Raw genomic sequence first — 72,089 nt, 5'->3', positions numbered from 1 at the left:
CTGAGTGGAAATACTAAGAGACTGCAAAAGATAAAAAGGAAAATTGATCCTAACATCATGTCAAAAATGATTTGCCAACATGAAATGATACCCATATAGCTTAGTGAATCTCCCATCTAAAGTCAGTTATTCCATTATCACAAATAGCACAAAATGCCATGGTCGAGTAACAGAGGCCAGGTTATAATATGAGTTACCTATTTTGACCAAACAATTTCTCTCATGTTTTGTCTCCACAAAGTCATCGATAGCCTTGTATGAAAGCTTCTTTTCTTGATAAAAATTAATCCCATCCATGTCCAACCCCGTAGCCTATGTAATAACTTCTTTGGTGACATCCATATGCTAGTTCGCAACCATCACAGAGCCATCCTTCCATGATTTGATGAACTGGTGTGTAATTGTCGGATTATTACCTTTAATCCTTTCCATGTACCCTGTGAAATTGCTATGTCGTAGAATGGTCCACACCTCTGACTTGTCTTCCACTCCGAGCAACTAGGCGGCTCCACCCTTTTCCTCTTTCCCCCCATTATCTCTACACCAAATTCATTGGTTTTTGTTCTTTGAAAACCCCAAAACATTCTGCAACTAAAAACCACACCACTACCGAAAAGAGGAATGGTAAAAACTGCCCAGAATCCATGCGAAAAGCCCATCTTTCTAAAAATCATAACCCACCTCACTCCAAAGGAGTCAAACTCATAATTTCAATTCACTAACACCATCATAATTAAATTGTTTTTTCTAAGATCTCCATTTATCATACTCGATATGATGGTGGCCATCTGGAGATAAGGTCTCATAAGACTCCCAAATGATTTTATGATTACTTAAACAAGCCACATTCAAAGCCCAATCAACTAAATAGTTGGCTTCTCTAAAGTTATGAGATATAATGCAAGTTTGGAAAGAATTTATAATGTTAATAGCCTTGGAAATAATATTACTGATAGTCCATGATGGTTGAGTAATTTTATTTAAACAATTAATGATATGTTTCCCTTTCCTTCCTTTGTTGATTATGCCACTTTTCCAAACTCCACATTAGTAGTTAGTGCAAAGACTAATTATCAGTTTATTATTTAAATTCCAATTATTTGAAATTGGGTATAAGAGACCAAAAGATAATAATCCTACTTTGTTTTGGTGAAATTTGTCAAATATGTTAATCGCTATGCACATTAATAAATCCTTGTCTGTAATCTGTTTATTATTTCTATTAACATTATGTTCTCTTTTCGATTGATGAGACTAATTTGATAATATTATTGGATTAAATTATAGTGAAGCTTAAGTTGCCAATGATTACAACCCAGTGATTGATATCCCTTAAGATCCTCTGTGATCCTATGCTTAGCTAAAATTAAGATTACAGATAATAGGATAAGTTTGAATGAAAGATCTAGCCATGCAGCCAATGTGTTAAGGTTAAGGCTTAATCATTTCTTGAAAAATTTTAACAGCTATATCAAATTTTAGTTTCCTTCTACAGTAATTAAGAAACATAGTATAAAAAAACTTGTCAAGCCTTCGCCAATTGCAAAATCATGAGTCAATGAACTTCTAAACCAACCATAGATGAAAGACACATAGAATTATAGTCTTATGGAAAGGAATGAACATAGAATAAAGCAAGAGTTAATGTCCAAAAATGAATCAAAGAGAAAGATCACCAAGAGGGCCCAAGCTTGAGAACACTAATGAAACAATGAAAGCAATAGCAGGGTTCAATAAAACATAAGGAATATATATTCATAGTATGCTATATACATAGTAGAAGTATTTACAATAACCCAACAGGCACAAAATCTACCCATAGCATTAAAGTCGTCAAAAAATAGCCCTAGACATAATGTAGAGACCCAAAAGACTAAAAATATGCTGAAATAGGGTTCCACTTTCCAACCGAGAGGCCCTAACAGAATATAATATAAGAAGCTACCATAAAAATCCATCCAAAATCCCTGCAAAGAGAGGGAGACAAAACCACCACGACCGCGAGGACAATAGGAGAACCAAAAAGCCACCATACAACTCCAAGTTGCACACCAGCATCCTCATTCTAGAAGACCATGATGATTTCAAAAGCTTCCCTAATGTCTTTGGCCCTAGACCTTCGAGGAAACTCATAAGTGTGTCTAGCTCTGCTAGACTTGTCTAAATTAGGAAGGAAGAATTCCACAGCTTCCAAGTATGCAAAATTCACTCCTGAATGTATGTATGCATCAAAGGCATTCAAGTACTTCAAGAGCCACTCCTTAGCAAGATCTTCTATAATACCCCTCCAACATAGCAGAAATCGAATGTTGGCTTCCATCCTGGGTCATTCACGAAAGAAGGGGATATTATCTAGGATAATCAGTGTGGGGCGCCTAGAAATAATTGCTAGCTCAAAAATCCCCGGTGGATGAGCCATATAAGCTTCTGACAAGGGGATTTTGAGCTTCTCATCAATACTAAAGACCACTTGTTCTAGACCTACCAACCAGATAGGGTCAAATATATTATAATAGAGCTAAATATGTCCCATTTCCCAAATTTGGTCCTAACTAGACAACCAATCCAGGAACCTATAATGTCACTATTGGTGTGCCAAGTAAAGTCATAATTAAAGACACCCTCCCCTAAAACCCTACAAATGGAAACCCTGCTCATATCATCTATAGGATTGAGCAAGTGAGTCCATCTCTCAGGCTTCACATCACCTCGAAAAGCTATAGTTTGGAATTTAACAACATGACACTGGCAAATATTATCCATGACACCTACTTAGGATAAAAACTAGACCATTAAGATAAATACAAAGATATAAGGACCCAACATAGATATATAGAAGCTTCAGCAAAATTGGGAAAGATCTAAAAGGGAGCTAGTGATGATGCAATCATGATACAACCGAGTAATGATTAATACGTGGGGGATAATGAAAAGGAGTGCCAAAGATCATGAATAATCAGAGTGATGATACCATATAAGCTAAAAAAAATGTTTATTGAATTTGCAGTTAATGGGGTAATTATATAACCAAGTGTTGAAGGGAGATGATAGAGAAGACTAAAAAACATGAATACCTTGGCCAACTAACTTTGGTTAATCAAATGAATATTTTCTCCATCTGTTCCTTTGTTAACTAATTGGTTTGCTTCTATATTACCTTCACTACAAATGTATGTGAAGCTTACTTGTTAAAATTTATCCAAAAGCATGATAGTTTTTTCTAGTTTTGAATTTAAAATCTAATTAGGGGTTGTCCCTTTTCTCAGTGCATTAAGGATGATCTGTGAGTCTCCTTTGATTATAATCTTTTTTATTTTTAAGTTTATACTCTATTTTAATCCTTCATGTACTATTTCTAATTATTTGAGACTATTCCCAAAGGCTTAGCTCATTTCATGAGTCAATTTTCGGTTTCCTCCCTAATTATACACCCTATTCTTGCTACTCCCAAATTACCTCTAGAGGCTCCATCAAAATTAAGTTTCTTCCTTATTTTTGGTGGGGTTTCCATTTACATTCTTTCCTTGCTTTACTATTCTTATTTTTATAGATGAGGGGTGAATTAATTAGATGTTTCCAGTTTTTTATTATTTCTGCATCCCATTTTGAGAAGGACCCTTCTTCTTTTGAAGTTTTTTTCTGAGGTTGCAATTTATAACTTCTGTAATACTTGCTTCAATCTTGTTAAGAAGAGATGTTATATTAAGTTCTTCATTATTAAAGATTTGTTTCTTTCTTTCCTTCCATATCTCCCATACTATAATTGTTGGAGTAATTTTCAAGAGTTTTCCATATACTTTATTATTATTATTTTTGGCCATCCTATTAGGTGTTTTTTCCATGTCCCCAAAAGTGGGGCAGACTAGTTCAATTTGTATTTAAGCCATTCCCATAATTTCTTAGCATAAATTGCATTTGTATAAGAGATGCTTTGTCATTTTTGAGTTTTCTTTGTAGAGGATGCATCTCGAAGGGCCTTCAAATCCCATTTTCCTAATTCTATCTATTGTTAGGATTCAATTTTGAGATGTTGCCCGAAGAAAGATTCCAGCTTTGGGTAGTCTTGTCAGGTCCCAACATAGATTTATAGGAACTTGTATTGCTTCCCATCTTTGTGAGTTTATTTTTTGATTATATCCCTCTTTTACTTTGTAATTTCCATCTTTAGCACCTGCTCAAATAAGCTTATCCTCCCTGTTGTGATAGTTGATTGGACGCTCTCTAAGAATAGCTTCTAATGTCTCTTGGTTAGTAGGGTTGAGACTTCCATTTTCTAGGGATTTCCATTTCCATAGGGCATCTTCATTAGAGGAATCATGTTGGATATAGTCCTCTACCTTGGTTCCCCATATTGACATTAATAGAGTTTTTGCATTGTTAGTAATATTAGATTGATCAAGTGAGGGGTTCCCATTCCAAGAGTCTTCCTAGAATAGGGCTTTATCTCCTCTTCCTATATCCCAAGTTGCATATTTTGTGATCATGGGGTAAAATTTTAGCATAGAATTCTACGTTGTAAATTTTTTAGGGGGTTCCCTTGTCCTTGATAATGATGTGTTGTCTAATGCATTCAAATATTTATTATACATAATTCTAGCCCATTTGTTGTCTCTTTCTTGGTACATTCTCTAGATTTGTTTAGCATCTAATGCTTCATTTTGATCTAGAATTTTTAGTCCTAGCCCTCCCACTTCCTTAGGTCTACAATTTTTTTCCCATCTTATTAAAGTTTCCTTCTTCTTGTCTTCTATGCCTTTCCAAAAGAAATTTCTCAGTTTCATTTCTATTTTTTGATTGATATTCTTTGGTGATTGTGAAAAAAATAGTTGATAGATGGGTATTACTGATAGAACTGCTTTGATTTTTGTAGCTTTCCCAGCTTTGGTTAACCATTTTCCTTTCCATGCTTTTGTATGATTATCTATTCTTTCCAATGTTTGCTCCCATCCTTGGTTCTTTTGACCCCTTTATCCAGGTATATTCCTAAATATTTATAAGGGAAAGTACATTTCTTGTATCCTATTTCATTGCAAATATAATATTCTCTTTCTAATGGTGTATTTAGGAAAAAGATATATGATTTTTTTGCATTTATTTTTTGCCCAGATGCTTTTGTATAGTTGTTCAGAATTGTCTTAATGTTGTCTATTTTTTTTAAGTACTAACTCCGACTAATATTGTATCATCAATGAATTGTTGGTTTGTGGTATTAGACACATTCTTTGTGACCTTAATTCCTTTAATTTTATTTTCAGTTTGTACTATCTTGATTGATCTCCTGAAGGTTTCAGCCATGATAATGAAAATGAAGGGGAAGATAGGGTCACCTTGTCTAATCAACCTAAATATACTAAAGAAAAATTCAGGGATTCCATTTATAAGGAGCGAGATTTAGGGGTAGATATACTAGAAAAATGATGTTAATCCATTGATGTGAAAATCCAAATGCTTCTAAGGTTTTGCATAGGAATCTTCAGTTCACTTATCATATGCTTTTTGAATATTTAGTTTGAATAGCATACATGCTTCTTTATTCTTTGATGCTAAGTGGATTGTTTCCTGTATGATTGAGATGACATCTAGAATCCATCTCCCAGGAACAAACCTTATTTGTTCTTCTGATATTAACTTTGGGAGATTTTTTTTTTGATCAGTTTGCTAATGCTTTAGATTTTTTTTAATAAATGGTATTGCAAAGAGCAATAGGCCTGAAGTCACCTGGTTCTTCAGCCTTACTTTTCTTTGGAATTAGAGTTAGGAATGTATGATCAATTTTCGCAAGTAGTTTCCTTCCATTTCTTGATGCTTCTATTGCTTTCCACGGATTTACTCTTGTAATTTCCCAACACTATTGGAAGAAGAAGGCCTAAAATCCATCTAGTCCTAGTGATTTATCTAGATTGATATTAAAGAGACATGTTTTTATCTCTTGTAGGGAGAAAGGTTTATTGAGATATTTATTATCTTCTGTTGTGATGACCTTAGGAGTTGCTTTCAACATTTCCTCTTATGCTACTCAGTTTGATGATTCATAGTTATTCAGGATATCTTTAAATTAATCTACAAATATTCCAGTGATTTTAGTTGGATTGTCTATTGATTTTCCTTGTATATCTTTTATTTTTTATATATTATTAGTAGCTTTGTGTTGTAATGCACTAGTATGAAAGTATTTTGTGTTGCGATCTCCTTCTGCCAACCATTTCTCCCTAGATTTTTGTTTCCAAAACACCTCTTATTTGGCTAAAATTTATTCTTGTGTTAATAGGTATTCTTTTTCTTGCAAGTATGTTTTGTTATTCATTCCCTTTCTGATGACTTATTTATTTAGTTTTTCCAACTTTTCTTCTATATCCAATTTATCTTTAAATATGTTATTGAATTGCACTTTATTCCATTTTAGAATATTTTCCTTTACCATTTTTAATTTGGATACAAAGCAAAACATTTTTATCCCTGAGCTTGTCCTTCTTGCCACCAATTTTTTTTATTGTCCATGAATTTTTTTTAATAAAGGAACCACATTTTTTTTGCATTTAAATGGACTTCTAGTAGGTTTAGATGGTTCCTTGATATCTATTTTTACAGGGAAGTGGTCCGAGCTTGCTAGTGGTAAAATTTATGCCTAGATTTCTCTATTCAAGTTGCTTAAGTCTTTTTTTAAAAAGAATCTGTCCAACCTTTCTGCTATATAGTTGAAATCTTTTCATCTATTATTCCTTGTATATATTCCATTTTTAGTTGGTATTTCTATACATGACTTATTTTTTGCCTATTATCTAAAATCCTCTATTGCTCTTGGAATTGTCCACATCCCCCCATATTTTTCCTCCTTTTCTAATATTGCATTGAAGTCTCCTCCAATTATGAAGTTCTTATCTTGATTATTAATTAAGAATGAGTTGATCTCATTTGATACTGCTAACTTGTCTGTTGTTTGGGTAGGCCCATAAACATTAATAACTATGATCTAGAGAATTTTTTTAGTACTTGCAACCCTACATACCATCCAATTAGGATTAGTGGCTATTATTTCTAGATCAATTTTTTGATAATTTCATAGTATTCCTAGTCCACCTAGAGCTCCATTTGATTCTTTAAATTCAGATTTCCAAATGCCCAACTTCTGTCCTAACGTAGTTCCTTCTTCTTTCTTTAATTTTGTTTCTTGAATTAATAAGATTTATGTTCCAAACAATGTGAGTTACACTTCAACAAGTGTTTCTTACTAGGGGCATTTAGACCCCAAGCAGTCCATGTTATTATTCTCATTGTTCCTTGGGAAGGTTCTTCCCCTTCCTGCTTTGTAATATTTTACTAATCTTGACTTGTTCCTTTGCTTGTCTTGCCACCTCTCTAAGCTCTTTTAGTGATTTCTGTCCTCTTTTGAGTTTTTGTCTTCCACTGTTTGGTGTTTTTAGACCTTCTTGATTGATGGATATTCCTAGATTTTCCAAGTTTGATTGGTTTATGATCTTTGCAAATATTTCTAACTCTTCTGCTTTCTGTTCACCTTTTGATAAGATCTCTTTAATCATTTGATTGTTTAATGGATTTTATTCTTCTTCTACAATCTTTCCTTCTCCCTCATTTCTACTATTTTTTACTCCTTCTCTTAGGATTGTTTCCCCTATGATTTCAAACTCTTCCCAGGCCATATTGTCTCCTACCTGATTTTCCTAATTTTTTCTAGATTTGGTTGATTGACTGCTACTCTGTTCTACTTCTTTGATTAAAGTTTCTATTTTCACTGGTATTAATGGTTGTGTAGATGTCTTGTCCTCTATCCTGAATTCCTCATCCTTTTCCAAATCGAACATATCCATCCCACTGATGGGTGTCTGCTAGAACTTATAACTTTTTCTCTTTGACTTTTTCCTTATAGTAACATTACTCCATTGAGTTAATTCAGTTGTCAGTATGCAAGGGCTCTGATTTTCTTTTTCAATTGTTGCTTCTTCCTTTTCTATAGGTCTATGTTCTTGATTAATATTTTTTTCTGTTCTCATTATTTTGTTTTTTTTTTTTGTTGTCCCTCTATTGTTGTCCACTATCCTCTGATCCTTATTTATTTCTACTTTTGTTTCCTCTGTCTCTATATAGCTTTCTCTTTCTATATTATTTTCTGGTTCTTTCCTCATAACTGACTTGCCTTCATGTTCTATGTGATTACTGTCTGCTATAATAAATTGATCTTTGAGATCATTTGGCAAGAGCAATACCTCATAAGAGAGCATATTCATATTTTTCACATTGAGATCTATTTCTTCTAGGGTTTCCTTATCTTGTGTGCACTCTTTACAATTTTTGTATTTCTCCATTATAAGTTGGTAATCCATATTTTCCTTTTTTTCTCTCTGGATCTTCTGTGTTTCCTGTGTTTTCCTTCTACACTTCTTGCTCTACCTCTTTTTCCTTCAATAATTGCCTATTTGTATTCTCTTTGTCCTCCAATTTTTTTTCCTACCTTCTCCCACTTTTCCTTATATTTTTTAATGATTCTTTTAGATTGTTCTTTATGTTTTCCTTTTTGAAGTTCTCTCCAATTATTTCATTGATTTCTCCTTCATAATTTTTGAAAGTTAATTTGTATATTGATTTGTTCATTATGATTTTCTTCATTGTAGGTTCACTCTGTTCTTTTTTCATTGAAACTAAGAATCTTATCTTACTTGATTTATAAGGGTTTACTTCGAAACCTATAAGATCTCCTAGGGCTTGCCTTAATCTTTTTATAATAGTAATTTTACTTAGTTATAGGGGAATATTTGCACATTCCAACCATTTTATTGTTTGTATCCTTTGATTACTATTTTCATTGAAATTAGGTGTCACGCTATGAATTTAATTGGATGCCCTTTGTAATAGCAATTTGATATTTCTACCAGTTTGTTCCTAATTTTATGATCTTTACATTGCAAATACCAAGAGTGATTATCAAAAGGGGTTATGTTACGTACCTCTACACTAAAAATCTTTGTAAGGTTCTTTTCCAAGTTATCTTTGTATCTTGCCGAGCCATTCCAGACAGCATAAATTCTGAGATCAAAGCATTCCTTCCATTTTACTTCACTATATTTGTTGCTAATAATTATTGTTTCATTATTTTCAAAATTGTTTGTATCTCTAAGTGGGTTAACTAGTTCAATCCGCTTGTTAACTACAAGATGCTTCTTCTTATGTAGGGGGATATATACCAATTACTTGGGTCGTAACTACCATCTTAGTTGCTCTATCTATAGGGTTTTTTGGCAAGGGTAATACAAGTTTTTACCTTTTCATTAGGGCTTTAGACTGGAGTGGGTAATTTTTAGATATTCCTATAGGTATATTGTTTGCTTCTAAAACCTTTGAGGGTTGAGACATCAGACCTAGGCTCGAAAAATTAATGATTGAGGTAGAATTATTATGTTTACCTCCACCATTGATGTATTTGGTTTGTTTGAAGAAGGCTTCTTGTTTCTTCAATCGTTGATCAGAAGACTCTTCAATGGCACTTGGATTAGATATTGTCTAATTGTTTCTATGCCTTTTGTTTTTCTAAATTTTGACTTGTTGTCATCCATCTTTGTCTTTATTCTTCTAATTTTTTATGATGTCTGGACTCTGATTTGCTTGGAGCTGGATTAGGGTTTCAAAACTGTTGATTTTTTCTATTATTTTATTGGTTCATTGTTCTTCCTAATTTGTTGATAAAGCTTCAAATCAATTTTGAGTTAGAAGAGAGCACTTCCCTATTGTCTACTATTTCTTTTGGGTGATTCCACTGCCTGGAACTATTCGTGGGTGCATAAGGATGAAATTCCTTTTTATTATCGTGTCTTGCTAGGTGCCCTACTTTTTTCATCATATTTGCTAGAAAGAGGTTGAAATTTTTAAATGTTTTTTTTATGATCAATGAAGTAACTACATTTGACACCATTAACAAGTCACTTATTATCTTTAGTTTACCTAAGCTAAATTTTGGACATATAATTAACTATAATTTTTTTTTACCTGTTAGGGTTTTGATCTCCTTTTATAAGGATTGATCTCTTTGTAATTTACATTCATTCATGTTAGAATTCTTTTAGAATAATTGAGAGGGGGGGTGAATCAGTTATTCAAGGTCCAAATGCCTTATTAATACCTTTTTAATGAATCCATACCCTTTTCATCTATTTAAACTTAAATCAGTCATATAAGAAAATTACTGTAAATCAACATGCAAAGATAAAACATTCAAGATCAACACATAACACAATGATTTACGTGGAAACCCAATTTGGGAAAAACCACCAGTAACATGCTACTTGATTCTCACTCTTCTGAAGTGATACCCTGTTAAAAGCCTGTCCTGTTAAAGGCTTACAACACACTGTTAAATGTGACCTTGTTAGAGGATTTCACCAAACTGTTAGGAATGAGCTTGATTAAAGGTCTTTTGGAACATTCACTAGGAATGTCACCTTGTTAAAGGATTTATCTAATGGCTGTTAAACCAACCTAAGTCCATAGGATTTATCTTACTGTTACAATTGCTAGAAAGTAACGATATTGGTCTTTTGATCTGACATAACTTACAACATACTTTGCAGACTTCAGATCACTCTTTCAGTTCAATCCTTATGCTTGGCTTTAATCACTTCAGCTCTGACTGCTTGTTTCCCTCTCAAGCTTCTTCTCCTTGAGTCTTATTACTCATTCTGCTAATGCAATCATTCTTTTGGTCGTCTATTTAAACAGAGTTCCTGTGCTTTCTTCTCCTTAGCACATTCTACAACACTTCATGCTTTTATGCTTGACCACGGCTCTCTCTCTCACTATCCCCTTTTTTTTATTAACTTATGTCTTCTTATATAGAAGTTTGATTTGCCTTTTGCCACTCAATTTTTTCTTTCCAATCTTAGGGTTTCAAAATGGATTAGGTAAGATACAATGTATCTACCCCATATCTTGTTCTCTTCTAGAAACTTTGCCAGTTGTATCTTAAAAATGTTCTACATGGTGTTCTGTGCCACCAACTCATCATTCTTATCTTTCTTTTAATTCACAAATTTCTAGATAACAACTTTGTCGGCTTAGATCTGACGAATCTTTGATTTCCAAAATAATGCAGCAACTCGACATTATTGAGTTACTGGTGCTCGGCACCTCTATGTTACTCGACACCTATACCTGCTCGACACTTGGTTCTGCTTGGCAGTTGATTCTGCTCGGCACTTGATTCTACTCGGCACTTAGTTCTGCTTGGCACTTGATTCTGCTCGGCACTTGATTTTGCTCGGCACTTGATTCTGCTCGGCACCTGAACTTGCTCGACACTTTAACTAGGAATTTTCTCAGCTCTTACTAGCTTGCTCGGCTCCTTCTCTCTAATGAACTTAGTTTGAGCTTTACAAAAGACTTAGCTAAAACTTTAGATCTTTGATATGTTTCAGTGTGCTCATTCTTTGTATCTTTTAATATGTCATCCAATACACTATTTCATTAATGGCATAACTGATCCTTGTACTTCATTACAACATCATAACTTCAACCTTTCTCTAGGTGTTCTAGTTACATCTTATTGATTGCCTCCACCTTGACAATCAACTAATTGATAGTATTTGGATCACTAAAGCAATTGTCATACCTGCAAGTAGCAAGTTTGACATCAATGACAAAACAATGATTGAGGACATTCTTTACCAGTTCCATATATTATTCCAACAACTTTTTTTATGATCATTTCAATCATTTCCAACAATCTCCCTCTTTGGCATTGATGGCAAACCAAACTGATCAAGTAATCAATTCAGTTACCACCAAGATTGTATTGGCTTGCTGCATTTTCACTACTGATCACATATATCTCCCTCTTTCATATATATCTCCCTCTTTCTTTGCATTGATCAGTTTTCTGCACATTTCTCCCTCTTTGACATAAATGCCAAAGATGTAGCATCTTTATCATGCAAAATATAAGCTTTGGCTTCTTGTTGTTTTTCTCCCTCTGTCACCATGCTTGTGACTGATTTGGAGTTTCTATTCCTGCTGTCATCCTTTGCATCAACCTATTAATATTTCAATGATTTATTCTTGTTGATGCAAGGCAACTTCCTTGTTGCCTTAAACTGCTTGACTTGGGGGTATAACCCCTAACTTGCCTCTAAGATATTCATAGGCATCCTTGGGCAATGGTTTGGTGAAGATATCTGCAGTTTGTTCCTTTGTGTGAATGTATTCCAACTTCACTTGTTTGTCTTCTACCAATTCTCTGACATAATGATACTTGATTGCAATATGCTTGGTTTTTGCATGCATTACTGGATTTTTGGATATATTTATAGCACTTGTATTATCACAATACAATATCACTGGTTTCATTACTTCTTCTTTCATTCCATTCAATAGATGTGTGAGCCATACAATGTTTGTACAATTGGTTGCAGCTGCCACATATTCTGATTCTGCAGTGGACTGGGATATACATGTTTGTTTCTTGCTAGTCCATGTAACCAGCCTTTTGCCTAGAAATAATGCACCTCCACTTGTGCTTTTTCTGTCATCAATGTTTCCTCCCCAGTCTACATCTGTATATGCATTAAGTTCAAATTTTCCATTCTTTTTGTAGTATAGACCAAAGTCATCAGTCCCTTTGAGATACCTCATTATTCTTTTTACTGCTATGAGATGATTTTCTTTAGGATTAGCAGAGAACCTAGCCATTATTCCAACTGCTAATGCTATGTCTGGTCTACTATGTATAACATATTGTAGTTTTCCAATCATGGATCTGTACATTATTTGATTGACTTCAGCTGACTCATCATTTTTGGATAGCTTATTTCCTATGGCCATTGGTGTGCTGACTAGTTTGGATTCCTCCAATCCAAATGTTTTAAGAATTTCTTTGATGTATTTTGATTGTGTAATAAATATTCCATGTTTGAGTTGATGTACTTGCAATCCAACAAAAAATTTGATTTCTCCAAACATAGACATCTCAAATTCATGTTTCATTTTGTCAGCAAAACCTTTGCAAAGTACTTCCTTACTACCAAATACTATGTCATCCACAAAAATTTTAGATACAATAACGTCTTTACCTTCTTCAGCTTTGATGTACATGTTGTTGTTATCATCAGTTCTTTCAAATCCAATTTGCACTAGATACTTGTGAAGTCTCTCATACCATGCTCTAGGTGCTTGTTTCAAACCATAGAGTGCTTTGTGTAACTTATACACCATATCCCTTTTGTTTTCATCAACAAATCCTTCTGGTTGTTCAATGTAGACTTCTTCTTTTAGTATACCATTTAAGAAGGCGGATTTTACATCCATCTGATAGACTTTAAAATCTGTGTAGGCAGCATATGCAAGTAAAGTTCTTACTCCTTCCATTCTAGCAACAGGAGCGAATGTTTCTCCATAGTCTATTCCTTCTTCTTGAGCATAACCCTTGCATACTAATCTGGCTTTGTTTTTGGTAATCTCACCATTTTCATCTAGTTTGTTTCTGAATACCCATTTGGTTCCAATTACGTTTTTTTCATTTGGTCTGGGAACCAAACTCCAGGTTTATTTTTTCTTATTTGATCAATTTCTTCTTCCATTGCTTTATACCAGTCATCATCTTGTAATGTGCCATGTATTGTCTTGGGTTCAGATTGGCTAATCAGACATGATTCATGTCTTAGTCTGTTCCTTGTCATTGGTCTTGCATCTTTGTCACCAATTATTTGTTCAATAGGGTGATGTCTTTTCACATATTTGGATAATCTTGGCTTTGTCCTTGTTTCCATGTTTGATCTTTCGAATTCAGGATCACTATGCACTTCATTGTCAGGTTGTTCTTCATCATGTATGCTATCTTCAGATTGTGCATTTTCTTCATTCTGTAACTCGGCTTCTGAATGCAACTCAACATTCACTGGTTGTGAATCGGCTGAAACTGACACTTGTTGTTGATTTTCAATTTGATTGACATCATCCTCATCAACAGTCATTCCTTCATAAGAATATACAAAGGTTCTGTATTCTTCCATTTTCTTTGGTATTTCAGCTTGGACTTCTGTGTGCTCATCAAAATTTACATTTGCACTTTTCACAATTTTGTCAGTGTTAATATTCAAACACTTATATGCCTTACTTCTAGTGGAGTAACCAAGAAATATACCTTCATCACTTTTTGCATCAAATTTTCCATTTCTAACATCTTTAAGGATAAAACATTTGCAATCAAACACTTTAAAATGTTTTACATTTGGTGAGTAACCATACCATAACTCAAAAAGTGTTGTATTTGTACCTTTCTTGACTTGTACTCGGTTTAGTGTATGAACAGCTACGCTTACAGCTTCTCTCTAGTATTTTAGAGCAACATTTTTTTCCATCATTAATGTTCTGGCATAGTCAATTATAGATTTGTTTCTTCTTTCAGCAATTCCATTCTGTGGGGGAGTTCTAGGAGCTGATGTTTGTCTTTTGATTCCATTGTCATTACAGAATATCTCGAATTCATTTGATGTAAATTCACCACCTCTATCTGATCTTAGGCATTTCAAGCTTTTTCCAGTTTCCTTTTCAGCTCTAGCCACATACCACTTAAACATTTGAAAAGCATCAATTTTTTGTTTTAAGAACATAACAGTCATCATCCTGGAATAGTCATCAACAAATAACATTATGTATTTATCTCCTCTATAGCTTTGTATTTCCATTGGACCACATAAGTCAGTGTGAACTAACTCAAGTATCTCTTTAGATGTATAATTTTTGCTTTTGAAACTTGATTTTGTCATCTTTCCTAGCTGACATTGTCTGCACATGATATCATCAGGCTTCTTTAATTTTGGTAAACATCTGACTTTCTTCATTCTACTGATGTTGACTAGATTGTCAAAGTTGACATGACATAATCTTCTATGCCATAACCATTCATCATCAAATTTTGCAAGTAGACAAGAAACATCATCCATATCAAGGTAAAACAAATTACTCTTTGTTTGTTCTCCTTTTCCTATCAGTTTACCATCATTGTCATAGATTTTTGTAGTTTTGTTTTCAAATTCCACTTTGCAACCTGCATTGCCTAATTGTGAGACACTCAGTAAATTGTAGTTTAATCCTTCAACATAGTATGCATTGTCACATGAAATTTGTTCTGTGAGCTTAATGGAACCTTTTCCTTTGATTTGACATGGAGCATCATTACCAAATCTAACACTATTTCCATCATACTGAGTAAAGTTAACAAAATTACTTTTGTCTCCTGTCATGTGATGTGAGCATCCATTGTCTATGATCCATCTGTCATTCTTGTTTATACATGTCATCAGTGTTGTGGCTTCTTCTTCATCGGATTGGTCCTTCATGGCTACATAAACAACTTCATCATCATTGTCATAAGAATTTTCTTCAACAATATAACACTTCTTACCTTTTTCTTTGTAATCTCTCTTGTCATCATCTCTTCTGTTCTTGTATTTGTTTCCTTCCTTGGAATCCTTTTTTTGTGGACATCTTGCAACAATATGACCTACTTCATTGCAATTGAAACAAATGATAGGCATCTTACCTTTGAATTTTTCTTTGCCCTTGTGAAATCTTCTAGCGAGCAATGCTTCCAATTGTTCCACATCTTCCTCATTAGTGCTACTATCACTAGATACATACTTCATTTTTATTCCTTTCCTTGATTTCACCTGTTCGGCATCTTTCAGTGATAACTTGGCCTTAAAAGCAGATTCAACATTTTCAGGTTTGTAGTTGTCAAAGTTAGATAACTCAAATGTAGTGAGTCTACCTATTATACCTTCAAAGCTTAGATTATTTCCTGGTATACATCTTAGCTCTTGTATTGTTGATACTCTAATAGCATAGATAGGGAGCAAGGTTCTTAAGAACTTACTATTAATAGTATCTTCATCCAGTTGACCATTCAAGCATCTTATTGCACTGTTTACCACTTCCTTTATTCTTGCACCATACTGAGCAGCATTCTCATTTTCTTCCATTTTCATGTCATCAAATTTTCCTCTAAGACTTTCTCTTTTTGCTCTTTATACATTCTGATCTCCTCCATAGATGTTTGATAGGGCTTTCCACATTTTGAATGTAGTGTCACATCCTTTGATATCATCAAATTCAACATAGCTGAGTGTAGAGGCAATTTCCAGCATTGTTTAGTTGTGTTCTTGCTTGTTTTTCATGTCTTCAGCAGTAGGAACACTTGTTGGATTTACATGTTCAGTGACAATTGAATTTTGGGCATAATCTCCTATGGATCCAAGATGTAGCTTCATCAAACTTTTCCATGCAAAAAAGTTGTCTTTGTTGAACTTGGGAACTTCTCTCTTTGGCATTTTTATCTTTTCTGCTAGTAATCCCTTTAAACTGAATCAACAGTCGGCTCTGATACCAATTGTTAGAATTCTTTTAAAGTAACTGAGAGGGGTGGTGAATCAGTTATTCAAGGTCCAAATGCCTTATTAATACCTTTTTAATGAATCCATACCCTTTTCATCTGTTCAAACTTAAATTAGTCATATAAGCAAATTACTGTAAATCAACATGTAAAGATAAAACATTCAAGATCAACACATAACACAATGATTTACGTGGAAACTCAATTTGGGAAAAACCACCAGTAACATGCTACTTGATTCTCACTCTTCTGAAGTGATGCCCTGTTAAAAGCCTGCCCTGTTAAAGACTTACAACACACTGTTAAATGTGACCTTGTTAGAAGATTTCACCAAACTGTTAGGAATGAGCTTGATTAAAGGTCTTTTGGAACATTCACTAGGAATGTCACCTTGTTAAAGGATTTATCTAATGGCTGTTAAACCAACCTAAGTCCATAGGATTTATCTTACTGTTACAATTGCTAGAAAGTAACGATATTGGTCTTTTGATCTGACATAACTTACAACATACTTTGCAGACTTCAGATCACTCTTTCAGTTCAATCCTTATGCTTGGCTTTAATCACTTCAGCTCTGACTGCTTGTTTCCCTCTCAAGCTTCTTCTCCTTGAGTCTTATTACTCATTCTGCTAATGCAATCATTCTTTTGGTCGTCTATTTAAACAGAGTTCCTGTGCTTTCTTCTCCTTAGCACATTCTACAACACTTCATGCTTTTATGCTTGACCACGGCTCTCTCTCTCACTATCCCCTTTTTTTTATTAACTTATGTCTTCTTATATAGAAGTCTGATTTGCCTTTTGCCGCTCAATTTTTCCTTTCCAATCTTAGGGTTTCAAAATGGATTAGGTAGGATACAATGTATCTACCCCATATCTTGTTCTCTTCTAGATACTTCGCCAGTTGTATCTTAAAAATGTTCTACATGGTGTTCTGTGCCACCAACTCATCATTCTTATCTTCCTTTTAATTCACAGATTTCTAGATAACAACTTTGTCGGCTTAGATCTGATGAATCTTCGATTTCCAAAATAATGCAGCAACTCGGCATTATTGAGTTACTGGTGCTTGGCACCTTTGTGTTACTCGGCACCTATACCTGCTCGGCACTTGGTTCTACTCGGCACTTGATTCTGCTCGGCACTTGATTCTGCTTGGCACTTGATTCTGCTCGGCACTTGATTCTGCTTGGCACTTGATTCTGCTCGGCACTTGATTCTGCTTGGCACTTGATTCTGCTCGGCACCTGAACTTGCTTGACACTTTAACTAGGAATTTTCTCGGCTCTTACTAGCTTGTTGGGCTCCTTCTCTCTAATGAACTTAGTTTGAGCTTTACAAAAGACTTAGCTAAAACTTTCGATCTTTGATATGTTTTAGTGTGCTCATTCTTTGTATCTTTTAATATGTCATCCAATACACTGTTTCATCAATGGCTTAACTGATCCTTGTACTTCATTACAACATCATAACTTCAACCTTTCTCTAGGTGTTCTAGTTACATTTTATTGATTGCCTCCACCTTGACAATCAACTAATTGATAGTATTTGGATCACTAAAGCAATTGTCATCCCTGCAAGTAGCAAGTTTGACATCAATGACAAAACAATGATTGAGGAAATTCTTTACCAGTTCCATATATTATTCCAACAACTTTTCTTATGATCATTTCAATCATTTCTAACAATTCACTTTTGATTAATAGCAATTTCTCTTCTTGCTCATCAAGAATGTCTCATCTGTGGATTTAGGAATTCTAGCCTCCATAGCTTTTGCTCCTCTCTTTTTGTGACAGGTATTATTTGCATGCAACTGATTTTTGGGTTCTGTGGGGTTGATCTTTCATCAACTTCAACATGGTATTAGAGCTCTAGATCTTCATGCCCCTATTTTGTTTACATGAGAGATGTTGACATCATCATTTTTGAGCCAAAATTTGACAGCCTTGAAATTGTCTCTTCTATGATTTATTTTGTCCTAAAAAGCCGTTTGTAGTTTTTTGGCCTTCTCTTGGTCATATAGAAGTAATTTTTGACAAATCTTATATCGTTAGAAAGCTCTTTTTGAGCTCATCATGATGTTGTAGGTTATTTGGACTTTTGATGTTTTTTGGTTTCTCGTTTATGCAATTAAAGTCAAATTTTTTATTTCACACTCTGGGAGACATATCTTGAGCATTTGTTCTCTAATTTGGAAATTCTTTATATCATTGGAAAGGTCATTATGTACTCTTTCTAGTGATGCTAGTTATTTTTTCATATTCTACTCCATGTACATTCTATTCAATTTTTTTGTTTTTTGCACTCTGGTGGATATCTTGGTTGTTTAAGGTCTTGGGATCAATTTTGTCGCTTCAGATGATTCATCATGGGTTGTACTATATGTTGTACCAGCCTTATGTATCTTCTGGTCTATTTAGACATCATTTTAATGCATTTTTTTGCATACACACTAAGATAAAATGCCACTCTATTGCATTTTGGGATCTTACGCATCTTTATGTTTTGTTGTACTCCAACTACATTATAAAGTGCCTTGGGGGTTTCATGTTGGCCATATTCACTATCTTCCTTTGTCAAGTGAGTGTTCCTTCTAGGGCATTAGCCTCATGATGTGTTGATGACATGTGTCATTATAGGTGTTTGTACTTCTTTTTCACTCTTGATGTTCCTAGTTTTTCTTTTTGTAGGAGATATTGCATTCAATTTCAACGTTCACGTGTTACCTCTCAACATTATAGGGGGGTTATGTTGGTTATATTCTTTTCTTGGTTCGATGGAGTGAGCTATGTATTTAATATTTGATCCAATTTACTATGTGATTGTAGTGGTTGGATACCTATGTATTTTGATGAAATGGATCATTTACCATATAAACATTTTTTCATTCTTTTTTTTGAAGGCCATGAAGATACCTTCCATCTTCAATTGATCAACTCTTCAAACTTAGTCTTCTTTACCTAGTCATGTTCTATACAATAGAGGTTCTTTAGATCAACAATTTGGCAGTGTTTGTAGCTTCATGCTTCAATGGTGTTCTTCATGATCGTCTTTTGTTCCTATCTTCTAGGACATTCCCTAGTTCAGAGGCTCCTTCAGTCCTTCACTAGTTCTTTTCAACATTATTTTTATCTGTTTTTGGAGTAGGGGTTTTCCCATGTGGTTTTCTCTATTTTTCCTCTTTTTAGAGATTTGATTGTGCTTGGGTATCTCATCAGGCCTTGTTATCGAGACACAAATTTACTTTCAATAGTAGTTTCTAGGTTTTTAGCTGCTCCCTAAGTTTATCTTAAGGGGGAGTGTTAGAGTAATAAAGTTTTTTCTTATTAATTAAATCATATTGATTTAATTATTATGTCACTTATTAACTCTAGTTTACTTAAGTTAAACTCTGGGCATATAATAATTAATTATTATCATGCAACCTAGGTTTTAACTATTAGGGTTTTGATCTCCTTTTATGAGGATTGATCTCTTTGTAATTTACATTCATTCACTTTTGATTAATAGCAATTTCTCTTTTTGCTCATCAAGAATGTCTCATATGTGGATTTGGTATTTTCAGCCTCCATAGCTTTTGCTCTTCTCTTTTTGCAATAGGTGTTTGCATGTAGGTGATTGTTAAGAGCTATGGGGTTGATATTTTGATGTAACCCAAACCCTTCAAAACAATAACTCAAAAAATTACACAACACAGAAGTTTAGAATGCTTGATTCTTCATTAAAATTTCCCAACTCTACTGTGCCTCCACAATGAAAGAAAAACAACTACTTAATTATAATTTCAAAAATTACCATATTTAACAAATTTTTGGGAAAAACATATTTTTCTATTTTTGGTCATTTTCAAAACCTTCTTATGAATCTTGATTTTTTCCAAGAAAAGCCCCCAACTAAGGCAAGATGAATTGCCAACTAATATACGAAATCAAGAATATGATTTCAGATTTATTATCAAAAAAATTGAAAAAAAAACACAAAAATCCAATTTCGAAGGCCAAGATGATATTTCAGCTCCCAACAAAATGTCAAAACAACCACCAATCAAGTTGATTTTTATCAATAATCCAAATAGCTCCTTCTCACGCAACTGCCTATAAAATTTAAGCCAAAACCCACATTTGAGTAAGAAGTTATGGCTCCCGGAAGTTGATGCATCATCTTTCATTATCTTCAACAATGATACCTACACAAGAGAGATCTAAAAGTTGTGTATTTTTTTCATAATTTTCTAACTAGTAGTTTTTTTTCTATGAATTTTTTAAGTGGCCCCATCTTGAAATTCAAGTACCTCTTCATGTATTGGGCATAACTTGCATCAAAATAATCTAAAATCTTTTTTTTTTTAAAGTGCACAGAATCAAATGTAGAACAATAACATGTAATTTATTTTCCATTTGATTAAGTAGATCACAAGTTATTAAAATAATGACAGACATATGTTTGAGAGGACTATCAAGACACTAATATAGAAAAATTAACTTGACAATGCTAATGTTATTCAAAAAGTTATAATAAAAACACATGTTTAGAAAGGTAAGGAAATGTGTGAGATTACGGTAGTAATTTTAGAGATACTCACTTTGCAAACTTGATAAATCAAAGATGAGAATTGATCTTAGAAGATGAAATAATATCGAGAGCAAAGAAAATGGAGGGAAAAAATCAACCCAAGCTTTTGGATAGTTTAACAATCCTATTACCAAACCTAAATGTGATCACACTTTTATGTTTAACAAAACACAATCTCATTATATACGAATATAAGTAAAGTCAATGATAACTTGTAATTATTTTTTGCTGGTTATGGAACTTAGTTTGGTTTAAGGCGTTTCTGCCCTTACTGATAAAAAATTTCAGTTTAAGTAGTACTATTACATGCAATATTAGTTTGATGCTTGGTAAGACTTTTATTATGCTACTTTGTATGTTGTTTTTGGATTGATAACAGTGGGGGGTGATTTTGTGTAGTGGTAATCTGTTGGTAGTTACCAGTTTTTTTGTAAGGGTTGACCCCCTTGTTTGGTTGCTTCTTAATTAAAAAACATTATGTATACACACACACATGTGCATACATACATATGTTGACATTATGTAAAGGACCATGGAAAAACATATGAACTCCACAAAATCATTGAAAGAGCAAGAATAGCCCATGACTAGGATATATAAAACCAATCCCCATGAAATCTTTTATGTAGTCATGACAAGTTTCTTACATCTATAAAATGTGTTTCAAATGGTTTGAGGCTTTGATGAGCCATGATCTTTTCTGTTGATTGAAAACCTAAAATTCCAAAGAATAGAGGTTAGAGTTAAGCTAAAAAAATCTATCTTAAATTTAATACAAACAACGAAAAGTATTAAACAAAATCTAGAAAGTTGCAGATGTGGCCATGAACAATAAAGCTAATAATAAAGAAAATGAAATTTGATTAGTAGAGAATAAATTTTAATTTTAGTAATTCTTAAAAATATTCTAATTTTAAATTTTAATAAAGAATAACAAAAAAATGAAATTTGATTAATGGAAAATAAATTTAAATTTAGTAATACTTAAAAATATTCTAATTTTAAATTCTAAAAATCCAAATACAAAATTTCAAACTAAGATTTAAATTCGACAAAAAAAGCTCCCACAAAGAAACTATCAGCTAGTAATGTGTCTCTAGACACGAAGACACTTGAAACTCATTCCTTGTCCGAAAATTCTGAAAATGAAGTTCAAATTTAAAGGGAGTCGGATAAACTGGACCATTTGGTTGCGGGCATAGGAATGGAGAATAGGCATGTAATATTGGGAATAGGAATGGCTATTCCAATAACAGATATTTTTTGGAATGGGTATAAGCTCATTTTAAGGCAAAATGAGAATACGTATTACTATTCCCTATTTCAAGTAACGAACCAAACAGAAAATGGAAAATGTATTATGAATTTTCTATTCCTATTTCTATTCCTATTTCCCCCTCCATGGATTTTCACTTTCGAGTTTGAAGATAATCGAATAACCTCATGTTCTCCCTCCACTGATTTTCACTTTCGAATTTGAACCCTCTCAGCATTCTCCCTCCTCTCTTCAAATCTTAAAACTCTGAAAACTAACCCCGCCAATCCTACCGAATCCCTGCAATGAACTTACAAATACATTCCATGTTCCCCACTCGTTCCGCCCACACAGCAGTTCATTCATTCCACACACTGTTCTTGGAATGGAGATGCCTGTGGGGTTTCAGTTGCAGGCAGATCTGCTCCTGGGTATTTTCAAAGTAGAAGAAGAAGAACAAAACAAGGAGAACATTCCCCTTTATAATACAGGCGGTTCAGACCCCCCATTCAGTTTCCAGCCATTAAAGAGGCGGCCACTACAAGACATTACTAATCTGACTGCTACAATGGACGCCATAGATAATGTAAGTATCCTCTATTTTCATTTTTATTAGTTGGGTTTTCTGGTTTGCAATGTTTGAATAGTTTTTTTCTGATAAATAGCCCTTTTCTTTTTTCCAGGGAAGAAGAAGGGTTTCTGTAATGGAGATGGGGCCGTTGGTGGATTCAATGGCTCACGGTCGGAATAAAAAGAGGAAGATCATACATATTTCCAATGATGGGAATTCTAATCTTGTGAATCCTAAGAGACCCCTGCTCGTAAAGAGCTTCAGATAGCATATTGGATGTTAATATTTATTGATTGAGAAGGAATATATCAGAGAAAACTTGGGCACTCGCCATTGTTCTACCCACTTTGTATATTCTGCCCAAATCTGTTCTGCCCTTGGACAAAAAAACGAAATTGTCCTGTAATTTTCTGTTGCATTTACAGGGAGATTGGAGAATATCTCAATAAATGATCATGAGAAGTTCATATTATTTGCCCTAAATGGGCTTTTACTAATATCCATCAATTTTTAAAATAAAGTCTCATTTTTTCCTATTCAGAGTGAAGATCTGAGTAGTTTTTTGGTATTCTTCTCCACAAATCTTGTCCTAAAGCGAACTTTAATTAGTATTGATGTTTGTCTTGTGATATCTGAACATGATCATAGTGCTGTGATATACATTTTTGCAACTGCAATATACAACTTATAGTAAATATTCATGTCTGTCTTTGAAGGCGTTAGTTTGCCCGAGATATTTCTTTTGATTTAATTTGGGACACTAATAAGGTAATCAATTGGAGGCCTGTCAAAGATTCTCAAGGAGCTATAGATTGTATCCGAAATATCTTACAAAGTTAGTACTCATTGATATCCCCAATCAAATAATTTTATAGTGTGATTCGAAACATTGATGGTAAAAATCTCTACACAATTTAATCCAGAAACTGATTTACATAAATAATTTTATGTTTGTATCAACGTGCAGTTCTCTAAACTTTTTCATTCTATAGCAAAACTGTCGATGATCCTATCTTTGCTGAAGAATGTTGTATCAGTTTGATTGGAGATCATCCCCGCGGATTTCTTCTGGTTGAGCTTAGGTTTGGCGTTCTCTTAAAAGCATTCAAGAACAAATTTGTTTAACAGCATATCACTACATTTGCATTGACAAAGATTTCATTACTCTGTAATTCCTTCTATTCATATCTCCTATATAAGTCATTCATCCTTCTTTCTGGTGCTTGTAAATTTACAGGTCTGCGGAGATTGGGGAAGAGCGACTAGCTTAGGGTGTTGTTTCATGGAGGATGGCTTTCTAACACAAATTTACAAATTTTTAGCAGAATTCATTTTTTAAAAGTTGGTGGGGCAAAGTTTAGCAGCTCACTCTAATATGTAGCTTTAAAAAGTAGGAGCTGTTTTATTTGACAAAAATAATCAATTTAATCTTTTATCAATATTTTTCAATTGATGGAACCTCTTCTTTCATAAAATAGATCATATGAGATTGCATCCTTACAAATGGATGAACTCTTTATTCCATCTCCTCTTGAATTTGTAATTGTCCCTTTTATAAAGGTCAGTAATGTGGCTCCTTTTGCCTTGCCCCAAGTCAACTTGACTACATTCAGAATATTTTGATGATTGGTGGTGATCTTCACATGATACCTTACACTTGTTTTAGTTGAGCTTTTGGATTAGAATTCTGAGGCAACTTCATCGTTGGCTTTGGCTATTAGTGGGGTGTCTAGGGTTGCCATAGTGGTTATTTCACTTCAGTCTCAACCTTCCTCTTTATACGATTAAGTTGCCCTACTATATGATTATCTAGCCTTTGCTACTCCTCCCAATGCAATCAAAATTACCTTGTCATATGTGTATCTAGCATAACATAGTTTGAGCTACCTATATTGGTGTAATCTCAATGAGTATAATCTCATTGTCTCTTTCATCTAGCATGCTTATTTGTAGCTTGCCCTTTTTAATATGTGCTAGCATGTCCCATTTTCTCAATTCACTAACTTCGATCTTTTGGCCAACTTGATCATCATTTAGACCTATTTCACAATATTCTTTCAACATGTTTTTCATCATTTGTAACCCTTTCAAGTCAAATGCAAATCATTTCAAACTAATTCAAAACCATTTCAGTATTACCAAAATCACTTGCAATCAACCCTAAACTAATCCAATACAACTTCAATCGATCTAAAACATATCAAAATTGAACCTCAAGCACTTTTAACCAATATTGGGCATTGTTGAGTCTCTCAGTGCCTAGTTGAACCTTATCAAACTAACCTTAATCCATCACTTTCAATCAAATTTGGCATTGCCAAGTCCCTTAGTGCCTTGTAAACCTATCCCATCATCATTTGTCATCAGTTCAATCATTGACATTGTTAATTCCCTCAATGTCTAATTGTGTCCTTGTCAAATTGATTTAATAGCATTGACAAAGTTCGTTAATTTTTTGATTAAGGAAAATAGGTTTTGAAGGGTGCTTGAAACCCTTTACATATCAAAATATTTTCAACGAAGCCTAGACAAAAATACTATAGCCCAAAGGTGAAACATGTCACCAACCAAAACAAGGTGACCAGGGTGGCGTCACAGATAACGCAATATATTAGAAACCACCAAAACAAGTTTTGAATGGGAACCTGAAACCCCATGGTTACAAAACAAATAGACAATTAGTCTTGAACCATGTCAAACTACAAAGAACAACTGGCCAAAAGTGCTAGGAGATCCAACAAAAAAAGAGGGATAGCCTCAAACAGGTGAGGCCTCAAGATTTACATTTCGGTCTCATCTTTTGAGAACATAAAGACATATCAAAAGATGGAATGAAGGGTTTGACCTTTTTTCTTTTTATTGTGTCCATCCATCCTCCACCATACCAACAACCTTCTGCCACGCAAAGTAAACAACATCACAATTAACCCCAAAACCCTTGCGGCAGGAGAAGAAACTCCACCACCACACATTTTCTGAACCCTAGCAAAAGAAGGAACATAAGCACCATTTTGAGACAGAGCCGCAAGAGGGGCCACAATCGAAACATCAGTTACAACATCCAAAGGAGGGGCAACAATATTGGTCACCATCGTTGGGGCAACATTTGAACCATCAGAGAAAACAACAGAATCTGCCTCCAAAGAATCCTAAGAAGAGCTGCCAACCTCAATAGAGGAAGCTTTATGAACCGTGTAGTGATCACTTGAAACCCCCATCCACCAAGGAGGTGACTTCTTTGATCTAACCTTTTCAAAGGAGCATCGTGCAACAAGGTGATCGGTCTTACAATATTTCCTGCATCTGAAGAGGATACCCTCATAATCAAGAAGTTGAATCCAAGAGCCATTAGGAGTGGCCAACTTAATCTTTTCAAGGAGCCCATTGGAGACGTTGATTTCTACAAGAATGTGATCATACATCATTCGAAACACATTGGAAGATGTAGAATCAACCAGCAAGAAGTCCTCAAGGGCCTCCCCCATAGCCTCCAGGACAAAATCCAGCCATACATGAAGGGGAAGATTTGACAACTTTACACACAGATGAATATTATTAAAGGATAAATCATTGACGGGTCAAAATCCTCATACTAGGGTTTAGCCATCAAAGGGAACCTCTCCCCCAAGAGAAACCACGATTTAAGATGACATTTCTATCTTCAGTAGTAGCAAATTTCACAATAAAAAAATCCCTTGCCATAGGGTAAATTTGAACTAAATCCAAAATGATGGGCTCCCAATATCTAGATATCCAAGCATGCAGATCCGACAAAGAGGGCCAAAATCCCCGAAAATGAAAAATAACAGTTGTAGTTAAATAGTCCTCCACAAATGTGAAAATCTCATCAACAATATCAGACTCTAAATCTATCATAATCTTGTTACTTATAGCAATAAGCACAACAACACAAAGCCCCGAACACATAGCTTGACCACCAATACCAGCCTTATAGGCGATCACATCAGCATAAGAGATGGCTAATCTGCTTGCAACACCACAAAGCATAGCAACAGGGGAAAGAGTCACTCCAACAGGAGCCACGGGCGCAACACCCCTAAATGTAGTAGAAGGGCCACCAAATGCCATGGCCAGACAAAACCCAACCCCATTGATTGCCTGAGTATGGGTCGGAGATGACGATTTTTCAAACCCTGCGAGGGCATCACCGTTGAAGACAGATGCAGGAGCGGGAGGCATCGCGAAAGATTTATGTTATTATGACCAACCTTATCATTTAATTTCAATTAGTCATGTGGCATTACAAAGTCCATTAATGTCATATGTCATCAATTTGTGTCAATCAACCTAGCATATTGGCTGTTGGTACTTATTGATTGAGCAAAGAAAACTTGGGTAGTCGCCATTGTATAGCATTCTATAGAAAAAATGTCAATGATCCTATCTTTGCTGAGGAATGTTTAATTAGTTTGATGGGAGATCATCCCCGCGGATTTCTTCTGGTTGAGCTTAGGTTTGGCGTTCTCTAAAAAGCATTCAAGAACAAATTTGTTTAATAGCAGATCACTGCCTTTACATTGACATTAATTTCATTACTTCTAATTCCTTTTTATTCATATCTCCTATATAAGTCTTTCTTCTTTCTAGTGCCTGTAAATTTACAGGCCTGCAGAGATGGGGGAAGAGCTACGAGCATAGGTGTTGTTCCATGGAGGATGACATTTTTTGTAATAATAAATCCTTTAAATTAAACAGATTTATAATATTTTAGCAGAATTCATTTGTAAAAGTTGGTGGGGCAAACTTTAGCAACTCACTCTAATATGTAACTTTATAAGTAGGAGCTATTTTATTTGACAAAAACAATCAATTTAATTCCTTATTAATTTTTTTTTAAATTGATGGAGCATTTGTGCTCCATAAAAATAGATTATGAAGCTCTCTTCATGAGATTGCATCCTAAGAAGTGGATGAACTCTTTATTCCATCTCCTCATGAATTTGTAATTGTCTCTTTCATAAAGGTTAGTAATGTGGCTCCTTTTGCCTTGTCCTAGGTCAAATTGACTACACCTTACATGGTCTGTATAGTTGATTCACTTGAGAATATTTTGATGTTGATGGTGATCTTCACATGATATCTTACACTTGTTTTAGTTGAGCTTTTGGATGAGAATATTGAGGCAACTTCATCTTTGGCTTTGGCTATTTGACTTCAATCTCAAACTTCCTCTCCATATGATTAAGTCACTCTACTATATGATTATCTAGCCTTTTCTACTCCTACCAACAATCAAAATTACCTTATCATATGGGTATCTAGCATAACATAGTTTGAGCTACCCATATTGGTATAATCTCATTGTCTCTTTCATCTAGCATACTTATTTGTAGCTTGCTTGCTACATTGTGATCTCATGAAAGTTAAAGTATTTTTCCTAGGGGCGCTCTATGTTGACAAAAAACTACTGGGTAAGTTTATCTCTACTTTAGCTTGCATTCTTACTAATGTTATGCTCACTAAAGTGGGGGGAGAATGTAGTGTCATAAAATTACATCTTGTTTAATTCCTCGTTGCACAATGCCTTAGTCTTAGCCAAAAATCAAAATTCCACATAAACTTCCATACCACCCCATCTTCCTTGTTTGAATTGTTAACCATGTGACGTATTTGGCTTGGGATGTGTCCATGCTACAAAGATGTTTACACACTGTGCACTTGTCTTGCGAATGTGTAGCTAGTCATTGGAACATTACACTTGCTAGATTAACACCTCATGACATTGCCCATTAACATTGAATCATCTAAGTTGCTTAAATCTTCGAGTGCTCCCTTTCTCCCTCTCGTGGTGCTTTTTGGTCATTCAAAATACTTTTGACTTGACTTCACATGATTATTGGTCGTCTTGCATAATTCTCATAACACTTTGGCTATCCCACATTATTGCTCTTCTACCTTTGTTACATGTCATTGTATTCTCATCTTCATCAGGTAGCAAGCTTTGTTTCTTTTCTTTTGAAGGAGATTCATCTCTCACCTCTCACTTATTCACTTTTTTCTTTCTTTCAAATAACCATATCAACAATCTTCTCATTACCTTGAATCTACTATTGTTTTTTCATTTTTAGCAGTTATATATTGTCTATTTGTAGATGTTAAAAAATGGTTTGTGCTACTCTTTCATCACTAATATGCGCTAGCAAATACCATTTTCTCAATTCACTAACCTTGATCTTTTGGCCAACTTGATCATCATTTAAACTTATTTCGCAATATTCTTTGAACATCTTTCGACATGTTTTTCATCATTTGTAACCCTTTCGAGTCAAAAGAAAATCATTTTAAAATTGATTCATATCCAATCTAAACTATTTGAAATTGATTCAAAACCATTTCAATAGCATTAGAATCACTTTCAATCAACCCTAAACTAGTCCAACACAACTTCAATCAATCTAAAACATATGAAAACTGAACCTCAAGCACTTTTAACCAATACTAGGCATTGTTTAGTCTCTTAGTGCCTAGTTGAACCTCGTCAAACCTCGATCAAACTAACCTCAATCCATCACTTTCAATCAACTTTGGCATTGTCGAGTCCCTTAGTGCCTTGTGAACCTATCCCATCATCGTTTGTCATCAATTAGATAATTGTCATTGTTGATTCCCTCTATGTCTAATTGTGTCCTCATCCAATTGATTTAATAACATTGATAAAGTTTGATAAGTAGGAGATAATTTCTACAGTAATTCAAATTGTGATATTGCTATCAAGATTTAACTGTGTGATTTTGAGTCAAACTCATTGACCCATCTTTCATGAGTAGTGATTCAACATGAATCCATCTCTCATGAGAATAAATGGAACACTTAGCACTCATTGGATCTAGGTGATGCTCATAGGGGTGAAGCACTGAGACTTCCCGGGAGGTCACCCATCTGAGTACTACTCCAGCTTGAGCGTGCTTAACTACAGAGTTTCCTCCATGGTTAAACATGGGTCAATGAGTTTGACTCAAAATCACACAGTTAAATCCTAATAGCAATATCATAATTGATAAAGTTTGTTAATGTTATTATGACCAAATTTATCATTCAATTTCAATTAATCATGCGGCATTACAAATTTTGTTAATGTCATACGTCATCAATTTGTGCCAATCAATGTAGCACCATTCATTTAATCAATTCAATCGTCACTTTGATCTTTTCTATATCATCACATTTGATCTGCATTTTGTATCATAATCATTTAATAGAGTTATTCCTTGCATTCATTTCATCGATTAGCCAAGTACTAGTTTTCCCCATAGGGATAAATAACCCATGGTTTATTCCTATGTCCTTAATTATTTAACTCATCCCATCTTATTAATTACTCTTCTTTACTAACTATTCCCAATTAATTAATATTTTATTATTTGATTGTCTAATTTCTATGAATTTAGAGATTGTCTAACTATTCTATGAATTTATGAATTTAGAGATTGTTTAACTCATCCCATCTTATTAATTACTCTTCTTTACTAACTATTCCCAATTAATTAATATTTTATTATTTGATTGTCTAATTTATATGAATTTAGGGATAAATAACCCATGGTTTATTCCTATGTCCTTAATTATTTAACTCATCCCATCTTATTAATTACTCTTCTTTACTAACTATTTCCAATTAATTAATATTTTATTATTTGATTGTCTAATTTCTATGAATTTAGAGATTTCTAAATTTTGTAAATTCTTATTCCATTTATAGTCTTTATGAGTTTTAAATTTAAAAAATCCTAACTCCTACATTCCCCCAATTGTGCTTCCATTTCCTGTTTTCTAGCTTCCACTCTTACACCTTTCATCTTCTTACACTTACCATTCACTTTCTTACACCTTCTCTTTCATTTTCCATTAATTGCGCTTACACATTTCTATGCACATTTCTTACAATTTGTCATAAGGTGACATTTTATGACACATTTTGCATTATTAAAATATTAATTAGGGCAATTTTATAAGTTTATCAATGCAACTATGATAGTGTGATACCTTCCCATTGCACATATTTCCTACCAATTTTCACTTTGGTGCCCTGATCCTATAAATTGAACCTATTTGCACTTGTTTTGTTAACCACACTCCAAGTTTTCTTGCATCCATTATTTTCACTTTGCTTTTAAATTCATAGGAACACTTTGTCAATTTGAAGAGCTACATCAACACACTTGCTATGGAGGAAAAATGAGAGCATAGGAGCTCAACTTGAAGCGGCTTATTTGTGTTTAAATCTCTTCTAGTTCAAGTTGATTTTATGTTTAGACTAGGATAGTTTGCATTATTTACAGAGCTTTGTGGTTGCTCTATTATGCATTCTCACTCTTTTCTAGTCCCACACTATCAATTTGTCTATCTTGGGAGGTGGAAACACCAAAATAAGGGCTCGACTTCAACATACCACTCAAACAAGAAGCCACTACAATTTTTTTTCTTCTATGTGCACATGATTGTGGAGCAGATTGATGTGATGTATCGTAATGTCCTGCTCGAGAACCCAAGAGAAATAAACCTAACATGTTACAATGTTTTTTTTTAAAAGTTTAAACAACACAAGATAGCAATAATGCAGAAGCAATATATACATACACATCAAGTACACATAAGCAATTACAAATACATATTTCATTCCTGATGGGTTCCTTCATGTTGAGCCACGTTTAAGAAAGTTGTATTAACAAGTTTAAGTCTCAATCACAATGTTTCTTGATCATAAAGAAATAACATATACATTATGAGGAGGGAAATGTGAAAAAGGTGGGCACCAATAAGGCTGAGGAAAGAAGGACTTGAATGAAAACCTGGCTAAAAGGAGGGGGGTGGAGGTAAGGAAGTAGAGAAGGCACATGGGAAGGGTAAGGAGACCAAGCTCGAAGCTCAGCAAGAGATTAAAGAGGAATATGGTTTGTAAAAAACCACTGTCACTCTTGGTACAAAGGGTAGGAAAACTGCAGAGAGGAAATTTCAAACAAGCACTGCAAAAATGGGTCCGGTTAGAGAGCATATCCATCCAAAGGTTGTGGAGGGAAGGGATGGAAGAATTCAGTTGGAGAAACTCATCGACCCAATTTTGGTGATTCTAAGCGATAATGTGGGGGAAATGGGGTTGAACCTCCTAAAAAACACCCATAATAGTATGGTGGACAATTTTTGGTCCATTAAATGGATTTTTCATGAAATAGAAGGGATAAAGTTAAGGATGCAAGGACATGAAAGCACAAAGGGGGGGAGGACAGGAATGTCAGAATAAGCAAGTTGGATGTGAGGGTTATTGAGATTGAAAAAAGAGTGGAAAGGATGGAGAGCTCTCTCCATAGCTTGGCTAACCAGAGCCTCAACATAATCAAATGATTAAATGATAGTATCATTTAGCTACACTTGATGATGGAGGAAAGCAATAAGGAGAAGGAGGGAAATGACAAAGAGGAATTCAAGGTTGGTGATGAAGATGACTTCATGCAGGTTGAGAGCACGAGCAAAAGAAGGAGATTGGATAAGAGGAAGAGGGAAGAGGAGGTGTCTCTGGATGATAGTCATTTGAGGACTGATGCAAAAGAGACCATGGGAGAGATGGAGCTCAAGAATGTAGAGCTGGTCAAAGAAATGGTACCCTGATTGGTGCTCCTATTTTTTAGTCTGTCCCCTAGATTTTGGCTATTTTTATTTTGTTTAGTTCCGGTGGCTTGGAATGGCCTACTTTTTTTTGTTTCTTTGTTGCTAGCACTGGAATTTAAGTAATATTTTGTTGTTAACTGGTGGGATTCAGGAACCCTTATAAAAAATATGTTTTACTTAATCAAAAAATATATGCATTATCACATAAGCAAATGCACAAGTACAACTAATAATATGAAAGCATATCTAACGAATAGCATGCACTGCACATGTCACAGGGTATGTGAAAATAGATACAAGTACATTAATATACAATACAATATCCCATAGGATCTCAAAACACATGATACATAGATACATTAAATGAATACAAGTCTCCAAGATAAGAATAAGAATTATAATGATACAACTATATCAATGAGCATCCAATATCTGTCAATCTAAGGCGAACCCAAATGGTAAGACATTATCTCCTAACCACATGGTCACCTAATTAGGTTTCCATTCCCACCATGCAGGAGAGATAATGTGTGATCCACACACTGACAATCAAATCATAAAATAATCCTAGGCAAGGAATCTGATAGTCAAATCTAGCTCACGAGTTACACAAACCACTCAAGAAGAAGAGATAATCAAAATTTAAAGACCACTCATTCCAATACCAACCTCACATACTAAAATCAACAAACATATATTACGTACAAATCAAATATCAAAACCAAAAAGATACAACCACCTCCAAATCAATGTCAAGTGTCACAAGCACAATAATCAACAAATAACAATTATCATCAATAAAAGTAAACCATCAATCACTAACTCCAACAATAAAACACCACCAATGAATAACTGATCATCCATTAATAAAAGTCAATTGTCAACAATAAATGACATCCAATCAATGAGTAACAACTCACACCATCAAAAGTAATATCCAACAAGTACACCACTAGAGGCAAATATATAAAAAAAACCATGAAGGAGACTCAGGCTACATACTATGGAGTGCCATCACATGAGCCAACTCTAAGGTTATCCTGGCAGTCTCTCAGAACCCTGTCCCCCTAGTGACTTTATGGGGAACTAGAATACCCTCTCGTGAAGATGAGGAAACTAGTCATACCTCTCAAGGTATCATCTCATTCTCATCCTTAGTCTATACAAGCACTCAAGGCATGGACGAAGAAAGATCTCTAACTTATCTTTTTAATTTATCTCAAGGCACGGGGGAGGAAATTATTTTAATTACTATGTTATCACTTGTTACACAACTTACAATCAGTTACCCTAGTAGCCACTTTGAGCCCTGACCCCCATTGCAAGCCACTCCCATAAACATGCACCTAGACTACCTTCCCAAAACTCAAAAAATACAATTGTGTATCATACCACAAAAGTAATATTGATCGAACTTAGTTCCTTAATAGGCAACCCAAAAATAACATTGATTCTCAAAACTCAAGTTCTCATAAATGCTCAATAGCATAAAGCTCATAAAACATAAATCTTGATTCAAATCATAAAGTTCATTATGACATCTAGTCAAATAACCATAAAATTAATCTCAAGAATGCCTCTAGTGCACATCCTAACTTGGCCAACTAAACAAACCACAAAGAAAATCCATCCCAAAAATAAACATCACAAAGCTATAAATAGAATATTTGAAAACACATAGTTTTCAACCACGTGATTTAATTCCATCAATTTCTTTTGTTTAGTTTGGGTCATGTTGGCTTCTGCATTAACAACTTTTGAATAACCCATTGATAGGAACAAATACATCTAGCGGTAGCTAATTCCCATGTTTAACATACCTATTCATAAATTGGGGCCAACTATAAGGCTATACTCCTTCTTCAGGCTCTTCAAGACCTAGGCAGGTGAACCTCAAATTCGTTCATATGACACCAATTTCAAAACATACAACCTGAATCCATATAGCAGATAAAAACCCCTGAATATTTTATTGCTTATGCAAACAACAAAGACTTGAAATAGCTAATAACATGACCTATGAACTTGATAAACTAAGTGAGGGTAAATCCTTTCAGCTCTTCAACATAAAAGGGAAAAGAATTTGATTAATATGTTGATTATTGTTAGAAAGGTTAATCTTTCCTTGGATGTATTAATTGGGATATTCCAAGGATCCCTAAATGTAGTTTGTCCTATTGTACACATGTGGAGGACATGTCCTTGTTTGTCCTTTATTCCACATGTAAGGACAACTCTTTTTTATTCCTTTATTTAGTTTATCCTCCTTAAGAGGATTGTGACACTTTGCACGCACCTATTATGAATGTGGCATTTATAGAAATGGGAGTTACAAATGCAACTCCTTTCTCATCTCTATATAAGAGATGCTCCTCCTTTCTTCTTCACTCTTAGCACTTGATGTTATTGTATTGAGCTATTTTGCTCCAACACTCTCTCTCTCTCTCTTCTCTAGGCATTTGCCTTCATTCATAATACTAACAAGGGGTTTTCTTTGCTTTCCCCTTATAAATCCTTGTCTCCATTGTTGAACCATCTTGGTGTATGCTCTTGGATTTTGCTTATCTTATGGTAACATTGTTTCACACTTAACTTACTTGGATTGTTTTTCGTTCTTTGCTCAATCTTATCATTTCTTACATGGTATCAGAGCCATTTAATCTTTGTTTTGAGTATTTGCATGAAGGTACAATTCGAAGGAGACTCTTGAGAGAGATTTCACTAATTTCTTCTTTAATCCTTTTAAGATGGAAGAAATTGAATTTTTTTTGGGTTTGGCTGGTTTACTGCCAAACTTGATTAACTTCTGTTTGCTCTAATTTGTGCAGGTTACTTCTTATTTTTTATTAGTTTTCATCTCACCCCTTTGGTAGGCTTGCCACCAAAAGGGTTTTCCTATCTAGATATCATTTTTTTAAATCTTGTTAATAGCAGATCAAAACATTTCTTTGTGCCTCTATAAAACAAAGGAATTATTCATTTTTTTTTTCAGTTTGAGTCATTTGGAGCTCTCTTTAAGAAATTGCTCTTTTTCTAAATCATTTTGAAATTTTGTAAATGGGTGTGAATAGTGAAGTCTTTGGATGGACTTATGCTCTTGCTGAATTTCTGCATGTACGTATGGATGGACTTATGCTCTCTTAATTGAAAATTGTTTTAAACGCGCGTAGCGCGAGAGTCTTTTTAAATCAAGTTTTTTGCGTTGGGCGGACGCGCCACCCGCACGCCACCTGCGCTCAACCTGCGCATCACTTGCCGCTACCTACGCTTCTCTCGCCGCTGCCTGCACAAAGACCACCCGTCACCCGCCGCCTACGCGGCCAAACCCACCGCTCTCGCCGCTGCTTGCGCACAGACCACCCGTCACCCGCCGTTGTCTGCACTCTGACCTCGCGTCACCTGCCGCCTGCACGGCCAGACCTACCACCCCCGCCGTTGCCTGCGTTCAGGCCACGCGTCACCCGCCGCCTGCGCGGCCAGACCAACCGCTCCCGCCTCTGACTGCGCTTAGACCGCGCGTCCCTTTTTTTAAATCTGCGCTCAGTCTGCCCATTTTTTCCACCGACGCCTTTTTTAAAAAAAAACTCAACATTAGTAATTTGTTTAATTTATCTTTTTAGAAGTTTTTTTAAAGAAACCTTTTAACCTTAAAAAGTTTATTAAAAAAAGTTTTTTTTTATTCAATTTTTTTAAACCTTTTTCATTTCATAAAATTTTTTTTACTCTAATTTGTTTTCTTTGAGAAAAAAAAATATTATTAATTTTATATATAAAAGACGAGATTATTTTTCAATTAATTTGATTTTCAAATCAAGGAATTTTTTTAAATTCATCAATCTTGTAATCATGTCAACTTTAATTCCAGAAATTAAGTTGAATAACTCTAACTATCATGCTTGGAAAACTCATCTCTCCTTTATTTTTCGATTTAAGCATATTTTAGATGTTGCTATTGACCCTTCTGCAGTTCCCAGTACCTCGGCTACACAAGATGAAAAAAATGCATGGAATACTAAAAATGAGGAAGCCCTTGGCCTCATTGGTATATCTCTTAACCCTGATTTATATGTTCTAATTGCTCATTGCACTAATGCTCACGAAGCTTGGGATATTTTGAAGCAAACATATGATAGACCATCTGAATCACGCAAGATTCAATTGCAAGATAATTTGGAAGACTTGAGGTATATTGATTTCAAAACTATGGATGAATTTTTACTTAAATTTGATTACATCAAAAGTCAACTAATTAGATTAAGCGTTACTCTCACTGATATTAGATTAATTACCATTATTTTAAAGAAATGTCTTCCTAAACAATTTCAACAATTTATCACTAATGTTCATTCTCAACTTGCTATTCCTACTTTGTCTACTCAATTAACCTATAGTATTTTTCAAAATTTGTTACGTCAAGAGGAAGCTAAGTTGTTACAATTTGGTACTCTTAGATCTAATGAACATGCCTTTGTCTCTAAAAGTCCAAATCAAAATTTCAAATCTTCTAATAATAATTCTCCCAATGCTCATAATAATAATAATAATCACAATAATTATACTTTTAATAATAATTATAATCCAAAAAATCGTAATAATACTCCTCCTAATCAATCTAATAAAAAAACACATTGCACTTATTGTGGGAAAGATGGTCATGTAACTAATAATTGTTTTAAAAAACAGAAAGATAAACGACATATCAATAACAATAATCAAAACTCTCATCCATCTTGTCATGCTTTTACTTGTAGCTTTAATGTTTCTAGACCTTTAGAGTGGATTGTTGACAGTGGTGCATCACAACATGTAACTTCTCATAAGGAAAATTTTGATTCTCTGCAACCTGATATTGCTAACATTCCAGTTCAGCTAGCTAATAATCAGACTTGTAAAGTTGAAGGTTTAGGTGATGTCACTATTCCTAATGGTAAGTTGCATGATGTTTTATATGTACCTGATTTGAAAACTAATTTGCTTTCTGTTTCAAAGTTATGTCAGGACTATAAAATTGAATTTTATAAAGATAAGTGTTATGTGATAGATCCTCAAACTAAAGAAGTGATTGCTCATGCTAAATTGGACAATGACAACTTATTTAAATTCCATGAATTTGCTAATTCACGATATTCTTTACATACTTCCATTGATTTCAATATATGGCATGAAAGACTTGGCCATTTAAATTCGGATTATATTACTTTAATGCACAAAAGAAATATGGTTGATGGTTTACCTCTCATTATTCCTTCTAAGATTACTTGTACTGGTTGTATGACTGGTAAGATGCATAGGGAGCCCTTTCCAAGTGGTAAATCATGGCGGGCAATTCATAAGTTGCACCTTGTCCATAGTGACCTTTTGGGCCCCATGGAGAATACCTCCATTCAAGGTTCTCGGTATGCACTTACCTTTGTTGATGATTTTTCTAGACGAACTTGGATCTATTTTTTGCATAACAAAGATCAAGTTCTTGATATATTCATTGAATTTCAGTTATATGTTGAAAGGCAATCTGGTTTTAAACTTAAAAATCTTAGAACTAATAATGGAAAGGAATATGTCAATAATGCTTTTCATTCTTATTTGAAATCATGTGGAATTAAACATGAGCTTACTATTCCTTATACACCACAGTAAAATGGTGTGGTGGAAAGAAAGCATCAGACCATTGTAGAAATGGCTAGATGCATGTTGCATGCTAAGAATCTACATTATAAATTTTGGACTGAAGCCATGTTTTGTGCAACTTATATTCTTAATAGGACTCCTACCAAAGCTCTCAAGGATATTACTCCAGAAGAGGCTTGGTCTGGTAGGAAACCTGATTTACATCATTTGCGTATTTTTGGATCTATTGCTTATGTTCATACTCCTAAACAGAAACGACATAAATTGCATGCTAAGTCTTCTCCTTATATTTTTGTTGGTTATGATGAAAACACTAAGGGTTATCGTGTGTATGATTCTACTACTAACAAAGTTCATGTTGCTAGAGATGTTTGCATTGCAGAAACTGGTGTACATGACTGTTCTACTACACATGATGCAGAATTCAGTGGCACTCAAATCGTGCTAGTGGAGGACCAACCTCCTTCTCTTAACCCTACAACTCCAACACCACCTATTATTTCTACTTCTACTAGTAATAATATTGAAGTAGCTATTGATGATGCTTTTATTGATAATGATTCTTCCTCTAGTGATGATTCCACTACAACTAAACGTAAACCTAAATGGGCTCAAAACTTTTTCTTTTTTCTTTTTAATTTTAAAGTGTGCCTGGTAAAATTTTTAACGTGACCAGTAGCACTGGCGCAACATGCCCACCGGTACCATGGGGAGGGGGGAGACTAGAACCCATGACCAACCCCCGGCAACAGGGAAGATTTAGCCAACCGAGCTAGGGCCCCCGCCCAAATGGGCTCAAAACTTAATCAATGAAGGTGATGACTATATTTCTAGATTTGGTGGAATTAAACATAGAAGGATTAATTATTGTAATTATGCTTTGATGACCACTATTATGAATTCTAATGATCCTAAGTCTTTTGATCAAGCTAACTCTCTACCTCATTGGCAAACAGCCATGAAAGAGGAATATGACTCTTTAATAGCTAATCAAACTTGGGACTTAGTAAATTTACCTCATGGCAAAAATATAGTTTCATGTAAATGGTTATACAAAACAAAATTGAATGCTAATAATGAAATTAGTAAATTTAAGGCTAGATTAGTTGCTAGAGGTTTTTCACAAATAGAAAGATTAGATTATAATGAAACTTTTGCTCCTGTTGCCAAAATGCCTACTATTAAATTAGTTCTTGCTCTAGCATCTAAAATGAATTGGCCTGTTCACCAAATGGATGTTAAAAGTGCCTTCTTAAATGGCGATTTACATGAAGAAATCTATATGGCACAACCCCCTGGATTTGTTAAGAAAGGTAGTGAAAACCTAATCTGCAAATTGAAAAAATCTATTTATGGTCTTAAACAATCACCTAGAGAATGGTATTCTAAAATTAATTCATTCTTTATTTCTCAAGGCTTTTCTAGAAGTAAGAATGATCCTAATTTGTATATTAAACATACTGAAGATGATATTATTATTGTTATTGTTTATGTGGATGATCTTATTCTCACTTCTAGTTCAGATGCTTTGATTTCTGATATTAAGTTTCAACTTAAACAAAAATTTCAGATGACTGATTTAGGTATTTTACATTATTTTATAGGGATGCAAATTTGGCAAACTCGTAAGGGTATCTTTGTTTCTCAAAGAAAGTATGCTAATGACCTTTTAGAAAAATTTAAGATGAATGATTCTAACCATGTTTCAATTCCATGTGAATTAGGAACTAAATTAGTGGCTGCTATGAATACTCCTTTTGTTGATGAAACTTTGTATAGGCAACTGGTAGGAAGTTTAAATTATTTAACTCTTACTAGACCTGATATTTCTTATAGTGTTGGTTTAATTTCTAGATTTATGTCTAAACCCCAACAAACACATTTTAAAGTTGCTAAAAGAATCTTAAGGTACATTAAAGGAACTATTAATATGGGATTATTTTATGATGCCAATTCTGAATTTATTTTACATGGCTATACTGATTTCGATCTAGGTGGAGATCCCAATGATGGGAAATCCACTTGTGGCTATTGTTTTTTTGTTGGTTCAGGTGCAATTTCTTGGAAAAGTAAAAAAGAACACTTTATTTCCCTTTGCTCAACTGAAGCTGAATACAAAGGTTGTACCAATGCAGCTAAAGAAGCCTTATGGCTTAGAAGACTTCTTGAAGATTTGGGTTTACACCAACAAGCACCTACCCCTCTATATTGCGACAATCAAAGTGCTATTGCCTTGGCAAAGAATCCAGTTTTTCATGCAAGGACCAAACATATTTCACTTCAACATCACTTCATTCGAGAACAAGTTGAACACAAGCAAGTTACTCTCCTTTATTGTAAGGGTGAAAATCAAGTGGTTGATATTTTGACAAAACCACTTTCAAAAGAGAGATTTCAGTTCCATTGTAAAAATTTGGGTTTACAACTCGTTGATGTAAACTCCCCAAGTAAAGATTAAGGGGGGGTGTTAGAAAGGTTAATCTTTCCTTGGATGTATTAATTGGGATATTCCAAGGATCCCTAAATGTAGTTTGTCCTATTGTACACATGTGGAGGACATGGCATTGTTTGTCCTTTATTCCACATGTAAGGACAATTCTTTTTTATTCCTTTATTTAGTTTATCCTCCTTAAGAGGATTGTGACACTTTGGACACACCTATTATGAATGTGGCATTTATAGAAATGGGAGTTACAAATGCAACTCCTTTCTCATCTCTATCTAAGAGATGCTCCTCCTTCTTTCTTCTTCACTCTTAGCACTTGATGTTATTGTATTGAGCAAGGGGTTTTCTTTGCTTTCACCCTATAAATCCTTGTCTCCATTGTTGGACCATCTTGGTGTATGCTCTTGGATTTTGCTTATCTTATGGTAACATTGTTTCACACTTAACTTACTTGGATTGTTTTTCGCTCCTTGCTCAATCTTATCATTTCTTACAATTACCAACAAAACCTAGGTATGAACAACAAACATATAGATCCTATAACTGATCAATGCCTTGTCTATGGGTGATTCCACAAATTACCAATACACATCCTTGGAAATCATTGATATATCTCATATATCAGGACTCTAGATCTATCCTATCACTTTGTGAATTAGACATCTGCATCATTTCTAAATAACATACTAGACCTATCCCTTCATGAAATCTGCAATCTTGTCAAATATATCAAGCATTTACATGACTCTTTGTTGGAACAACGAAACATATTAAGACATGCAACTTTAAAGAGTTGCAACTGGGTTTAAGCTCTTTGTTCATAAATCACAAAACATTACAGATGGCATGAATATGAGACAAGAATAAGGTTGAAGATAAACTTGTTGCTACATTTTATTTATTTCCTTGAAACAAATATAATAGGATGCATGAAAAATAACTCATAAAATAGTTGAATATACTAAGACTATCTCTCTATTTTCATTCGCTGTTGTTCATTACAAAAGAGAAATGTTGAGATGGCAAAAACCCAATTGAAAGCTTGCTCAGAAAACTTGGGAATCTTTAGAAACAGAAAAGAAGAGATTATATAGAATGGAAGAAATTTCAGATCTTCTATGATGATGCCATTTGTCCACTTGAAAAACCTCAATTTGCCAATGAAAAACTTCTCTCTACCCTCTTCCTATAAATGAAAATCAAATACCATCATTATGTTTGGAATCCTCAAGAATGTTATCAAAATGATAGAATCATACAACTAATTTGCAAGGGGAAACAAAACAATTGATAAAACTCATGCCATATGGTTTTTTGGAGGAAAAGTATCACTTAAAAACTTTTTCCCCCAAATCTAGAGCCAACAAACTTCCCTATCTGCTCTTTAACTGGTTCTGATGCTCAATGATGACAAACACCCCTTTTGTTAAGAATGCCCCTGATTTCACAAATTTGCTTATAACTTCTTACCACTGGACACTTGCACACATTTTGACTGCATATTTGGAAAATTTATCTTCCACTCTTTCCAACAGTATATTGCACTCCATCTTTTGGATAAAAAAGACCCCTCTTGTGTTGATTTGAAAAATTTATCTTCTGCTCTTTCCAACGGTATATTGCACTCCATCTTTTGGATAAAAAAGACCCCTCTTGTGTTGATTTGAAAAATTGAGCCTTTGACCATGTTCAAAGCACTTAAAAGAATGATTTTTTAAAAAGCATACAGTCTAAATTATAGATTATATCAACTTCGTTTAAAAATCCAAATTTGAATGTGAGGGCTCAACCTGGGAATCATTTTCTTTTTAATATCTAAGAATTTTTATTTTACCCTACAATTCCACTTGAGCGCCATGTGGTGCATTTTCATTTGCCGAATCACCTCATTGCGGGCCCACATAATCCTCATTATTTGCTCCTTAAGATCTTACGATCATACAATCTTACAATCAAGTGTAGCATCTTAACCCTAAAATTGGAGGTTCCCGATCCTATGAATTCTTATATCTTCTTAGCTCTTCATCTTTCCTCTTAGCCTCCTGATCTTATGTTGATCATAAGAACGTAACTCTCCAACTTAAGCCTCTTGACAATTCAAAATCTCGCAACATTGTAAGTTTTACCTTTTACATCTCCCAACGATACAATCTAGTGTGGCATTGTAACCTCACCATCTCAAGCCTTACAACCATATGATTGGCTTGAAAGGCATAACTTTGGGGTTCTTAATTTTTCCTTCTCTTGAACTCACAAACTACTTCCAAAAATTTTCCATATGTCACTCCCTAATAGGTTGGACTTGTCACCTTGTCACCTGTCAGCAAGTCCTTGCCACATGTCAACTTCTCGCAACTTTGTGACCTTGAAATCAAACTGTGATGTTATGCCTACAATGATGTGATTCCTTTTTGTCACTACTTCACAGCCTTATTTCTTCATTGACTGCATGAGCTTGTGAAACTTTGTTCTCTTCATTTTATGCTTTGTCACTGCTTTACAACTCTTTATCACTTCTATTCACTAACCGCTACGGCCAAGCGATTACCATAAAGCTTACTATTTTGCACCTTCACCGCAGTTTAGAATTTAGCATTTCTTTCATTTGTGATGTTGCGAAGACCTTGATTCTAACCTCATTGCAACCTTGCAACCGCTAGACATAAATCTTGTTTTAATTGTGTGATGTTGCGATCACTGTTTTGATTGACCACTTCTTCACTTCTTCACTTCGCAACTAAAGACCTTAACTACGACTAAAATCTTGCGATCTTGTGCTAGCCTTTAACTTAACTTTTCTGAATATACTTCGCTAGTTCACAAATTAAGATTTTAACTTAAGTTTGACCCAGTGAAGATGTGATCATGAGCATTTCACTATTTCACAACTTTGACGTCAAGTTAGCCTTAATTCCTTGTGATCTTGTGATTTCTTAGACCTTAATTGTCTTGATTAACTTTCACATATTTGCAACTTATCTTTCACTTCAATTCAAGCCCTTGCAATGGTATGATGACCATTTCCTTTAACTATCAAATGCCCTTCTCAGTTTTGCAACTTAAAATCGCTACTCTTGGCTTAATCGTGTGATGCTACGATGATTGTTATCTTGACTGTTTTGGTTCTTCATCATTGCTTCGTAATTGCAATCCCTTCAATATATTCTAACTTGTGATAGTACGAGAACCATTTAAAGTTAACCATTTCATGTCATCAATCTCGCAACTTAAAACCTTGACTCATTTCTTAACCCTGTGAAGACGCGATTACATGCTTTTGCAGCCTCACCACCTTAACCCTGGGTTATTCTTAACCACTTGTGAAGATGTGAAAACCTTGAACTTAACTGTTGCTGCTACCTTAACTTCGGGCCCATGGATACATGTGTCTTTACCTCACTTTCTCGCTTTGGCTAATCTTCATGCAAGTCCCTAAAGTGAGAAAGCAACAACCATCAATCTACATCCGATCAATAGTGATCTATAAAACTAAAAATATGTTGTCTTAGTCAGCACCTTCAACCAACCAGAACTTGCCATTCTAAAAAATTATTTTGACATATTTCATTTTGCATCCCACACTTGAGTTTGGTCCCACCATGTCCACGTGTTGAGTGCTTGTATTTTCACTTTGGCTATCCTTTGTGCAGCTCTATAAAGTGAGAAAGTGACAATCCTCGATTTGCTTTTGATCAACGATCACAAAAATGACTCACCTAGGGTTAAGGACTTAAAACAAAACAAAGGGTGGGCTAACCCAAGGCAGACCTAGGTTGAAGAAAAGTCAAGCGCTAGGGTAAAGCATATTTTCAAATATTTAAAAAGGTTGCACGAAACTTTATAATAAAAGGTTTTTCAAAGGCTTTTAAGGTTTATAAAATCTTCCTGTGCACATTCAAAAATATGAATGATTTGAAACATTTTTCAGAGACCTAGGGCATAAACGACATTAAGACAATGAAAATATAGAGATTTTTCTCTAGGGCATGACAAATTTTAGAAACCCTAAGCAACAAAAACACATTTTCTTCCTGATTTTTACAAGGTATTTCAAATCTTTTGGCTTGGGTGAAAAATCAGGCCAACAGGTCATAAGGATGTGTTTAGAAATAAAGTAAGAATATACATGTTAATATAAATTGTTATGCTAATATACTTATTTAAATCAATAAGTGTTTTAATGTCAAAACTCTTTGTACATATAAAATATCATGCAACATTATTATGTTTTTAATTTAAATAATCTTAAATAAATAATATAAGTGTATATTATTAGATTAAATATTAATATCAATTTTTTTTCTAAAAAATATTAATTTGACTTATATTTAAGTCTAATATTAATATTTACTTTTCCTTTAGTTCATGATGAAACTAGAGATAACTCAAACTTGAAATTATAATTTTAATTAAGTTATTTACCAATTCTCTCATAATATTAAATATTCATAACTAGAAGATTGTATAATGAACTCCATTATAACTTCTCTTAAAATATAACTAAATCACAATTATATATTTATTAATTTCTCATTTGCATTAATAAATATAAAATTATTTATATGCAACTAATAGTTTAACTAAACTTAAAGATTCTTTACTAACAACATCCACTTTATAACTAAATGAGTACTATTAATTTAATTTTCAAAATTAATAAATAATACTAATAATATTTATTTTTAAAATTTAATAATTTTAAAAATGTTCAGAATTAATAAAAATTTCAATTTTTAATTTTTTTAAATATTGAAATAATAAATCTAAAAATTAAATTTTTAAAATTAATAAATAATGCTTAAATTTTTATTTATTTTTAAATATTAAATATTAAAATAAATCCAAAAATTGATTTTTCCTGAAAAGAATAGAATTATGTAATTTTTTGTTTTCACATGGCTAAGATCTTCTAAAACATGCAATCATAATTTTATTTTATTAATTTTTTTAAATCTTGAATGCATTTGTTTTCCAAAAAGATTCTCAACCAACAATTTTGTTTAAATTGGAGGCAATTATATGTTTGCTTGATGAATCTTTACGAGGGTTTCTCTTGAAGTTTTTATAATTCTCTTTCGAATCCTAACTAATAATAATAATAATTTTTTAAAATTTAATATTCAATTTTCTTTGGTTGCTTGGATTAATTTTCAAGAATATGATTCTATAGTTTACATCTGACAACGTATGAATCAATTCTATTTCTTAATTGTAAATCAAATTCTCTTCCATATTTTATCCTATAAATTTCAACAAATAAATTTTATCAATATGGTAGACACGAGGTAGATAGATCTTCCAAAATAATTTCAACAAATGAGTTCTCAAACCCTGCCTCAATCTGACAATTAAAATTCTAGACAATCTAGTAAATGCATGCAAACTAAAACCCTTTGAAATTTTCAACAATTATTTTGCTTAAATTCTAATTCCCCCCCCCGCCCCCCCCCCCCCCCCCAAAAAAAAAAAAAAACCTTTGTGTGTAGAAATGAGCTTGAATCTCTTAATAAAGAGTTTAACTCTACTTAGGGTTTCCAATTTCCGAACATGCAAAAGCCTCTCCTTAAGATAAACTTTTATTATTTAATCATTTCATGCATACTTAAAGAACATTTTTATTTTTTTTTTTTTATTTTCTCTTCCTCCACTTTATTAATTAGTACAAGCACTATTTAAAGCGTAATCTATTATTTAAATTATTAATAATAAATGAAGTTCATTATTTAAATGCAACTCTAATTTAATTATTATTAATTAAATAAATATAATATAATAATATTAAATCTTTAATCTTTTAATATTCTAATCCTCATTTTATCCAACTTCTTATTTTGGACTTTTCTAAGTACATATTTAATTAATTTCTAATTAATTAAATATCATCATATTCTAATTAGTTTTTAATTAATTAAATATTCACATATTTTAATATTTTATTTTTAATCAAATAATATTTATTAATTCTCAATATTATATGATTAACCTAAATATTATAATTAAATCATTTACCAAATAAATCATCGCCAAATCCACATAAAAACAACATTACCAAAACTAACAAAAACTCAAAAGTAAACAACATGACCAAAGATAGAATTGTGGGTTCAAAAAGGTGGAAAGTCAGATACATTTCCTCCTCCTCAAGACAAGTAACTAGGCTATGATTGAGATTGGACCTGAACATTATCTCCCCATTCTTTCCATTGAGTTATTGTGGTAGGGCACACTCATCTTGGCAATTCAGGGAAGTCGATGTCTGGTGCTTGCAAACCTGTATAAAATATGAGCATGCACACATGTGCATATATATCTAAGCTAAACAAGAAATGACAGGGAGTTGTATATCGTGTAGATCTTGACTAGCAGACAACTACGACTCTCTCCTTAACCACATCAGACATGTCAGACAATAAAGTAAAACAAACACGCACACCATACACATGTAAGTATGGGGCAAGTGCTATAATAATTCTTGAGTACAAATCATCACATATTGAAACATGGAAACTCATCATTGTGAATATAAAATGATTATCATTTGATATCATCATGAAAGTAATCACAATTACTAAGAACCATTAAAGCATCATTAATGTGCTAGTAATCACAATCATCAATCAACAAGTGAAATATAATAAACTAAGTAATTCTTTATTGAATTCATGTAATCCAAATCACGAAATAATGTCATAATTATAAATCCAATATCCTTGAAACTAACACATGCATGAAATAGGCATAAAAGAGTTTGGTAAATATAATGGAAAAACAAACTATGGGTGGGAAAATTACATGTATCAAGAATGGTCTTCAAAAATGGGTTTTAAGAAATTTTTCTGAACTCCTTATTTTAGAATTGTTTCTTTCTAATTTTTTGTTTGTTTTGTTTTGTTATTTGTTGGTCTTGAACCTTCTTGGCTTTGGTCACTACACCTTCTTCATATAGGATGTACACTTGCATCTATAGTGTAGTCTTAGACTTGTGTAGGTGATTAAGACAGTGAGCTAAGAAAGCCCATCAATCAATCTTAAATATTTTTGCTTTTATTTTTCAATAGTTCAAATATTTGTATTTAATTGCATATTAGAGTAATTTTTCTTTCTTAATTACCCTAGCTCATTAGAGCACTAGTTAGCAAGGTGGCACAAGGGTTGATCCATCCCTTGTGATTTTATCAATTGCGAGGGTAAAAAATTCCTTTCTCCAAAAACAAGCATAAGTTTTTTTTAGGTGGTTCTATGAGTCCATAGACCTTTTCACTCCTACCAACTAGATAATGGTGTTGACACTCCCTTTGCTCTTATAAGGTGTTCAACAAGTGGGATAATGTTGAAAAACATGTCTCCAATTTGTTCATAATTTTAATTTTATAAAATATAATTTTCCATGCATAAATGAAGTATGAAAAGATTGGAGCTATAAGGTTTAATGTTTGACAAAAAAGAAGAAGAGGGTCGATGCTAATTACATGATAAAAGGTTATGGTTTCCAAAAGTTTTCTTGGGAAATTAAAAAATGTTGGGCATATAACAGAGTTATAAAATTGAGTTACACATCATGACATATTCAAAGACATATTTTGACCAGCTTATGCTACACATAATGACATATTTAAAGACACCTATAATTGGGGGATAAAAGAGTGTCACTTTTTGGGTTGTTTTAGCTCATATTTTTCATTGCCATTTAATAGTTTCAAATTTTGTATCTTGTATATTTTAGATACTTGATATAAAGGTTACATATAGAGTGGTATAAATATTGTTAAGCTACAAGAATGTTTTCAATATTTGGTTGGTGATAGTCTTAAGAAGATTGTGCAAATGTAGTTCTATTGAAGGATAGATTGAGCTATTTTGTAGTGGAATTTTTTAATTTAGAAGAGTATAATTCCCCACATACATTTATGTTGTGGCATTTTTAATATAAATTTTATAAATGAATATATTTTTTGTAATTGTTTAAAGATTTAAATTTGTACAACAGTAACTAAAGTATTCTAGTGTATGAAATAATTTTGCATAATCTTACTCCTTTCGATGCCTATTTGATAGAGGTCCACTCTGATACCACTGACGAAGGGCCACACCACCCTTACCAACTCACAACCAATAATGCAACAATATGAAGACAATTTTATTATACCTGAAAATTCAATAGCAATTACAATAACATTTTTCCAAGATCTCTCAAGATCCAATCCAAACCCAAGCTAGTCCAGATCCACACTCTGGTAGAAACCTTTGAGATCTCAACTTGTGCTCGCAAGCCACCAAGCAACCTCCTTGTTTCTAAACCGCAGTCACTAGCTCTTCTCCAACCTTATCCAAGATCCAAGTGTAAACTACCTCACATTCGGCGCTCTGTCTACAAACTCAGGAAAACTCACTCTTCACTTCCTCCTTCTCTCTCACATCTTCCAAACTTTCCAAGCTTCACCTTCCACAACTTTCACCTTTCCAAGCTACACCTTGAGCTTCCACTTCTCAAGCTTCTCCTTGAGCTTTCACCTTCTTCTCGAGCTTCTACTCCTCAAGCTTCTCCTTGAGCTTTCCTCTTGAGCTTGATTAGAAATGCTCATATGCCTTGCTTAAATAGGCACTTACCACCCCTTGCATGACTTATCCACAACCTTCTAGAATTCCTCCACAACCTTCTACAACTTCCATAACCTTCTAGAATTGCAACTAAGCACCACCATGTGGCCCAATTAGAAAATTTCATTTCCTTTATGGATTACAAAAAATATTAAATGCAAGATTTAAGAAACTTTCCACAAGCTTCTAAGATGCCACCTACACACCTTGATTAATGGAATGACAACTAATTTCTCATTTTTTTATTTTATGCCACCTATGCACCTCGAAAATAGAAATTCCTCCTTTTTCTTTCTTTTCTCCTTTTTCCCCTTTTTTATTTTTTTATTATTTTTCCTGTAATTTTCGTCACTTTCTCTCTCCTCCACAAATTTTTTTTTTTTTTTTTTTAAAATTTTATTTTATTTATTTATTTATTTTTTTCCCCAATAATTTTCCCATGCAAGATGCTCCTGCATCAGACTTCCCCGGTAGATAGAAAAGTGTCCCACACTTTGACGCCAAAAGAAAGATCTACCACCATCTTTATCTTCACGAAAGGCTTCCACCTCAATAGGGACAACAAAACCACCATGCAAATCCTCCACACCAGCATCTCAACCATCCGATCAACATGCTCATTCCCAGAAACAAACTAAACATAATGCTTGAACTGAAAACTCTCATCCACATTAGCAACTAGTGAATTCACACCCATAGCAAAAAACTCCACATCAACAACCACATGTACATTTCCATCAACACATGTCAAACTCTCAACACTAGCAACCTCATTGCTCACAACAAAATGCTCTGCAATACATAACTTACCTCCAACAACAACTGGATCATCCACGACCAAGTGCTCTACAATCTCCATGTCAGACTCAACCAAGTGATCATGAAAACCAACATCTGTCCCAACATCAACAACATTAGGAATATCTTTAGCAACAACCTCTAGTTGCTCTGTAGGTTCTGCATTAAGCTCCACAAACTGATCAGCAAAACCAACCTCTTCCACCTTGACCTTCTTAGCTTTAGCATCCAACCGAGCAAACATCTTAGAAAAATTCCTCTCCACTATATCATGGATTTTCGCAATCATCTTAGGGTCCAATCCTCTTGGAGCCATCTCCCAAGATCTTCATAAACCCTCTGCAACAAATCCTTCCCACGCTCCTTATGAAAACCAAATTGTTTGCAAGTCAGATCGCAATCTGCCACCTCGCACAAACAATCAGGAACCACATTACAAGTCTAGGACAATGGATTTGCAATCCACAAGCTCTGATAAACATTGCTCAACCAAGTTCCTGGTACAAATTGCCTCACACTTCGGCGATCTGCTTGTACACTCAGGAACTCCTGCTCTGATACCACTTGATAGAGGTCCGCTCTGATACCACTGACGAAGGGCCACACCACCCTTACCAACTCACAACCAATAATGCAACAATATGAAGACAATTTTATTATACCTGAAAATTCAATAGCAATTACAATAACATTTTTCCAAGATCTCTCAAGATCCAATCCAAACCCAAGCTAGTCCAGATCCACACTTTGGTAGAAACCTCTGAGATCTCAACTTGTGCTCGCAAGCCACCAAGCAACCTCCTTGTTTCTAAACCGCAGTCACTAGCTCTTCTCCAACCTTATCCAAGATCCAAGTGTAAACTACCTCACATTCGGCGCTCTGTCTACACTCACAACTCCACCATAATCCTACTGTAAACTGCCTCACATTCGGCGCTCTGTCTACAAACTCAGGAAAACTCACTCTTCACTTCCTCCTTCTCTCTCACATCTTCCAAACTTTCCAAGCTTCACCTTCCACAACTTTCACCTTTCCAAGCTACTCCTTGAGCTTCCACTTCTCAAGCTTCTCCTTGAGCTTTCACCTTCTTCTTGAGCTTCTACTCCTCAAGCTTCCCCTTGAGCTTTCCTCTTGAGCTTGATTAGAAATGCTCATATGCCTTGCTTAAATAGGCACTTACCACCCCTTGCATGACTTATCCACAACCTTCTAGAATTCCTCCACAACCTTCTACAACTTCCATAACCTTCTAGAATTACAACTAAGCACCACCATGTGGCCCAATTAGGAAGTTTCATTTCTTTTATGGATCACAAAAAATATTAAATGCAAGATTTAAGAAACTTTCCACAAGCTTCTAAGATGCCACCTACACACCTTGATTAATGGAATGACAACTAATTTCTCATTTTTTTATTTTATGCCACCTATGCACCTCGAAAATAGAAATTCCTCCTTTTTCTTTCTTTTCTCCTTTTTCCCCTTTTTTATTTTTTTATTATTTTTCTTGTAATTTTCGTCACTTTCTCTCTCCTCCACAATTTTTTTTTTAAAATTTTAATTTTAATTTTTTTCAACTTTTTTTTTCCCCCCAATAATTTTCCCATGCAAGATGCTCCTGCATCACTATTATTGTAAAAAAGAAGAAGATTTAGGTAAGGAACACCACTTCTCAAGAGTGTTGGAAACACATGAATAATATATAAGGTTGCAAGGTAAAAATTACTCTCTCACTTTTGTTGTGAGTATTCAAAACAATAGGTATTCTGATCAACCACACAATCTAACATGGCCTTTCCCACAAGAACACACACAGTAGAGCTACGAGAGATCCTACTAGTAGTATCACTAATCACAATACCTAAATTATCATTATTAAGATTTAACACTATTCCTTTCACACCATTGGCCTTGCCCCTCTCCATCTACTGAGTGCTAAACCCCACCTAGCTTGAATATCATTAAATCCTTTATACTTTAGGTCGAGGCACATAAGATAATAGATAAGTCATTTATGCTTTTCATGAGTGATGGATGTTCAGAGTTGTTATGGGTTTATGCTAATCATTCTAGTCGAAGTTTTTATTTCGAGAACTACACACCTAGCTATTCGGGCTTCACCCTTCGTATAATAAATTAGAGAGATTTCCCTTCACTAAAGGCAAGCCTAGTTCACGAGGGGACAAAGCAGTTCCTTTTAAACCCCACATGAAACAAGCATTATTTCATGAGAAAGCAAAGTGAAAGAACTACATAAGTCAAAATAAAGATAAAAAATAAACTTTGAACAAACCTTTTCACTTACTAATGAAAGATAATAATTGCATAGAGTATTTTCTTCTTCACATAAATACAAAACAAATAATTTAAGAACTTTATAAACAAAACTCACCAATTAAATATAACTAAATATACCTTATTTAACAAACTATATATATACATAAAATAAAATATATATTTTAAAAACTAGTTATCGTAAGTAAAATTTGATTTTTAGGAAACAAAATTTCCTAATGAAAGGTCATCAATTTTAGGGCTGCTCGGTGTCATTCAAATCATTTGGCTTATAAATTTTTTGATCCCCGCTCATGAGCCAAACAATACGGATTGTACCTAGTGATTCCATGAAAATTCTAAAAATGGAAGTTCAAATTTTGAAAGTAACCGGAAAAATTCACTCTCTCCCTCCACTGATTTTCACTTTCAAATTTGAACCCACTCATGGTCTCTCCCTCCTCGGTTCAAACCCCAAATTCTGAAAACGAACCCCGCCAATCCTACTGAATGCCTGCAATGCACCTACAAATGCATTTCATACTCTCTATTCATTCCACTCTCACAGCAGTTCAATCATTCCACATACTCTTCTCGGAATGGAGATGTCTGTGGGGTTTCAGTTGCAGGCAGATCCGTTCATGGGCTTTTCCAAAGATGAAGACAAACAAAACAAGGAGAACATTCCCCCTTTGAATGCAGTTAGTTCCGGGCCACCATTCAGTTGTTTTCATCCACTAAAGAGGCGGCCACTCCAAGACATTACCCACCTGACTGTTATTTCTACTGATATGGATACCATACACAATGTAAGTTTTATCTATTTTCCATTTTATTAGTTGGGTTTCCTATTTCCTAATGTCTGATTAGATTTTCCTGATAAATCGCCCTCTTTTTTTTTTTTACAGGGAAGAAGAGTCTCTGTAATGCGGACGAGGCCGTTGGTGGATTCAATGATTCACGGTCGGAAGAAAAAGAGGAAGATCAGCAGTATGCCCAATGATGGGAATTCTAATCTTGTGAATCCTAAGAAACCCCTGCTCAGAAAGAGCTTCAGATAGCATATTGACTGTTAATATTTATTGGTTAAGTAGGAACATATCAGAGAAAACTTGGGCAGTCGTCATTGTGCTACCCACTTTTTATATTCTGCTGTAATCTGCTCTGCCCTGGAAAAAAATAATGAAATTGGTCCTGTAATTTCGAAAATGACAGACCGTGGCATTTACACGGAGATAGGAGAAATCTCAATATCTGATAATAAGAAGCTCATGTCATGTGTCCTAAATGGGTTTACTGATATCCATCCATTTAAAATAAAGTCTCATTTTTTTCTATTCAAAGTTGCGATTTGAATACTTATTGCTATTCTCCACAAATCTTCTTCTGAGGTGCACTTTAGTTGGCATTGATGTTTGTATTGTGAACTCTGCACAACACTACTGAACGTGGCCATAGTGCGGTGATACATATTAAATGAAAAATGAATGTGTTTGCTCAGTGTTTGATGAAGCTTTTGGCATAATGCACAATGGTGGTTATTTAGCTTTATTGCCGTTTCCCCGGTTAAGACAGGTTGCCAAAATTATTTGAGGTTTTTCATCGACTTAGATTTATTGAATATGAAAATGCTGATTGGGTATTATTATAGATCCCTTTCTCGAAGCACAAATTCATTTTCTTATTCAATTTTCAGAGAGAAGAAATCAAACTCAGAGAGGTCCATTTAGCCTCTAAATGTTTACAAAATTAAACAATTTAATTCATTCGGAGTAATCTTTAGGTTTTTGTTCCTTTTATGTAATGAGTTAAGGTTCTCTTTTGGAATGGCGGACTACGTAATCCGAATGTTTTGGGCTGATCCTGTTAAAAAAAACAACACTTCAGGATTGATCACTTTTACGTGTTTATTTAACTGCAAGTGGATTGGCTGTTTTTGCAACTGAACCTTCACGGTGAGTCCAGAGAGCTAGCAAATCTGTACCTTAAAACACTGCCCGAATCTTTGTTAATAATATTTACAGGCTTTACAAGTTATCTTGTGTTTTGCATGCATTTAATGGATGCTTTATTTAGATTTCAAACTTCATGTAATTGCTCTCATCTCATTTATATTTAATATGGTTGGCTTCAAAGCCTTGACAGATATGTGAAAGTTGTCATTTATACAGGGGTCATTCATTATCATTACCATTGCTTGATATTTTGATTGCTTTACCTTTTTTCACTTCTCTAAAATCTACCCATTCCGTTCAATTCCAACTTTAGTGTGTTGCTCAAGTTTGACAATGTTATTGAGAACCATAAAATTTCATCTTCAGGTTCAGAGTTTCGTTTATTGATTAATTTTAATGCCTTAAGCTCTTTAAACTTTGCATATGCTGCACATTTGGCATAATGATCAAGATTGATAAGATCTGCAGACGGAGTTGACAAACTATGGAGAAATGCAGCCACTGGAAGACTGTCTTCTGTGTTATAAAGAGCAACTAACATTAAATTAACTAAAACATTTGGAAGCATATACAATTCAATAAAAAAGAGCACTGGTGTCTTGTATAACAGGGAAAGTTTATCTACATGAAAAGATTGTATAGCATGAACAAAGGCTTAATGGATTATTCAAACATTTCTTTTAATTGGTGCTTAAAAGTCAGCAAATCAAATTGAACCCAAAAGAACCAAACTGAGGAAATAAACGACCAAACTAGTAACAGTAGATTCTTTACATCAAGGAAATGTTTATTAGCAGCTATTTTTATTAATTATAGTTCCTTCACAAGGTAATGTTTTGAATAACAAAAGCCTTGTCATTGCATGCCACGTCAAGGCTAGCTCTAAGATTTGTTTGCCATCATTTTTATTTGCATTACCAATAGTCACCACATAAACACGCTCCATCCTTAAAGTGGTGGAAACGGTTGGTATCTCTCATGATAATTTGTCGTCCGGCAATCTTGGAGGTGAACTTGATAAAAGTGTGGCAGTCATTACAAACTCGAAGATTCTTGATGACTCTGATATGTGATTCATGAGGGGTGTTGATCAAGCCAAAAGCAATGGCGAGCTTTTCACTGTGATGACACACAGAATCTCTATGCTCATGCTCTATTTTATGTAGCAGAGAGTTTGTATAGAACACATAACCTGCTTCCTGCATTTGGATGGTTAAACTCTCCAACTTTGTGTAGATCTCCTTTGTTTGTGGATGCAATCTGTCCCCCATGGTAAACACATGCACGCCACCCTTGGATTCAATCCAGCTTTGTCCAGGGTTCTTTCGAACTCCTCTATCTTTCATCAATTTTCTAATCTTGGCTGCATCATCCCATCCACCAGATTCAGCATGTAATTTTGCTAATAGAACATATGCTGCAGAATCTTTTGGTTCAAATTCAAGTATGTACTCGGCTGCCCTTCTACCTAGCTGCACATTTCCATGAATTCTACAAGCCCCAAGCAATGTGCGCCATACCAAAGCAGTGGGTTTAATTATCATCCTATGGATAAGGTCTTCAGCCTCATCTAGGTACCCAGCACGGCTGAGAAGATCTACCATACAGTTATAATGATCACTTATTGGCATGATATTGTAATCTTGACTCATTGAATCGAAGTAATGTCGACCCTCATCCACCAGCCCTGCATGGCTACATGCAGAAAGAACTCCAACAAATGTGACATGGTCAGGTTTAATTCCTCTTTGTTGCATTTGTTCAAATATAGAAAGGGCTTCCTTGCCAAGTCCATAATGAGCGTATGCTGAAATCATTGTTGTCCATGAGACCACATTGCGTGATGCCAGTTTGTCAAATACTTTGGTTGAGTCTTCTATGCTTCCACATTTGGCATACATATCGACAACGACATTTGCAACAAAAACATCTGACTGCAATCTATATTTAATCACATGGGCATGCACCTCCTTGCTCTGCATTAAAGATGCTAAATTAGCACAAGCGCAAACAATGCTAACCAAGGTAAATTCATCAGGCTTTATCCCATCTTGCAGCATGCTGTGAAATAGTTTCAAGGCTTCCTCATTGTGCCCATTTTGTGCTTGCATTGCAATCACAGAGTTCCAGGAAACTAGATCTCGATGTCGCATTTCACAGAATAGTTTCAAAGCCTGCTCAAATTGCCCATGCTGAGCATATCCTGCAATCATAGCGTTACTCAAAATAACATCTTGGTTGCACATTCTTTTGAACACTTCAAATGCATCTTCTACTGCAGCACATTTTGAATGCATGGAAATAAGGGCACTTCCTACAAATATACTAGACAGAAATCCAGTTTTGACAATATCAGCATGGACCTGCTTCCCACATTCTGCAGTTTGCAGAGCAGTACATGCCCTGATAACACTAGCAAATGTAAACTCATTTGATCTCATTCCTGCAACTCGCATTTGGCAGAAGAGGATCAGAGCATCCTCACAATTTCTTTCAATATCCTCACCTTCCGTGTATCCTGCAATCATTGCATTCCACAAAACCACATTGTGTTTAGAAGTCCTATCAAACAATTTACGGGCATCAAATATGTTCTCGCATTTTGCATACATGTCAATAAGGGCACTATCCACAAAACTATCTAAACCAAATCCCCTTTTGATAGCCTCGGCATGCACTTGCCGCCCCTGTTCCAGACCTCTTATATTGGTACATACCTTAATAATACTGGCCATGGTTGTTTGATTATGTCCCACTCCTGTCTCTGACATTTGTCTATAAAGCTCCAGAGCTTCTAGCTCACATTCATTCTGAACATATCCTGTGATCATTGAATTCCATGATACAACATCTAGTTTAGGCATTTTATCAAAACAAAAGCGGGCATCTTCAACCTTCTCACATTTAGCATACATGCCAACAAGAGTGTTTCCGACAAAGATATTATCTCCAATGCCATGTTTTAAAATTAGAGAATGCACCTGCTTTCCCTGTGCGAGAGCTTTTGCTCTTGAGCAAGCATTGAGGACGCTGGCCCATGTAAACTCTGTAGGCACCATACCCGTCCCGAGGAATTCCCAAAACAAGTCCATAACATCTTCAATATCCCCATCTTGGGCATACCCCCCAATCATTGCACTCCATGAAACCACATTTCGTTCAGACATTTGGTCAAACATTTTGCGCGCATAATCCATACTACCTAATTTAGCATATATGTCAACGAAAGCACTTCCCACGTAAATGTCAGGCTCAAATCCAACTTTCACAACGTGGGCATTGACCTGCAAGGCTTGATCCAGAGCATCCATTTGTTTGCAGGCATTGATAACACTAGCAAAAGTAAAATGTGTTGGAGCTATTCGTTCTCGATGCATCCGAGTGAAAAGCTTAAAACTTCCTTCCCCGTTTCCGTGCTGAGCATATCCAGAAATAATTGCATTCCAGGAAACACTATTTCTTTCAGGCATTTTGTCAAACACTTGGCGCGCAGTATACAAATCTCCACATTTAATATACATGTTAATAAGATTGTTGATTAAGAAAATGTCTGGGTTCATTCCTGATCTGATTATATCAGCGTGGATGGACCGACCATCTTCCAGAGCTTTCGTGTTAACACATTCGTGCAAAAGATGAACATAAAATGCGGATTTTTGAACGAAATCCTCCTCAAGTACCGGTTCAGGGGTAAAAGATAGAGTTTTTTCATGGACAATGCAAAACTTCCGAAATGCTATTGTCGAGGAGGGAAACCACGGTTTGAAAACTTGTCTACAGTAACGTTTTACGTATCTTGGCATTTGACACCATGTATAAGGCAATTCTGAATTTAACAGAATGAGCTGTATGATATTCACCTTTTATCAACAGCGATCGAATTTTAACGTCACCTTCTTTGCTTCTGCTTTTCTGGTTGGATGAAGGCATAAGAACTCACCTACTCGAGGCTTGAATGCTAAGAGCATACATCACCAAATTTCTTTCAGAGCAAGCCTATTCTATCTTTAATTGCACTTTTCTTTATCATGTGTCAAATAGCTTGGAGTGAATCTGTATGTTGAACTGAGTAGGTTTGATTTGTTGACGAAGGTAATGGTTTGAAGGACTTCAATATGAATCACGTTTTGTTGAATGCACAATTTTTATATCATAGGAGATAAGGCATGGATGTTAACTTTTATAAAAGAAATTGGAGTTCTCATTGTTCTTACTGTAAAATTAATGTTAAAACAATAAAATAGTTTTCTAAATTTTTAATTAGTACAGTTTCAAATAATTGACAAATGGTGTCATTGATATAAAAAATTAGTACTATATCTATTTGTTGACATTATTTTCAGTTCTAATAGTTCACATTATTTTCAGTGATGTAAAGGAGTATGAATTTACAATTAGGATTAAATATTTCTAGATTAGCTTTTGACAATATTATTTTTGAAAGAAGATTAACAACAAAATGAAATGACCCAATCTAAGAGAGCTTGTTATGAAAATAGTTACTATAAACTCAAAGTCAAAGAGAGCTTGAAGTAAGGAAAATCCAAGGAGCAACTGAAGGAATCAACAAGGGGAGACAAAGATTTTGAAAGGGGAAAGCAAAGAAAACCCCTTGTGTAATATTATGAATGAGGAGGGAGGCGGCGGGGGGAGGGAAGGGGCGGGGGGAGAGAATAATTCATTACAATAACATCAATGTGATGTGTAGAGAAGAATGAGAGTGAGGCATCTCTTTTATAGAGGTAAGAAAGGAGTTGCATGTGTAACTCACATTTCTATGAATGCCACCATTTATAATTAGTGTGCGCAAAGTGTCATCCTCTTAAGGAGGATAAACTAATTTCCTTTTAAAACGAATTACAAAAATGAGTTGTCCTCACACATGGACAAGAGGACAAGCAAATGACATGTCCTCACATGTGGACTAGAGGACAAATAACATGCATGGATCCTTGGAATATCCCAAATTAAATACATCAAAGGAAATATTATTTTTCTAATAGTTTTAGGCTCTACAGTTCATGCTTTCTTGTAATTTCTTTCCTTATGCTCTACTCCAATAAATTGTATATCAATTGGGTTCATTATCATTTGTTATATTTTTTTCCATTGGCCAACTCTAGCTCATATTTCTCCACTTAAGTTACATGTCTCTATAAGAATTGTTCAATAAGAGCTAAGATAGAAGAACATTACAAATACACAAATAAAATGCTCATACCTTTAGACCTATATCTACTATTAGTGTATCTTTACCTTTCACACTTTGTTTGGAAAAGGTAACTATGTAACCTTTACTTGTCAATTGTCCTAGTAGAATTATGATTCTTAAATTTGGAACATGCCTTACCTCTTGTACCAATCATTTCTTTTCATTGTACAATTTACTTTGAGAATGCCCTTTCCAACAACTTGATAAGGTTCATCATCACCCAAATATACTTGTCCAAAACCACCGTCAACATAATCTATAAAATGATTCCTATGAGGTGTGGCATGAAATGAAGCCCTTGAATTTATGATCCAATAATCATCACAATTATATAAGGAAATAATTTAAGCATCTTGTAATAAATTACTTGCACTATTTGTATCCTTACTATTGCCATATTGTCCATCTTTGTATTTACCTTTTTAAGGCCAACAATCTTTCTTTAGGTGTCTCGTCTTTCCACAATACCAATAATCCTTTTATTATTTGGCTTATGATCTTCCTTTTTTGACCTCTTTCATGACTTCCCATATTTTTTAATGGATTTTTCCTCTCATTTGATCTTCTCATTTCCTCCATATTTAAAAAATTACTTGACTTTAAAGTTTCACCTATGTTTTTCCTTCACATTTCTTTGCTTAGGATAATGTTTCCATCATCACACTTTATTATATTTGATTAAAAATAGTGTTACTTATAGCCATGACCAGGCTATTCCAGCTTTCTAGCCAAGACCATGGAATCAAGAGATACCTAACTTCATAAAAAATCACTTTGCCAGATTTAATTGATTGGTAACCATATGAAGTTCATTTAAAAATGATTTGTTACATATAATCCTTCATTCATTTTCATATTAAATAAACACTTCATTATGAACTCATTGCTTGAAGCCAAGGGATTTTCATATACTTCACAAATTCTTGCCATAAACTCATAAGTTGTTGCTACTTTGGATATATACAATGCTACAAATGATGCCAAACAAAATGGTTCTAAATACCTTTCTATCTAAAGTATCTCATTCTTCATCTGCCAATATGGTCGGCTTCTATTTCTATATAGGAAATTTTCCATAATATATCTTTTTACATTGATTGTTTTAACCTTAAACTTACCTTCTTGAGACATTGGTACCATTGAAATTTGGAAATCGCTCGATAAATGACCAAATATATAACTCTCATACTACTTGTTACTAGGATTCAAATAATTGAGAGCAATAAAGTAACATAGATTTAAAATGTGGATAGATAACATAAATTACATAATAACATAGTTAAAACTAGAAGAGATTAACCTATGAATCAAACAACCTTCAAATAGTTTGTGATGTGAAGAAACTTGTGCCAATGCAACTGTTGAATTTAGTATTTGAACTTTAGCTTCCAAGGGCATAAGGTTAACCTTTGTAAAAACACTTTATTCTTCTTTTGTCATAATAATTTTAGATACTTCTTTCTCCACGGGATTGTTAAGAATAACAATACACCACCCATAATTGAGGGTGTGTGTGTGTGTGAATCATTTGTGAGTAGATTAAAACTTTAAACCATCCACTACCAATTAGATCTTAAATATAAATGACAATGTAAAACAAATAGAACCATAAAACATAACACCAATATTTTGTTCTTGAGGAAAACCCAATTAATGGAAAAACCTCGGTGAGGATCAAACCCACAAGATGATATACCAACACTTATAAAACCCTATAAAGTTACAATGGGGAATGTACATGCATTCAAACAATTGATACTTGATCTTTGCATTCTTGAGAAGATGACTCATCTTGATGTTTGTGAGTGGAAGAGGTAGGGATGTTTTATTAGGGAAAATCATCATTATCGTCCTCTTTAGGTGGTGGATAAGAAATATTATAAACAAATTAGGAATTGAAACTAGGAAATGTATCACATACAGACCATGGATAATGTTTTGAAGGCCTTAATAGAAATTGCATAAATTACTAGGCTTATCTATGATAGGATCAATAGGAACCAAATCTTGAAGGATAGGAATAGGATTAGGAGGATTATGACTAATTAACAAAGACCCTTATGCTATCTATATATGCCATGCATTTTGTTAACACTTGAAGGAGGGGCACACATAAAACATTGATAATGGTCTTGAAATATGCCTTGTAAGGAAGAGGTACATTAATTAACCTCATTATGCCACATGAAAGAATAACATGAAGGAATACAAACATATTAAAATGCAAGAAGCTATGATTCAATCAATATGTTTGATAAACAGAGGTAAAAAGGAATGTAATGAAATATACATGCACACCAATCCAATTTATATAGATCCACGTTAACAAATACTCAACTAGATCTCAAAAGAGAAGTATGATAAACATAAGATCTAATATGATGCAAAAGAAGAGCTATCTAACACCAAAATCAAAAGTATGTAAGACTAGATGAGTTCAAAAAAAATGTACAATAGAAAATGGTAAGCAATTATAGGATTTAGATCACTCACCAAATTATAAAATACATTAGGAATATTAATGCACCTTAGATAAGTCTGATTACCACAACCCTAAAAGGATGAAGGGGTGTTAGTCCAAGATCTAGGTAAAAGGGGGTTTGTGGTATTCCCTATTAAATAAAGTGTGATTTTGATGTATATGACTAGTGTGTAAATGATTAGAGAAATATAGATATGATGTTTAAAAGTAAATGCAAGGAGAAAATTTGCGAGAATGGAATCACTTTGAAGAGAGAAGAGGCCAATGGACATTTACATCTGATTTTGATTTTCATCAAATTGTTAGAATCAAATCAAACTCCATATTTGGGACTTTAGTGCCTATATCTATATTCTACAAACATTTCAGAGCCAAATGATGAGTCCAACTTGGACGATTTGTCAAGGACAATGTTCCAAAACTTTGACATAGTTTTTTACCTCCAAATCCAATGAACCTTTTTGAGGCTCTATAATTATATTCAAAGATCCTAAACCAAGATTTGAAACTCTGCAACCTACTCCTACACGTAGAAAAGAAGGGGAATAAGGTCGAGATGAGGGAACCTTCTTTAGGATTCAATCTTGAATTGAAATAAATGCAATAGAGAGAAAGTGTTTTCATGCAAAAAAAATTAGATCTAAATAATGGAATAAATCATACCATGTAGATGCAATTGTCTCTGAATATGTGATCAAGAATGTTAATGCAACATATTTGATTCAATACAAAAACCAAAAGGAGGTCTTGAAGGATTTGAGCAATACAAATCCACAAAACCCAAAGAATACTTGCATACAAGAACCTGTCATAGAGAAGAAAAGACAAAGAAGAGGCAAGGGTTTTTCTCTAAGAATATGGAAAATTATATTATTAGACTGAAAAGAATGAATGAAATTTATAATTGATCAATCCTTATAGAAGGAGATCGAAAAACCTAAAAGGGTTGGAGGGAGGGGGGTGCGAAACTAGAGTTCCTGGAATATTAGAGGGTTGGGGGTGGGGGGTAGAATCTCCATATTTAGAAATTGGCTTAGGAGGAGGGAGAGGGAGAACCATAGTGAAGTGGAGTAGAAAGATCTGTACCAGTAGCTTGCATCAACAACTTTACCATAACATATAGTTATAGTGGGGAGGGGAATCCTTTTTTCTAGTTATTACCAAGGGTAGACCCAGAAGCATCTATTAGCTATAAACAAGTGGGTGGAAAATAGTTATTAGATGCCAGGAACGACCTGGGAGGTTCTAGGCATAGCTCCATGTAGAAGTAGATGGAATTCATAGAGTCATGAAGATAGAATTAGAAAATAGAATAGCAAGAATACTAAACATAAAACAGAGCAAATGAAGAGATCATTGATTTTGTCTATTGAGAATAGCGTAAGAAATACATATTTATACACAAACTACAACCAACTACTCTCCTATAAAATCGAAAACAAACTCTACATCTGGCTATGACTAATTGACAACAAACTAAGCCTTATTGACGACAAACTAGAATTGTTGACAGTAAACTAGAATTGTGAACAAATCACCAGTTCTTTATAGACTCCTATTAGAACTAAAACTATGACTCTCTCTTTGTTGATTTATTCCAACACTCCCCCTTGATCAAAAAGGGAATTAAGATGCACTCCTAACATATTTCTACATTTTAAAAACTTTATTTTTCCCAATGACTTAGTGAATACATCAGCCATATTATCATTTGTGTTGGAGTAGTGCAACTCTATTTCTTGAGAGTGAATTTTCTCTCTTACAAAATGATGTTAAGTTTCAATGTGCTTTGATCTTGCATGATAAATTGGATTATTGGCCAGCTTGATTATACTTTGATTGTCACATTTGATTGGAGTAGGTCCATCTTGCTTTTGTCCCATATCTTCAAGAATTCTCCTTAGCCAAATTACTTCACAGGTAGCACTGCACAATGCTTTGTACTTAGCTTTAGTAGATGAAAGAGAAATAGTTGGTTGCTTCTTGTTGGTCCAAGAAACAACACCTGATCCTATGTTGAATGCATAACCAATTGTTGATTTACGATCATCTGGATCTCCTGCCCAATCAGAATTAGAGTAACCTATCAACTCAACATTCAAATGTTTAGTATATTCAATGCCAAAAGATATGGTGCCTTTTAGGCATCAAAGAACTCTTTTTGTTTCATTCTAATGGACCTCAAGAGGAATAGCAATGAATTGGCTAAGTATGCTGACAAAATATGAAATATTAGGTCTTGTAGTGGTCAAGTAGTTGAGATTTCCCAACCATTTGTCTATACAATGTCCCATTGACTTCTAAAGTGTCACTGCCATAAGAGAACTTGAAATTTTGTTCCAATGGAGTACATGTTGTTTTACAATCTTGCATATTAAACTTTTGGATTAACTTCTTTGCATACTTACTTTGAGCAATCAAAGGCTTACCATTTTGTTTCCACACCTCAATTCCTAAGCAACAATAAATTTCTCCAAGATCCTTCATTTCAAATCTATGATAGAGCTGCCTTGATTGCTTCAATCAACTCTATAGAAATTCTTGTTATGATTAAGTCATCCACATACAAATAAATCAAAACAACATTCCCATGTTTATCATTCTTTATGTACAAATTTGGATCATTTGTACTCTTGATATATCCATGTTGATTTTTTTTTTTATCAATTTTATCATACCATGACCTTGGTGCTTGTTTGAGACCATATAATGCCTTTTTTAACTTGCATACCAAATGCTCTTTTCCCTGTTTTACAAAACCTTTAGGTTGAACAAGATAAATTTCCTCTCTTAAATCACCATTTGAAAATGTTGATTTAACATCCATTTGATGAAGAACCCAATCAAATTTAGTAGCAAGTGAAATTATTAGTCTAATATTATTCACTTTAGCTAGTGGTGTAAAAGTATCTTCATAATCAATTCCTTCCTTTTGTGAGTATCCTTTTGCAACTAAGTAGTGATATCCCTTATATGAGGGATGATAGAGTCTTTTGTAGACATTCACAAAAGAATCTTGGCTTTGGTTTCTCTCTTCTCCCAGTCTTGAACATCATTTGAAGGTGTAGTAGGCTTAGCCTTAGAACTATTTACAATGCTCCACATATTATATCCCTCCATTAGAGTATGCATCTTAAATTTCCAATTAACATAAATGGAACCATCTAACTTATTTGACTCAGTTAGATAAGAATTAGATAAACTTGTCATTTTTGAAGTAACCAAAGAACAACGAATAATGAACATTTACCAATTCTTGAACTCAAATTAGATTTTTGAACATATACTAGTTAAAAATTTGAGAAAATCAACTCAAACATGGCATCTTCACAGATGCTCCATTTCTAGAAGGCTAGATTAGACCTCTTTCTTTATGAACTATTTTTATAACACTATCAACAAAGGCTGTACTAAGTAGGAGACAACACAATAGGGCATTACAACATTCCTCAGCTTTAATACCAAATTAGAAAATAGAACAACAACAATACTATTGGTGTAAATAAGTATTTATTATTTACACTTTACTTAAGTTTACTTAGGTTAATGCATTATTTTATTATTTATTAGTTAGTCACCTAGGAGTATGCGTACTCTTGTGAGTTGTCATGTTGATAACACAAGAGTTACCACTCTAATTATGCATATGGTGTCTACAACATCTCTACAAAAGGGACACCTTGTCATACTTATCCTCTCATTGATGCACATATATTCATGCACAATGGAGGACGTGTGTTTAGTTGTCATGCTTATCTCCTAGTTCTTTCTACAACCATTCTAGATGCATCTTAGAGGCCTTTATATACATGCACTTCTAGTGTGTATGTACATGCTTGAGTTAATTGATTCTCATATTGATCATACTCTTTTGGTCTATTGTTGTGCTTGTGTTTGAGTTTCTTGATCTTGGGTGATTTTTCCCTAAGAAAAATTCTTACATGGTATTAGAGCTCGGGGAGATTCTCTTCACATAGTCGTTCGAGACCATTCTTGCTTCAACACATCAACCCAGATCCGAAGAATCCACAGAAATTGGGAGCATCTAGAGCCAAAACGGACCTCGCCATTGTGACTAGAACGTCGATTTGGTGAAAATCAGCTATAAATTTTCTTATGCTGTGTCAAAGTCAATTTTGAGGCAATTTTTTTTTCCAAACTGACACCCGAAGGCCCGATTTGCAACTTGGGTATGGTCATTTATTCGATCTGCTAATTTATTTCTAGATATGATTTTTAATTATTCTCTGTAATTATTTTTTTGAGTATTTTTTGAATTTTTTTAGCCTGTCAGGGGCTGCAGAGAAATTTTTTGCAGGTACTGGGCAGTGACACCCCGACCCTTGCAAAGAATATTCTTTAAATTTGGTGGGCACAATCATTTTTCCATGAGTCAGAAGCAAAAAATTTGGCAGGCATTACTAACCATATTCCCGCAAACTACAAGCAACATCTTTCTTTCCACTAGCGAGCACCCACTTCACACAATTCAGACACTTTTTTTTTTAAATTTTAACTTTCGGTAGTTTGGTTTTAAAACCACATTGCCATCTTTCACAGCATCAATGTGGGACTATTGTCTCACTGATGACACTTAAAATTTTTGTTGCTGGCGTCCAAGATAGTACCGTCGTGTAATGCCTACCCCTAGTTCGCATTTCTGTTATCTTTGTCAATTTCCTTAGGCTGATATTATGCATTGATTAGTTTTAGAGATACTGGATTTACAATATTATGATATTATTTCATGTCTTGAATTACAAATATATCGGTTATAATTGTTTAGTTGATTTCATTTCACATGACGTTAATGATGTTTTGATGATTCCTAGTTAGTAAATGTGGTTTCTTTCATAAAAATGTTAACATGATGTCTTTAATGATGACTATGTTGTATTGATAGAGATGCATTATTACATGTACGCATTTGATGTTAGACTTGTGATTTTTACGATACTTACCCCATACTTGCATGTGTATGGTGTGCGTGTTTATTTTATCTTTCTGTCTGACGTGTTTGATGTGGTTAAGGGAGGGAGTCGTAGTCACCTGCTAGTCGGGATCTACACGATGAACCACTCCCCGCCATTGTCTGTTTAGCTTAGATATATTATATACATGTACATGCTCGTCTTTTATGCAGGATGCAGGTACCGGGCATCGACTTTCCTGAATTGCCAAGATGAGCGTGCCCTATTACAAATACTCAAATGGTGAGAATGGGAAGATAATGATCAGGTCCAATCCTAGCCATAGCCTAAAATACTGGTCCTGCAAGGAGGACTCGTAACAGACTATCTACCCTTTTTAAACCCGTGAGTATTTTGTGCGCATGTTGTTTTGTGAGTCTGTGATGAATTTTTTGTTAATTAAGTCTAATTAAAAGATTAAATTAATGATTTAATTTAATGAAAAATTATTATGATATTTTGAATATTTAATTATATTTAATTAATTGAGAAATTAATTAAATATAAAGAATTGAATTGAAGATAAAAGTTTTAAGAATAAATTTAGAACGTGATAATATTAATTTAATTTAATAATAATATATTTAGAGTTCATTTTTAAATAAATGCTAAATATTATTGTTATTTAAGTTAATAAATATTTATCAAATTAAACGTTCAAAAATAAATTAAAAAGTGAAAAAATATTAATTTATGAAAAATATTTAAGTTTGCATGATGCGTGTATGAGTTTAAAATATAGAAAATTAATTAAAAGATTAAAAAAAAACATGTGAACTTGAATAAAGATATTTTAATAATGTTCACATGAGATTTAAAAAGTTATTAAATTAACTTAAAAGTGAAGTCTAGTGGAAAATTAAATAAAGTAAATTTAATAATTCACTTAAAGTGCATGAAGGAATAATAAAATAATATTTTAATTAAAAAGAAAATTAATTCTGCATGAAAGAATTAATTAAATAAAATAATTATAATTTTAGAGTTGTGGAGACAGAAACCCTAAAAAGTAATTAGATTCTATATTAGAGGGTTTCGGGTCATTATTGCAGACACAGGTTTTAGGGAACACACTTTTGGAAGGGAAACAAAGAAATCTTTGAAAAGCTTTGAAGGGCTTGGATTAGCAAGGGTTTCACCAGATTGTTAGCATCAGATCAAGGTAGGGTTTGTGAACCATTGTAGAAATACTTTTGGATCTCTGTCTTCTTCGTGCTTGTTGAAAATTATTTCTCAAATTTTGTTGTCTGAATCTTGTCATCCTTCGTTCTGGATCTTTTACTATTCGATTTCATCTGTGAATCCCGGGTTGAAACAACTATTTAGAGAACCTTGTTTCTACAATTGAAAGAAGTTAGTATTAAATCAAAATTTGGATTTGAATTAAATTTAGAAGCTAGAAATTTAATTTGGGGAGGATTTGAGATTTAAAAAAAAAAGGGGTTTTGGAATTAGAAATTTGCATGATTAAACTTAATTTCCATATCAGGTTAATAATGTAAAGATTATATATATAAATTGTGGAATTTGTTGAAATGAATATAATGGATTTTAACAAATAAAAATTATAATATTATAAAACAATTCTTATCTTTATAATTAATAATTTTAAATTTGTTTTAATAAAATTCGTATTAAATTTTAAATGACAAAAAAAAATTAAAAAAAAAAAAATTAAATCAAATAAACTTAGCCCCCCCCCCCCGTACCTGCTGCCGGAATTATTGGCTGTGGCAGTTGGTACCGCTGCTGCCGGCATTAATGGCCGTGACAGTCGGTACCGTTGCTGCCGCAAGCAGCAGTTGTACTGCTACTGCGCGTAGTAGGGTACCCTGCTATTGCAGGTACCAGGCCGGTAGGCCTTTAAACACGCCATTTTATATGAACATTTCATTTTTAGTAAATTTTAACACATTTTAAAATTTATTTAATTTAAATGGTAATAAATATACATTATAATTTAATAACATTTTGTATTATGCAATTATATAATTATTTATTAATAATTTTACTATTAATTTATATAAATGTTTTGTAATTAAATAAATTTAAATAACTTTATTAATTATTAATTAATCTAATTAAATTTGATTTAATTAGGATCTATTAACAATAAGAATTAATTAATGAGTTGATTTGTAGAATAAATCGAGAATCTTCTATACTTAAAACGTAGAGTGAAACTTTACTTGTAACCAAATTGTGTATTCTCAAACCAAAACTCAAACTATGAAACTGTGTTGTTTTGCTTGTATGGCTTATGCTTGTGGATTCTCGAGTTGTTTAGATATTGACCAGTCTAGGATGTACACCAGAGGTTTGTGAGATTTCTTTTATACCATTTATGTGGCTGGATGTCATGATGTGCTTTGTGATTCAGATTGAAAATTATATTGATGAGGTTTACTTTGTGGAGCATTTCTGTGTACTTGGATGGGAGAACCATCTTATTATCAGGTTGCCTGTTAAGGAACCAAGTTTGATCTTTATGGGTGTTGTGGTATGGGACACAACTGTGTATTTATGTGCTTTGGAGAGGTTGTCTAGGTACATGACTTTGGGAGTGGCTTGCATAGGGGTCCGGGACCCAAAGTGGTCAGTGCCAGGGTAACCTAATGCAAGTTATGTAATAAGTGATAATCTAGTAATTAAAATTGTTTGGGGGGAAACACACTAAAAAGATAAGTTAGAGATATTTGACCCAACCATGCCTTGAGTGCTTGTATGGACTAAGGATGGGAATGGGATGAGTGCCTCGTTTTCTTGAGAGGGCTTTCTAGTTCCACATGTGTGATGTTGAGGGTCCAAGGTTCAGAGTAACTAGTCCAGGGTAACTCAACGCTTGAGGGTCCAGGGTCTATTAAGAGATCAGTCCAGGGTAACTCAAGCAACCATGTGATGACACTCCCTAGTATGTAGCCTAAGTCTCCTCTGTAGATTATGTGTACCTCTGGTGGTGTATTTATTGTTGGATGTGTTTATTGTGGTTATTACTTTCATTGAGGATGATTGGTGATTCATGGATGATGTACTTTTGACATGTGGTTATTGACTTGAGGAGGATATCTTTCGTTGACTTTATCTTATAATCTTGGTATTTGGTTTATACTTGGTTTGTGTATGATATTTGGTTAGGTGGAGTTGGTATTGGATTGAGTGTTCTTACTTTTGGATTATCTTATCTTCTTTAGTAGCATGTGTTACCTTTGAGATAGTTTTGGCTAGTAGGTATTCCATGCCTAGGAATGTTTTATGTTTGATAGCCGTTTGTGGATCGTTCATTATCTTCCCTGCACGGTGGGAGTGGAAGCCTGATTAGGTAACCACGCGGTCAGGAGGTAGTGTCTTCTTACCATTTGGGTTCCCCTTCACATTGCTAGCTGTTGGATGTTCGTTGCAGAAGATGTACCTTTATCATTCTTATTTCTTATCTCAGAGACTTCTTTTTAGATGATATATATATGTTATCATGTATTATGATGTATTGTATCTATTCTCACATACCCTGCGACATGTGCAGTGGATGTTAATAATTGGATGTACTTTCATTGTATTGTTTATACTTATGCATTTGCTTATGCGATTATGTATCTGTTATTCGTTTATGATCTTGAGACATTGTACTTGGAACTTAAACTAATTAATTTAAAATTATTAAATGTGACACAACGTAAAGGAACCCTTGAGGAATTGAAAACTGTATCTATATTTGCATATGTGTATGTGCATATTGCTTCCGCATTAATGTTATCTTGATGTTGTTTTAACTTTAAAAAAAAAAAAAAAATAGTTCAGTAAACATTGTAACATATTAGGTTTATTTCTCTTGGGTTCCCGAGTAGGGCGTTACACGTTGATCAGAAACCACACAGCTCGCCAAAACCATGTCCATGTGGCTTTACTCTGCCCACACACATGGACTCCCTGCTGTACCCTCTACACAGTCAATAGGTTGATTCACTTGCCATGTCGATCCACTCTGCCATACACTGATTCGATAGACACGCTAGCATTTACAACTGGGCACGTGTTTTTTCTGTACAATCAGTACATTTATGTACTACCACATCAGTAGTGACATCGTCAGGTGTTTGTTGACGTTAGCAATTCATGAGCCTAAATTTGGTGATCATCTGACTGTCATTCCTAGGCAAAATAGAACTACTACGACAAACATTTGACTGTCAAATTTAACCCCAGCTTTTGCTGATCTAACCCCTCTCCAAATTCATTTTTGATTTGATAATTCGACTTTGGGAGGCCATATCTCAGTCATTCGGACTCCAAATCAGGTGCGATTTTTAAAAAAAAAATTTGGCTAGAATTTCTTAAACTTTTCAGTGGTGTAGTTCTTTTCTGGTTTTGGTACACAAATTTGTCAGAAATTGAATCTTTTGGCAATTGTACCTGTCCAATCCTGCATTTTGCAACTTCAATTGCTCCATATGGGCTCATCTAGACTCGAAATCAAGTTCCATTTTTTTGAAAGTGTGTTATTTTTTGTCTACTTTCCAGATCTGCAATCAGATTGTAGGGTTGTGTGGACAAAAGTATCACTTTTAGAAATAGGTCCTATCTTTGCTTTGTATTACTTCAAAATTATTGTGCATTGTAAAGTTCCAGATTTGTACTCCATCAAGAGGTTGTAAACAACAAAATTAGAAGTCCATGAAGGCAAAAATTGGCAAGTGGCTATTGTAAACATACTACATATAAAGTGCCAAAAGCATCTTTTTTGGGGGGGTTTCTTGATTGAGTGAAAAGGGGAGGGTGTTTCTTGGTGTTGTGTTCCTCTTTTCCTATTTTTTTCTTTCATTTTTTGCATCATGAGAAATTTTAATTTTCCAAAATTTACTCCACATAACTATGGTACATGGTCTATTAAAATGTGGTGTCATTTAATGCATAATGGAGTTTCTCAATATGTAGATGGTACCCTTCCTAAACCAACAGGTGACCAAGTATCTACAAGTGACATCTCTGCTTGGGAAGCATTAGTTATGAAAGCCCTAGGTGATATTTGTTTGGGGGTTGATGACAAGATCATGTATCAGATTCAAAAGTCTTCTACATCCAAGGAAGCTTGGGATACCATCCAAAACCTATATGGTAAAGTGTCCAAGGAAGATGTTTACAAAATTGAATATGAGCTTGTCATCTTAGATCCAAAGACATTTGGTTCCATACGGGATTTCATCATAAAGGTGAATGAATTAAGAATGAAGCTTGATGATTGTGGGAGTCCTATTAAAGATGACAGGTTGATCTATCTCATTCATAATAAGTTGCCATCTGAGTACTCCACATTTGTTTC

General features: G+C 34.2%; 2 protein-coding genes and 1 pseudogene across 3 annotated transcripts; 2 read left to right on the top strand and 1 right to left on the bottom strand.

Annotated features, from left to right (window-relative positions):
• The first annotated feature begins 22,400 nt into the window (after window positions 1-22,400).
• LOC149549629 (uncharacterized) lies at window positions 22,401-23,321 on the top strand. Its single transcript, XM_089794941.1, has 2 exons — window positions 22,401-22,802; window positions 22,900-23,321. The coding sequence occupies exons 1-2, from the start codon at window positions 22,602-22,604 to the stop codon at window positions 23,053-23,055; spliced, it is 357 nt and encodes a 118-aa protein (XP_089651067.1). The 5' UTR covers window positions 22,401-22,601; the 3' UTR covers window positions 23,056-23,321.
• A 29,192-nt stretch (window positions 23,322-52,513) lies between these two features.
• Window positions 52,514-53,499, top strand: LOC149549628 (uncharacterized). Its single transcript, XM_089794940.1, has 2 exons — window positions 52,514-52,965; window positions 53,065-53,499. Exons 1-2 carry the CDS (start codon window positions 52,756-52,758, stop codon window positions 53,215-53,217), a joined length of 363 nt encoding a protein of 120 aa, XP_089651066.1. The 5' UTR covers window positions 52,514-52,755; the 3' UTR covers window positions 53,218-53,499.
• A 1,378-nt stretch (window positions 53,500-54,877) lies between these two features.
• Window positions 54,878-58,183, bottom strand: LOC149549627 (pentatricopeptide repeat-containing protein At2g27610 pseudogene; annotated as a pseudogene). Its single transcript, XR_016354127.1, has one exon. The product of XR_016354127.1 is annotated as a pentatricopeptide repeat-containing protein At2g27610 pseudogene (transcript).
• Between the last annotated feature and the right edge of the window lie 13,906 nt (window positions 58,184-72,089).

This window comes from Cupressus sempervirens, chromosome 7 (assembly GCF_028749045.1).
Source record: "Cupressus sempervirens isolate cs-2001-9-10 chromosome 7, ASM2874904v1, whole genome shotgun sequence".
Lineage (NCBI taxonomy): Eukaryota > Viridiplantae > Streptophyta > Pinopsida > Cupressales > Cupressaceae > Cupressus > Cupressus sempervirens.
This window is presented reverse-complemented; position numbering and strand designations above follow the sequence as displayed.

Bases quoted from the DNA above. Each gene is read 5' to 3' on its own strand.
- LOC149549628 (XM_089794940.1), top strand. From the start codon at position 52,756: ATGGAGATGTCTGTGGGGTTTCAGTTGCAGGCAGATCCGTTCATGGGC. The intron at 52,966-53,064 runs GTAAGTTTTATC...TTTTTTTTACAG, and splicing joins ATATGGATACCATACACAAT to GGAAGAAGAGTCTCTGTAAT.
- LOC149549629 (XM_089794941.1), top strand. From the start codon at position 22,602: ATGGAGATGCCTGTGGGGTTTCAGTTGCAGGCAGATCTGCTCCTGGGT. The intron at 22,803-22,899 runs GTAAGTATCCTC...TCTTTTTTCCAG, and splicing joins CAATGGACGCCATAGATAAT to GGAAGAAGAAGGGTTTCTGT.